This window comes from Strongylocentrotus purpuratus, unplaced genomic scaffold, assembly GCF_000002235.5.
Source record: "Strongylocentrotus purpuratus isolate Spur 01 unplaced genomic scaffold, Spur_5.0 spur5_scaffold_21, whole genome shotgun sequence".
NCBI classification, from domain to species: Eukaryota; Metazoa; Echinodermata; class Echinoidea; order Camarodonta; family Strongylocentrotidae; genus Strongylocentrotus; species Strongylocentrotus purpuratus.
The window spans coordinates 43,305,607-43,377,695 of NW_022145607.1; the positions used below are offsets into that span (position 1 = coordinate 43,305,607).

Sequence of the window (72,089 nt, forward strand, 5' to 3'; positions counted from 1 at the left end):
CGAAATAAAAAGGTCTAATTTGAGCGCATTTTAACCAATGTCAAGAACAAACCTAAACGTTTGGCGCATATCACGTCTAGAGTATAAAGAAGGGGGTGGGGGTTTATACAATCGTTGCTAATTTTCCATTTGCTTTAAATGTGCTTAAACTCACATGAAATGTAGATTATTATATACCTCATCAAATGCGGGGTGCAAAAATTCTAGCAGCCGACTTTAAAAAGGTCTTATTTGAGCGCATATCAACCAATGTCCAGAACAAACCTGAATGTTTGGCGCATATAACGTCTAGAGTATATAGAAAGGGGTGGGGGTTTATACATTCGTTGCTGATTTCCCAGTTGCTTTAAATGTGCTGAAACTCACATGAAATGTAGATTATTATATACCTCATCGAATACGGGGTGCAAAATTTCTAGCAGCCGACATTAAAAAGGTCTTATTTGAGCGCATATCAACCAATGTGGCAGAACAAACCTAAACGTATAGCGCATAACATGTTGAGAATATCGGTGAAGGGGGTTTCGGGCTTTAATACAGTCGCTGCTATTTCCCATTTGCCTTAAATTTGCTGAAAATCACATGAAATGTAGATTATTATATACCTCACCCAATACAGAGTGCAAAAATTCTAGAAGCTGACAATAAAAATGTTTTATTTGAGCGCATATCAACCAATGTCCAGAACAAACCTAAACGTTTGGCGCATATAACGTCTAGAGTATATAAAAGGGGATAGGGGTTAATACATTCGTTGCTGATTTCCCATTTGCTTTAAATGTGCTGAAACTCACATGAAATGTAGATTATTATACACCTCATCGAATACGGGGTGCAAACATTCTAGCAGCCGACAATAAAAATGTTTTATTTGTGCGCATATCAACCAATGTCCAGAATAAACCTAAACGTTTTGCGCATATAACGTCTAGAGTATATAGAAGGGGGTGGGGGTTTATACATTCGTTGCTAATTTCCCAGTTGCTTTAAATGTGCTGAAACTCACATGAAATGTAGATTATTATATACCTCATCGAAAAGGGATGCAAAATTTCTAGCAGCCGACATTAAAAAGGTCTTATTTGAGCGCATATCAACCAATGTGGCAGAACAAACCTAAACGTTTTGCGCATAACATGTTGAGTATATCGGTGAAGGGGGTTTCGGGCTTTAATACAGTCGCCGCTATTTCCCATTTGCCTTAAATTTGCTGAAAATCACATGAAATGTAGATTATTATATACCTCACCCAATACGGGGTGCAAAATTTCTAGCAGCCGACAATAAAAAGGTCTTATTTGAGCGCATATCAACCAATGTCCAGAACAAACCTAAACGTTTGGCGCATATAACGTCTAGAGTATAAAGAAGGGGGTGGGGGTTTATACAATCGTTGCTAATTTTCCATTTGCTTTAAATGTGCTTAAACTCACATGAAATGTAGATTATTATATACCTCATCGAATACGGGGTGCAAAAATTCTAGCAGCCGACTTTAAAAAGGTCTTATTTGAGCGCATATCAACCAATGTGGCAGAACAAACCTTAACGTATAGCGCATAACATGTAGAGTATATCGGTGAAGGGGGTTTCGGGCTTTAATACAGTCGCCGATATTTCCCATTTGCCTTTATTTTGCTGAAAATCACATGAAATGTAGATTATAATATACCTCACCCAATACAGAGTGCATAATTTCTAGAAGCTGACAATAAAAATGTTTTATTTGAGCGCATATCAACCAATGTCCAGAACAAACCTAAACGTTTGGCGCATATAACGTCTAGAGTATATAAAAGGGGATAGGGGTTAATACATTCGTTGCTGATTTCCCATTTGCTTTAAATGTGCTGAAACTCACATGAAATGTAGATTATTATACACCTCATCGAATACGGGGTGCAAACATTCTAGCAGCCGACAATAAAAATGTTTTATTTGAGCGCATATCAACCAATGTCCAGAACAAACCTAAACGTTTTGCGCATATAACGTCTAGAGTATATAGAAGGGGGTGGGGTTTATACATTCGTTGCTGATTTCCCAGTTGCTTTAAATGTGCTGAAACTCACATGAAATGTAGATTATTATATACCTCATCGAATACGGGGTGCAAAATTTCTAGCAGCCGACATTAAAAAGGTCTTATTTGAGCGCATATCAACCAATGTGGCAGAACAAACCTAAATGTATAGCGCATAACATGTTGAGTATATCGGTGAAGGGGGTTTCGGGCTTTAATACAGTCGCCGCTATTTCCCATTTTCCTTAAATTTGCTGAAAATCACATGAAATGTAGATTATTATATACCTCACCCAATACAGAGTGCAAAAATTCTAGAAGCTGACAATAAAAATGTTTTATTTGAGCGCATATCAACCAATGTCCAGAACAAACCTAAACGTTTGGCGCATATAACGTCTAGAGTATATAAAAGGGGATAGGGCTTAATACATTCGTTGCTGATTTCCCATTTGCTTTAAATGTGCTGAAACTCACATGAAATGTAGATTATTATACACCTCATCGAATACGGGGTGCAAACATTCTAGCAGCCGACAATAAAAATGTTTTATTTGTGCGCATATCAACCAATGTCCAGAATAAACCTAAACGTTTGGCGCATATAACGTCTAGAGTATATAGAAGGGGGTGGGGTTTATACATTCGTTGCTGATTTCCCAGTTGCTTTAAATGTGCTGAAACTCACATGAAATGTAGATTATTATATACCTCATCGAATACGGGGTGCAAAATTTCTAGCAGCCGACATTAAAAAGGTCTTATTTGAGCGCATATCAACCAATGTGGCAGAACAAACCTAAATGTATAGCGCATAACATGTTGAGTATATCGGTGAAGGGGGTTTCGGGCTTTAATACAGTCGCCGCTATTTCCCATTTGCCTTAAATTTGCTGAAAATCACATGAAATGTAGATTATTATATACCTGACCCAATACGGGGTGCAAAATTTCTAGCAGCCGACAATAAAAAGGTCTAATTTGAGCGCATATCAACCAATGTCAAGAACAAACCTAAACGTTTGGCGCATATAACGTCTAGAGTATAAAGAAGGGGGTGGGGGTTTATACAATCGTTGCTAATTTTCCATTTGCTTTAAATGTGCTTAAACTCACATGAAATGTAGATTATTATATACCTCATCAAATACGGGGTGCAAAAATTCTAGCAGCCGACTTTAAAAAGGTCTTATTTGAGCGCATATCAACCAATGTCCAGAACAAACCTAATGTTTGGCGCATATAACGTCTAGAGTATATAGAAAGGGGTGGGGGTTTATACATTCGTTGCTGATTTCCCAGTTGCTTTAAATGTGCTGAAACTCACATGAAATGTAGATTATTATATACCTCATCGAATACGGGGTGCAAAATTTCTAGCAGCCGACATTAAAAAGGTCTTATTTGAGCGCATATCAACCAATGTGGCAGAACAAACCTAAACGTATAGCGCATAACATGTTGAGTATATCGGTGAAGGGGGTTTCGGGCTTTAATACAGTCGCTGCTATTTCCCATTTGCCTTAAATTTGCTGAAAATCACATGAAATGTAGATTATTATATACCTCACCCAATACAGAGTGCAAAAATTCTAGAAGCTGACAATAAAAATGTTTTATTTGAGCGCATATCAACCAATGTCCAGAACAAACCTAAACGTTTGGCGCATATAACGTCTAGAGTATATAAAAGGGGATAGGGGTTAATACATTCGTTGCTGATTTCCCATTTGCTTTAAATGTGCTGAAACTCACATGAAATGTAGATTATTATACACCTCATCGAATACGGGGTGCAAACATTCTAGCAGCCGACAATAAAAATGTTTTATTTGTGCGCATATCAACCAATGTCCAGAACAAACCTAAACGTTTTGCGCATATAACGTCTAGAGTATATAGAAGGGGGTGGGGTTTATACATTCGTTGCTGATTTCCCAGTTGCTTTAAATGTGCTGAAACTCACATGAAATGTAGATTATTATATACCTCATCGAATACGGGGTGCAAAATTTCTAGCAGCCGACATTAAAAAGGTCTTATTTGAGCGCATATCAACCAACGTGGCAGAACAAACCTAAATGTATAGCGCATAACATGTTGAGTATATCGGTGAAGGGGGTTTCGGGCTTTAATACAGTCGCCGCTATTTCCCATTTGCCTTAAATTTGCTGAAAATCACATGAAATGTAGATTATTATATACCTCACCCAATACAGAGTGCAAAAATTCTAGAAGCTGACATTAAAAAGGTCTTATTTGAGCGCATATCAACCAATGTCCAGAACAAACCTAAACGTTTGGCGCATATAACGTCTAGAGTATATAAAAGGGGATAGGGCTTAATACATTCGTTGCTGATTTCCCATTTGCTTTAAATGTGCTGAAACTCACATGAAATGTAGATTATTATACACCTCATCGAATACGGGGTGCAAACATTCTAGCAGCCGACAATAAAAATGTTTTATTTGAGCGCATATCAACCAATGTCCAGAACAAACCTAAACGTTTGGCGCATATAACGTCTAGAGTATATAGAAGGGGGTGGGGTTTATACATTCGTTGCTGATTTCCCAGTTGCTTTAAATGTGCTGAAACTCACATGAAATGTAGATTATTATATACCTCATCGAATACGGGGTGCAAAATTTCTAGCAGCCGACATTAAAAAGGTCTTATTTGAGCGCATATCAACCAACGTGGCAGAACAAACCTAAATGTATAGCGCATAACATGTTGAGTATATCGGTGAAGGGGGTTTCGGGCTTTAATACAGTCGCCGCTATTTCCCATTTGCCTTAAATTTGCTGAAAATCACATGAAATGTAGATTATTATATACCTGACCCAATACGGGGTGCAAAATTTCTAGCAGCCGAAAATAAAAAGGTCTAATTTGAGCGCATATCAACCAATGTCAAGAACAAACCTAAACGTTTGGCGCATATCACGTCTAGAGTATAAAGAAGGGGGTGGGGGTTTATACAATCGTTGCTAATTTTCCATTTGCTTTAAATGTGCTTAAACTCACATGAAATGTAGATTATTATATACCTCATCAAATGCGGGGTGCAAAAATTCTAGCAGCCGACTTTAAAAAGGTCTTATTTGAGCGCATATCAACCAATGTCCAGAACAAACCTGAATGTTTGGCGCATATAACGTCTAGAGTATATAGAAAGGGGTGGGGGTTTATACATTCGTTGCTGATTTCCCAGTTGCTTTAAATGTGCTGAAACTCACATGAAATGTAGATTATTATATACCTCATCGAATACGGGGTGCAAAATTTCTAGCAGCCGACATTAAAAAGGTCTTATTTGAGCGCATATCAACCAATGTGGCAGAACAAACCTAAACGTATAGCGCATAACATGTTGAGTATATCGGTGAAGGGGGTTTCGGGCTTTAATACAGTCGCTGCTATTTCCCATTTGCCTTAAATTTGCTGAAAATCACATGAAATGTAGATTATTATATACCTCACCCAATACAGAGTGCAAAAATTCTAGAAGCTGACAATAAAAATGTTTTATTTGAGCGCATATCAACCAATGTCCAGAACAAACCTAAACGTTTGGCGCATATAACGTCTAGAGTATATAAAAGGGGATAGGGGTTAATACATTCGTTGCTGATTTCCCATTTGCTTTAAATGTGCTGAAACTCACATGAAATGTAGATTATTATACACCTCATCGAATACGGGGTGCAAACATTCTAGCAGCCGACAATAAAAATGTTTTATTTGTGCGCATATCAACCAATGTCCAGAATAAACCTAAACGTTTTGCGCATATAACGTCTAGAGTATATAGAAGGGGGTGGGGTTTATACATTCGTTGCTAATTTCCCAGTTGCTTTAAATGTGCTGAAACTCACATGAAATGTAGATTATTATATACCTCATCGAAAAAGGGATGCAAAATTTCTAGCAGCCGACATTAAAAAGGTCTTATTTGAGCGCATATCAACCAATGTGGCAGAACAAACCTAAACGTTTTGCGCATAACATGTTGAGTATATCGGTGAAGGGGTTTCGGGCTTTAATACAGTCGCCGCTATTTCCCATTTGCCTTAAATTTGCTGAAAATCACATGAAATGTAGATTATTATATACCTGACCCAATACGGGGTGCAAAATTTCTAGCAGCCGACAATAAAAAGGTCTAATTTGAGCGCATTTTAACCAATGTCCAGAACAAACCTAAACGTTTGGCGCATATAACGTCTAGAGTATAAAGAAGGGGGTGGGGGTTTATACAATCGTTGCTAATTTTCCATTTGCTTTAAATGTGCTTAAACTCACATGAAATGTAGATTATTATATACCTCATCGAATACGGGGTGCAAAATTTCTAGCAGCCGACATTAAAAAGGTCTTATTTGAGCGCATATCAACCAACGTGGCAGAACAAACCTAAATGTATAGCGCATAACATGTTGAGTATATCGGTGAAGGGGGTTTCGGGCTTTAATACAGTCGCCGCTATTTCCCATTTTCCTTAAATTTGCTGAAAATCACATGAAATGTAGATTATTATATACCTCACCCAATACAGAGTGCAAAAATTCTAGAAGCTGACAATAAAAATGTTTTATTTGAGCGCATATCAACCAATGTCCAGAACAAACCTAAACGTTTGGCGCATATAACGTCTAGAGTATATAAAAGGGGATAGGGCTTAATACATTCGTTGCTGATTTCCCATTTGCTTTAAATGTGCTGAAACTCACATGAAATGTAGATTATTATACACCTCATCGAATACGGGGTGCAAACATTCTAGCAGCCGACAATAAAAATGTTTTATTTGTGCGCATATCAACCAATGTCCAGAATAAACCTAAACGTTTTGCGCATATAACGTCTAGAGTATATAGAAGGGGGTGGGGGTTTCTACATTCGTTGCTGATTTCCCATTTGCTCTAAATGTGCTGAAACTCACATGAAATGTAGATTATTATATACCTCATCGAATACGGGATGCAAAATTTCTAGCAGCCGACATTAAAAAGGTCTTATTTGAGCGCATATCAACCAATGTCCAGAACAAACCTAAACGTTTGGCGCATATAACGTCTAGAGTATATAAAAGGGGATAGGGGTTTATACAATCGTTGCTAATTTTCCATTTGCTTTAAATGTGCTTAAACTCACATGAAATGTAGATTATTATATACCTCATCAAATGCGGGGTGCAAAAATTCTAGCAGCCGACTTTAAAAAGGTCTTATTTGAGCGCATATCAACCAATGTCCCGAACAAACCTGAATGTTTTGCGCATATAACGTCTAGAGTATATAGAAAGGGGTGGGGGTTTATACATTCGTTGCTGATTTCCCAGTTGCTTTAAATGTGCTGAAACTCTCATGAAATGTAGATTATTATATACCTCATCGAATACGGGGTGCAAAATTTCTAGCAGCCGACATTAAAAAGGTCTTATTTGAGCGCATATCAACCAATGTGGCAGAACAAACCTAAATGTATAGCGCATAACATGTTGAGTATATCGGTGAAGGGGGTTTCGGGCTTTAATACAGTCGCTGCTATTTCCCATTTGCCTTAAATTTGCTGAAAATCACATGAAGTGTAGATTATTATGTACCTCACCCAATACAGAGTGCAAAAATTCTAGAAGCTGACAATAAAAATGTTTTATTTGAGCGCATATCAACCAATGTCCAGAACAAACCTAAACGTTTGGCGCATATAACGTCTAGAGTATATAAAAGGGGATAGGGGTTAATACATTCGTTGCTGATTTCCCATTTGCTTTAAATGTGCTGAAACTCACATGAAATGTAGATTATTATACACCTCATCGAATACGGGATGCAAAATTTCTAGCAGCCGACATTAAAAAGGTCTTATTTGAGCGCATATCAACCAATGTGGCAGAACAAACCTATAACGTATAGCGCATAACATGTTAAGTATATCGGTGAAGGGGGTTTCGGGCTTTAATACAGTCGCCGCTATTTCCCATTTGCCTTAAATTTGCTGAAAATCACATGAAATGTAGATTATTATATACCTGACCCAATACGGGGTGCAAAATTTCTAGCAGCCGACAATAAAAAGGTCTAATTTGAGCGCATTTTAACCAATGTCCAGAACAAACCTAAACGTTTGGCGCATATAACGTCTAGAGTATAAAGAAGGGGGTGGGGGTTTATACAATCGTTGCTAATTTTCCATTTGCTTTAAATGTGCTTAAACTCACATGAAATGTAGATTATTATATACCTCATCAAATGCGGGGTGCAAAAATTCTAGCAGCCGACTTTAAAAAGGTCTTATTTGAGCGCATATCAACCAATGTCCAGAACAAACCTGAATGTTTGGCGCATATAACGTCTACACGCAAAAAACTGAGGTGCTAAATGTTGGGTGCTGAGTTTGATTCTGCACTTGAAGTGCCAAAATCAGCACTTGACGGGTTAACTTTAACAAGGAAACCGAAACGTGCTGAATATTTGAGTGCAGAAAACGAGTGCTATAACAATATGCAGTACTTAACATCGAGTGCTGACTGCATAACCTGATCTGATTGGTCGGTTAGTATAATAGCTGTTACCTTGTGAATATTTGTTTTTGAATCAAATTCAGCTAAGAGATTCTTACATTCTTCATTCTCCAGGTCAATACCCAAGGCCTCAAAAGTCTGAATAACTTTGCTCCTTAAACTGTCAACAACATCAGTATTCAAAGCTGTTGCAGCAGATAACACTCTGTTTGTCATAGCATGGGTCATGTTGGTGTTTGATAAAAGAGAACCGATGAAAAATGCAGCTGGTCTCACTATGAACATGACAGACAATGAAAGCGGACAAAATATACAGTTCCTCAGGTAGACAAAGGAACATCCCTTGACTGCTATTATGTAAAATGTGTAGAACAGGTGAATATGCATGTGACACCTGTTCTACACATTTTTACATAATAGCAGTGAAGGGATGTTCCTTTGTCTATACCTAAGGAACTGTATATTTTGTCCGCTTTCATTGTCTGTCATATTCATAGTGTCTTGTACTGTCATTATGCATTGCTCCATCTTGTTCTTGTAGTAGGCCTATCCTATCATCATCATCATCAAATGCATCATCTGCTGCAGGATTATGCACTTCACCAACAGCAACACCCAAATCAGCATCAACTAGACCTTCCATACCCTGTACAACTTCAGGTTCAGGTTCTTCTTGTGGATGTTGGTTTAATAAATGTTTCCTGTAAGAGTTGAAAGTGGTAAATGACGAAGGACATCCACCTTGACCACATACCAAATGTAGATGGGGCATGTCAAACAACGCATGAGTTAGCACTTGCACAAGGGCTATTCTGCTAGCACCCAAAAGAGAGCAAAACTTGGCACTTTAAGTGCACAACAGTCAGCTCCTTTGGGTGCTAGCAAAGTAGCCCGGGTGCAAGTGCTAACTCAGCACTTCGAGTGCAGTCACTATGCGAGCTCCTAAAAAGTGCTAAAATTGAATCTTTAAGTGCTAAATTTAGCACAACAGTCAGCTCCTTTAGGTGCTAGCAAAGTAGCCCGGGTGCAAGTGCTAACTCAGCACTTCGAGTGCAGTCACTATGCGAGCTCCTAAAAAGTGCTAAAATTGAATCTTTAAGTGCTAAATTTAGCACTTTTTTTTTTTTAGTGTAGAGTATATAGAAAGGGGTGGGGGTTTATACATTCGTTGCTGATTTCCCAGTTGCTTTAAATGTGCTGAAACTCACATGAAATGTAGATTATTATATACCTCATCGAATACGGGGTGCAAAATTTCTAGCAGCCGACATTAAAAAGGTCTTATTTGAGCGCATATCAACCAATGTGGCAGAACAAACCTTAACGTATAGCGCATAACATGTAGAGTATATCGGTGAAGGGGGTTTCGGGCTTTAATACAGTCGCCGATATTTCCCATTTGCCTTAATTTTGCTGAAAATCACATGAAATGTAGATTATAATATACCTCACCCAATACAGAGTGCATAATTTCTAGAAGCTGACAATAAAAATGTTTTATTTGAGCGCATATCAACCAATGTCCAGAACAAACCTAAACGTTTGGCGCATATAACGTCTAGAGTATATAAAAGGGGATAGGGGTTAATACATTCGTTGCTGATTTCCCATTTGCTTTAAATGTGCTGAAACTCACATGAAATATAGATTATTATACACCTCATCGAATACGGGGTGCAAACATTCTAGCAGCCGACAATAAAAATGTTTTATTTGAGCGCATATCAACCAATGTCCAGAACAAACCTAAACGTTTTGCGCATATAACGTCTAGAGTATATAGAAGGGGGTGGGGTTTATACATTCGTTGCTGATTTCCCAGTTGCTTTAAATGTGCTGAAACTCACATGAAATGTAGATTATTATATACCTCATCGAATACGGGGTGCAAAATTTCTAGCAGCCGACATTAAAAAGGTCTTATTTGAGCGCATATCAACCAACGTGGCAGAACAAACCTAAATGTATAGCGCATAACATGTTGAGTATATCGGTGAAGGGGGTTTCGGGCTTTAATTCAGTCGCCGCTATTTCCCATTTTCCTTAAATTTGCTGAAAATCACATGAAATGTAGATTATTATATACCTCACCCAATACAGAGTGCAAAAATTCTAGAAGCTGACAATAAAAATGTTTTATTTGAGCGCATATCAACCAATGTCCAGAACAAACCTAAACGTTTGGCGCATATAACGTCTAGAGTATATAAAAGGGGATAGGGCTTAATACATTCGTTGCTGATTTCCCATTTGCTTTAAATGTGCTGAAACTCACATGAAATGTAGATTATTATACACCTCATCGAATACGGGGTGCAAACATTCTAGCAGCCGACAATAAAAATGTTTTATTTGTGCGCATATCAACCAATGTCCAGAATAAACCTAAACATTTTGCCCATATAACGTCTAGAGTATATAGAAGGGGGTGGGGGTTTCTACATTCGTTGCTGATTTCCCATTTGCTCTAAATGTGCTGAAACTCACATGAAATGTAGATTATTATATACCTCATCGAATACGGGATGCAAAATTTCTAGCAGCCGACATTAAAAAGGTCTTATTTGAGCGCATATCAACCAATGTCCAGAACAAACCTAAACGTTTGGCGCATATAACGTCTAGAGTATATAAAAGGGGATAGGGGTTTATACAATCGTTGCTAATTTTCCATTTGATTTAAATGTGCTTAAACTCACATGAAATGTAGATTATTATATACCTCATCAAATGCGGGGTGCAAACATTCTAGCAGCCGACTTTAAAAAGGTCTTATTTGAGCGCATATCAACCAATGTCCAGAACAAACCTGAATGTTTGGCGCATATAACGTCTAGAGTATATAGAAAGGGGTGGGGGTTTATACATTCGTTGCTGATTTCCCAGTTGCTTTAAATGTGCTGAAACTCACATGAAATGTAGATTATTATATACCTCATCGAATACGGGGTGCAAAATTTCTAGCAGCCGACATTAAAAAGGTCTTATTTGAGCGCATATCAACCAATGTGGCAGAACAAACCTAAACGTATAGCGCATAACATGTTGAGTATATCGGTGAAGGGGGTTTCGGGCTTTAATACAGTCGCTGCTATTTCCCATTTTCCTTAAATTTGCTGAAAATCACATGAAGTGTAGATTATTATATACCTCACCCAATACAGAGTGCAAAAATTCTAGAAGCTGACAATAAAAATTGTTTTATTTGAGCGCATTTTAACCAATGTCCAGAACAAACCTAAACGTTTGGCGCATATAACGTCTAGAGTATATAGAAGGGGGTGGGGGTTTATACATTCGTTGCTAATTTCCCAGTTGCTTTAAATGTGCTGAAACTCACATGAAATGTAGATTATTATATACCTCATCGAAAAAGGGATGCAAAATTTCTAGCAGCCGACATTAAAAAGGTCTTATTTGAGCGCATATCAACCAATGTGGCAGAACAAACCTAAACGTTTTGCGCATAACATGTTGAGTATATCGGTGAAGGGGGTTTCGGGCTTTAATACAGTCGCCGCTATTTCCCATTTGCCTTAAATTTGCTGAAAATCACATGAACTGTAGATTATTATATACCTGACCCAATACGGGGTGCAAAATTTCTAGCAGCCGACAATAAAAAGGTCTAATTTGAGCGCATTTTAACCAATGTCCAGAACAAACCTAAACGTTTGGCGCATATAACGTCTAGAGTATATAAAAGGGGATAGGGGTTTATACAATCGTTGCTAATTTTCCATTTGATTTAAATGTGCTTAAACTCACATGAAATGTAGATTATTATATACCTCATCAAATGCGGGGTGCAAACATTCTAGCAGCCGACTTTAAAAAGGTCTTATTTGAGCGCATATCAACCAATGTCCAGAACAAACCTGAATGTTTGGCGCATATAACGTCTAGAGTATATAGAAAGGGGATAGGGCTTAATACATTCGTTGCTGATTTCCCATTTGCTTTAAATGTGCTGAAACTCACATGAAATGTAGATTATTATACACCTCATCGAATACGGGGTGCAAACATTCTAGCAGCCGACAATAAAAATGTTTTATTTGTGCGCATATCAACCAATGTCCAGAATAAACCTAAACATTTTGCCCATATAACGTCTAGAGTATATAGAAGGGGGTGGGGGTTTCTACATTCGTTGCTGATTTCCCATTTGCTCTAAATGTGCTGAAACTCACATGAAATGTAGATTATTATATACCTCATCGAATACGGGATGCAAAATTTCTAGCAGCCGACATTAAAAAGGTCTTATTTGAGCGCATATCAACCAATGTCCAGAACAAACCTAAACGTTTGGCGCATATAACGTCTAGAGTATATAAAAGGGGATAGGGGTTTATACAATCGTTGCTAATTTTCCATTTGATTTAAATGTGCTTAAACTCACATGAAATGTAGATTATTATATACCTCATCAAATGCGGGGTGCAAACATTCTAGCAGCCGACTTTAAAAAGGTCTTATTTGAGCGCATATCAACCAATGTCCAGAACAAACCTGAATGTTTGGCGCATATAACGTCTAGAGTATATAGAAAGGGGTGGGGGTTTATACATTCGTTGCTGATTTCCCAGTTGCTTTAAATGTGCTGAAACTCACATGAAATGTAGATTATTATATACCTCATCGAATACGGGGTGCAAAATTTCTAGCAGCCGACATTAAAAAGGTCTTATTTGAGCGCATATCAACCAATGTGGCAGAACAAACCTAAACGTATAGCGCATAACATGTTGAGTATATCGGTGAAGGGGGTTTCGGGCTTTAATACAGTCGCTGCTATTTCCCATTTTCCTTAAATTTGCTGAAAATCACATGAAGTGTAGATTATTATATACCTCACCCAATACAGAGTGCAAAAATTCTAGAAGCTGACAATAAAAATTGTTTTATTTGAGCGCATTTTAACCAATGTCCAGAACAAACCTAAACGTTTGGCGCATATAACGTCTAGAGTATATAGAAGGGGGTGGGGGTTTATACATTCGTTGCTAATTTCCCAGTTGCTTTAAATGTGCTGAAACTCACATGAAATGTAGATTATTATATACCTCATCGAAAAAGGGATGCAAAATTTCTAGCAGCCGACATTAAAAAGGTCTTATTTGAGCGCATATCAACCAATGTGGCAGAACAAACCTAAACGTTTTGCGCATAACATGTTGAGTATATCGGTGAAGGGGGTTTCGGGCTTTAATACAGTCGCCGCTATTTCCCATTTGCCTTAAATTTGCTGAAAATCACATGAACTGTAGATTATTATATACCTGACCCAATACGGGGTGCAAAATTTCTAGCAGCCGACAATAAAAAGGTCTAATTTGAGCGCATTTTAACCAATGTCCAGAACAAACCTAAACGTTTGGCGCATATAACGTCTAGAGTATATAAAAGGGGATAGGGGTTTATACAATCGTTGCTAATTTTCCATTTGATTTAAATGTGCTTAAACTCACATGAAATGTAGATTATTATATACCTCATCAAATGCGGGGTGCAAACATTCTAGCAGCCGACTTTAAAAAGGTCTTATTTGAGCGCATATCAACCAATGTCCAGAACAAACCTGAATGTTTGGCGCATATAACGTCTAGAGTATATAGAAAGGGGTGGGGGTTTATACATTCGTTGCTGATTTCCCAGTTGCTTTAAATGTGCTGAAACTCACATGAAATGTAGATTATTATATACCTCATCGAATACGGGGTGCAAAATTTCTAGCAGCCGACATTAAAAAGGTCTTATTTGAGCGCATATCAACCAATGTGGCAGAACAAACCTAAACGTATAGCGCATAACATGTTGAGTATATCGGTGAAGGGGGTTTCGGGCTTTAATACAGTCGCTGCTATTTCCCATTTGCCTTAAATTTGCTGAAAATCACATGAAGTGTAGATTATTATATACCTCACCCAATACAGAGTGCAAAAATTCTAGAAGCTGACAATAAAAATTGTTTTATTTGAGCGCATTTTAACCAATGTCCAGAACAAACCTAAACGTTTGGCGCATATAACGTCTAGAGTATATAGAAGGGGGTGGGGGTTTATACATTCGTTGCTAATTTCCCAGTTGCTTTAAATGTGCTGAAACTCACATGAAATGTAGATTATTATATACCTCATCGAAAAAGGGATGCAAAATTTCTAGCAGCCGACATTAAAAAGGTCTTATTTGAGCGCATATCAACCAATGTGGCAGAACAAACCTAAACGTTTTGCGCATAACATGTTGAGTATATCGGTGAAGGGGGTTTCGGGCTTTAATACAGTCGCCGCTATTTCCCATTTGCCTTAAATTTGCTGAAAATCACATGAACTGTAGATTATTATATACCTGACCCAATACGGGGTGCAAAATTTCTAGCAGCCGACAATAAAAAGGTCTAATTTGAGCGCATTTTAACCAATGTCCAGAACAAACCTAAACGTTTGGCGCATATAACGTCTAGAGTATAAAGAAGGGGGTGGGGGTTTATACAATCGTTGCTAATTTTCCATTTGCTTTAAATGTGCTTAAACTCACATGAAATGTAGATTATTATATACCTCATCAAATGCGGGGTGCAAAAATTCTAGCAGCCGACTTTAAAAAGGTCTTATTTGAGCGCATATCAACCAATGTGGCAGAACAAACCTTAACGTATAGCGCGCATAACATGTAGAGTATATCGGTGAAGGGGGTTTCGGGCTTTAATACAGTCGCCGATATTTCCCATTTGCCTTAATTTTGCTGTAAATCACATGAAATGTAGATTATAATATACCTCACCCAATACAGAGTGCATAATTTCTAGAAGCTGACAATAAAAATGTTTTATTTGAGCGCATATCAACCAATGTCTAGAACAAACCTAAACGTTTGGCGCATATAACGTCTAGAGTACATAAAAGGGGATAGGGGTTAATACATTCGTTGCTGATTTCCCATTTGCTTTAAATGTGCTGAAACTCACATGAAATGTAGATTATTATACACCTCATCGAATACGGGGTGCAAACATTCTAGCAGCCGACAATAAAAATGTTTTATTTGAGCGCATATCAACCAATGTCCAGAACAAACCTAAACGTTTTGCGCATATAACGTCTAGAGTATATAGAAGGGGGTGGGGTTTATACATTCGTTGCTGATTTCCCAGTTGCTTTAAATGTGCTGAAACTCACATGAAATGTAGATTATTATATACCTCATCGAATACGGGGTGCAAAATTTCTAGCAGCCGACATTAAAAAGGTCTTATTTGAGCGCATATCAACCAACGTGGCAGAACAAACCTAAATGTATAGCGCATAACATGTTGATTATATCGGTGAAGGGGGTTTCGGGCTTTAATACAGTCGCCGCTATTTCCCATTTTCCTTAAATTTGCTGAAAATCACATGAAATGTAGATTATTATATACCTCACCCAATACAGAGTGCAAAAATTCTAGAAGCTGACAATAAAAATGTTTTATTTGAGCGCATATCAACCAATGTCCAGAACAAACCTAAACGTTTGGCGCATATAACGTCTAGAGTATATAAAAGGGGATAGGGCTTAATACATTCGTTGCTGATTTCCCATTTGCTTTAAATGTGCTGAAACTCACATGAAATGTAGATTATTATACACCTCATCGAATACGGGGTGCAAACATTCTAGCAGCCGACAATAAAAATGTTTTATTTGTGCGCATATCAACCAATGTCCAGAATAAACCTAAACGTTTGGCGCATATAACGTCTAGAGTATATAGAAGGGGGTGGGGGTTTCTACATTCGTTGCTGATTTCCCATTTGCTCTAAATGTGCTGAAACTCACATGAAATGTAGATTATTATATACCTCATCGAATACGGGATGCAAAATTTCTAGCAGCCGACATTAAAAAGGTCTTATTTGAGCGCATATCAACCAATGTCCAGAACAAACCTAAACGTTTGGCGCATATAACGTCTAGAGTATATAAAAGGGGATAGGGGTTTATACAATCGTTGCTAATTTTCCATTTGCTTTAAATGTGCTTAAACTCACATGAAATGTAGATTATTATATACCTCATCAAATGCGGGGTGCAAAAATTCTAGCAGCCGACTTTAAAAAGGTCTTATTTGAGCGCATATCAACCAATGTCCAGAACAAACCTGAATGTTTGGCGCATATAACGTCTAGAGTATATAGAAAGGGGTTGGGGTTAATTATACATTCGTTGCTGATATCCCATTTGTTTTAAATGTGCTGAAACTCACATGAAATGTAGATTATTATATACCTCATCGAATACAGAGTGCAAAAATTCTAGAAGCTGACAATAAAAATGTTTTATTTGAGCGCATATCAACCAATGTCGAGAACAAACCTAAACGTTTGGCGCATATAACGTCTAGAGTATATAAAAGGGGATAGGGCTTAATACATTCGTTGCTGATTTCCCATTTGCTTTAAATGTGCTGAAACTCACATGAAATGTAGATTATTATACACCTCATCGAATACGGGATGCAAAATTTCTAGCAGCCGACATTAAAAAGGTCTTATTTGAGCGCATATCAACCAATGTGGCAGAACAAACCTAAACGTATAGCGCATAACATGTTAAGTATATCGGTGAAGGGGGTTTCGGGCTTTAATACAGTCGCCGCTATTTCCCATTTGCCTTAAATTTGCTGAAAATCACATGAAATGTAGATTATTATATACCTGACCCAATACGGGGTGCAAAATTTCTAGCAGCCGACAATAAAAAGGTCTAATTTGAGCGCATTTTAACCAATGTCCAGAACAAACCTAAACGTTTGGCGCATATAACGTCTAGAGTATAAAGAAGGGGGTGGGGTTTATACAATCGTTGCTAATTTTCCATTTGCTTTAAATGTGCTTAAACTCACATGAAATGTAGATTATTATATACCTCATCAAATGCGGGGTGCAAAAATTCTAGCAGCCGACTTTAAAAAGGTCTTATTTGAGCGCATATCAACCAATGTCCAGAACAAACCTGAATGTTTGGCGCATATAACGTCTAGAGTATATAGAAAGGGGTGGGGGTTTATACATTCATTGCTGATTTCCCAGTTGCTTTAAATGTGCTGAAACTCACATGAAATGTAGATTATTATATACCTCATCGAATACGGGGTGCAAAAATTTCTAGCAGCCGACATTAAAAAGGTCTTATTTGAGCGCATATCAACCAATGTGGCAGAACAAACCTAAACGTATAGCGCATAACATGTTGAGTATATCGGTGAAGGGGGTTTCGGGCTTTAATACAGTCGCTGCTATTTCCCATTTGCCTTAAATTTGCTGAAAATCACATGAAATGTAGATTATTATATACCTCACCCAATACAGAGTGCAAAAATTCTAGAAGCTGACAATAAAAATGTTTTATTTGAGCGCATATCAACCAATGTCCAGAACAAACCTAAACGTTTGGCGCATATAACGTCTAGAGTATATAAAAGGGGATAGGGGTTAATACATTCGTTGCTGATTTCCCATTTGCTTTAAATGTGCTGAAACTCACATGAAATGTAGATTATTATACACCTCATCGAATACGGGGTGCAAACATTCTAGCAGCCGACAATAAAAATGTTTTATTTGTGCGCATATCAACCAATGTCCAGAATAAACCTAAACGTTTTGCGCATATAACGTCTAGAGTATATAGAAGGGGGTGGGGGATTCTACATTCGTTACTGATTTCCCAGTTGCTTTAAATGTGCTGAAACTCACATGAAATGTAGATTATTATATACCTCATCGAATACGGGGTGCAAAATTTCTAGCAGCCGACATTAAAAAGGTCTTATTTGAGCGCATATCAACCAACGTGGCAGAACAAACCTAAATGTATAGCGCATAACATGTTGAGTATATCGGTGAAGGGGGTTTCGGGCGTTAATACAGTCGCCGCTATTTCCCATTTGCCTTAAATTTGCTGAAAATCACATGAAATGTAGATTATTATATACCTCACCCAATACAGAGTGCAAAAATTCTAGAAGCTGACAATAAAAATGTTTTATTTGAGCGCATATCAACCAATGTCCAGAACAAACCTAAACGTTTGGCACATAATAATAACGTCTAGAGTATATGAAAGGGGTTGGGGTTAATTATACATTCGTTGCTGATATCCCATTTGCTTTAAATGTGCTGAAACTCACATGAAATGTAGATTATTATATACCTCATCGAATACGGGGTGCAAACATTCTAGCAGGAGACAATAAAAATGTTTTATTTGAGCGCATATCAACCAATGTCCAGAACAAACCTAAACGTTTGGCGCATATAACGTCTAGAGTATATAGAAGGGGGTGGGGGTTTATACATTCTTTGCTGATTTCCCCGTTGCATTAAATGTGCTGAAACTCACATGAAATGTAGGTTATTATATACCTCATCGAATACGGGATGCAAAATTTCTAGCAGCCGACATTAAAAAGGTCTTATTTGAGCGCATATCAACCAATGTGGCAGAACAAACCTAAACGTATAGCGCATAACATGTTGAGTATATCGGTGAAGGGGGTTTCGGGCTTTAATACAGTCGCCGCTATTTCCCATTTTCCTTAAATTTGCTGAAAATCACATGAAATGTAGATTATTATATACCTCACCCAATACAGAGTGCAAAAATTCTAGAAGCTGACAATAAAAATGTTTTATTTGAGTGCATATCAACCAATGTCCAGAACAAACCTAAACGTTTGGCGCATATAACGTCTAGAGTATATAAAAGGGGATAGGGCTTAATACATTCGTTGCTGATTTCCCATTTGCTTTAAATGTGCTGAAACTCACATGAAGTGTAGATTATTATACACCTAATCGAATACGGGGTGCAAACATTCTAGCAGCCGACAATAAAAATGTTTTATTTGAGCGCATATCAACCAATGTCCAGAACAAACCTAAACGTTTGGCGCATATAACGTCTAGAGTATATAGAAGCGGGTGGGGGTTTATACATTCGTTGCTGATTTCCCAGTTGCTTTAAATGTGCTGAAACTCACATGAAATGTAGATTATTATATACCTCATCGAAAACGGGATGCAAAATTTCTAGCAGCCGACATTAAAAAGGTCTTATTTGAGCGCATATCAACCAATGTGGCAGAACAAACCTAAACGTATAGCGCATAACATGTTGAGTATATCGGTGAAGGGGGTTTCGGGCTTTAATACAGTCGCCGCTATTTCCCATTTGCCTTAAATTTGCTGAAAATCACATGAAATGTAGATTATTATATACCTCATCGAATACGGGGTGCAAACATTCTAGCAGCCGACAATAAAAATGTTTTATTTGAGCGCATATCAACCAATGTCCAGAACAAACCTAAACGTTTGGCGCATATAACGTCTAGAGTATATAGAAGGGGGTGGGGGTTTATACATTCGTTGCTGATTTCCCAGTTGCTTTAAATGTGTTGAAACTCACATGAAATGTAGATTATTATATACCTCATCGAATACGGGGTGCTGAATTTCTAGCAGCCGACATTAAAAAGGTCTTATTTGAGCGCATATCAACCAATGTGGCAGAACAAACCTAAACGTATAGCGCATAACATGTTGAGTATATCGGTGAAGGGGGTTTCGGGCTTTAATACAGTCGCCGCTATTTCCCATTTGCCTTAAATTTGCTGAAAATCAAATGAAATGTAGATTATTATATACCTGACCCAATACGGGGTGCAAAATTTCTAGCAGCTGACAATAAAAAGGTCTAATTTGAGCGCATTTTAACCAATGTCCAGAACAAACCTAAACGTTTGGCGCATATAACGTCTAGAGAATAAAAAAGGGGGTGGGGGTTTATACAATCGTTGCTAAATTTCCATTTGCTTTAAATGTGCTTAAACTCACATGAAATCTAGATTATTATATACCTCATCAAATGCGGGGTGCAAAACTTCTAGCAGCCGACTTTAAAAAGGTCTTATTTGAGCGCATATCAACCAATGTGGCAGAACAAACCTTAACGTATAGCGCATAACATGTAGAGTATATCGGTGAAGGGGGTTTCGGGCTTTAATACAGTCGCCGATATTTCCCATTTGCCTTAATTTTGCTGAAAATCACATGAAATGTAGATTATTATATACCTCATCCAATATAGGGTGCAAAAAATCTAGCAGCTGACAATAAAAAGGTCTTATTTGAAGGCATATCAACCAATGTCCAGAACAAACCTAAACGTTTAGCACATATAACGTCTAGAGTATATAAAAGGGGTTGGGGTTAATTATACATTCGTTGCTGATATCCCATTTGTTTTAAATGTGCTGAAACTCACATGAAATGTAGATTATTATATACCTCATCGAATACAGAGTGCAAAAATTCTAGAAGCTGACAATAAAAATGTTTTATTTGAGCGCATATCAACCAATGTCGAGAACAAACCTAAACGTTTGGCGCATATAACGTCTAGAGTATATAAAAGGGGATAGGGCTTAATACATTCGTTGCTGATTTCCCATTTGCTTTAAATGTGCTGAAACTCACATGAAATGTAGATTATTATACACCTCATCGAATACGGGATGCAAAATTTCTAGCAGCCCACATTAAAAAGGTCTTATTTGAGCGCATATCAACCAATGTGGCAGAACAAACCTAAACGTATAGCGCATAACATGTTAAGTATATCGGTGAAGGGGGTTTCGGGCTTTAATACAGTCGCCGCTATTTCCCATTTGCCTTAAATTTGCTGAAAATCACATGAAATGTAGATTATTATATACCTGACCCAATACGGGGTGCAAAATTTCTAGCAGCCGACAATAAAAAGGTCTTATTTGAGCGCATTTTAACCAATGTCCAGAACAAACCTAAACGTTTGGCGCATATAACGTCTAGAGTATAAAGAAGGGGGTGGGGGTTTATACAATCGTTGCTAATTTTCCATTTGCTTTAAATGTGCTTAAACTCACATGAAATGTAGATTATTATATACCTCATCAAATGCGGGGTGCAAAAATTCTAGCAGCCGACTTTAAAAAGGTCTTATTTGAGCGCATATCAACCAATGTCCAGAACAAACCTGAATGTTTGGCGCATATAACGTCTAGAGTATATAGAAAGGGGTTGGGGTTAATTATACATTCGTTGCTGATATCCCATTGGTTTTAAATGTGCTGAAACTCACATGAAATGTAGATTATTATATACCTCATCGAATACAGAGTGCAAAAATTCTAGAAGCTGACAATAAAAATGTTTTATTTGAGCGCATATCAACCAATGTCGAGAACAAACCTAAACGTTTGGCGCATATAACGTCTAGAGTATATAAAAGGGGATAGGGCTTAATACATTCGTTGCTGATTTCCCATTTGCTTTAAATGTGCTGAAACTCACATGAAATGTAGATTATTATACACCTCATCGAATACGGGATGCAAAATTTCTAGCAGCCGACATTAAAAAGGTCTTATTTGAGCGCATATCAACCAATGTGGCAGAACAAACCTAAACGTATAGCGCATAACATGTTAAGTATATCGGTGAAGGGGGTTTCGGGCTTTAATACAGTCGCCGCTATTTCCCATTTGCCTTAAATTTGCTGAAAATCACATGAAATGTAGATTATTATATACCTGACCCAATACGGGGTGCAAAATTTCTAGCAGCCGACAATAAAAAGGTCTAATTTGAGCGCATTTTAACCAATGTCCAGAACAAACCTAAACGTTTGGCGCATATAACGTCTAGAGTATAAAGAAGGGGGTGGGGGTTTATACAATCGTTGCTAATTTTCCATTTGCTTTAAATGTGCTTAAACTCACATGAAATGTAGATTATTATATACCTCATCAAATGCGGGGTGCAAAAATTCTAGCAGCCGACTTTAAAAAGGTCTTATTTGAGCGCATATCAACCAATGTCCAGAACAAACCTGAATGTTTGGCGCATATAACGTCTAGAGTATATAGAAAGGGGTTGGGGTTAAATATACATTCGTTGCTGATATCCCATTTGTTTTAAATGTGCTGAAACTCACATGAAATGTAGATTATTATATACCTCATCGAATACAGAGTGCAAAAATTCTAGAAGCTGACAATAAAAATGTTTTATTTGAGCGCATATCAACCAATGTCGAGAACAAACCTAAACGTTTGGCGCATATAACGTCTAGAGTATATAAAAGGGGATAGGGCTTAATACATTCGTTGCTGATTTCCCATTTGCTTTAAATGTGCTGAAACTCACATGAAATGTAGATTATTATACACCTCATCGAATACGGGATGCAAAATTTCTAGCAGCCGACATTAAAAAGGTCTTATTTGAGCGCATATCAACCAATGTGGCAGAACAAACCTAAACGTATAGCGCATAACATGTTAAGTATATCGGTGAAGGGGGTTTCGGGCTTTAATACAGTCGCCGCTATTTCCCATTTGCCTTAAATTTGCTGAAAATCACATGAAATGTAGATTATTATATACCTGTCCCAATACGGGGTGCAAAATTTCTAGCAGCCGACAATAAAAAGGTCTAATTTGAGCGCATTTTAACCAATGTCCAGAACAAACCTAAACGTTTGGCGCATATAACGTCTAGAGTATAAAGAAGGGGGTGGGGGTTTATACAATCATTGCTAATTTTCCATTTGCTTTAAATGTGCTTAAACTCACATGAAATGTAGATTATTATATACCTCATCAAATGCGGGGTGCAAAAATTCTAGCAGCCGACTTTAAAAAGGTCTTATTTGAGCGCATATCAACCAATGTCCAGAACAAACCTGAATGTTTGGCGCATATAACGTCTAGAGTATATAGAAAGGGGTGGGGGTTTATACATTCGTTGCTGATTTCCCAGTTGCTTTAAATGTGCTGAAACTCACATGAAATGTAGATTATTATATACCTCATCGAATACGGGGTGCAAAAATTTCTAGCAGCCGACATTAACCCGTTCAGCTCGGCATTATTCAGCCTGATAGCCACCTCACAAACGAGATTAAAAATCGAACACGCCGTACCGTGAGACCGCTCAGCGCGCGCCACAATGCGTGTGCGTTCAAGCGGCCATAGGCTTCGACTTACGGGAACCTAGCGCATGCGCAGATCATTCGCCAATCTGGCTTTGTCATGTCGAGAACACGTTGCACGGCTGTTCTCTGCTGTGCTCCAAGCCTCTCAGTTCTTTCAGCTCTTTCGTAGGGTTTTCTTCTTCTTCTTCGCCTCATTCTTATTTTGTTCTTCTTCTTTCTCTTTTTATTTAGATACTCAATTTTATGAGAAAAATACACAATTCATAAGAAATTAAAGATTTGAATGTAAATTTCTGTTGCATCATATTCATATGAAATAATTTACCAGCCTAAATTGACGGTTATAATATTATTTTGTCGGACATTATACTATAGCGAAAAGATATAGACATTATAAAATGAAACTAAAGAAGAATCCAGAATGGGGGAGGGTTGGGTGAAAGGAAAAACAAAATAGAATAATAATAAATAAATACAGTACAGACTATACCGATGTGCCATTTGGAGAGCAAAATAATTAGTTTGTTTTATTTACTAATGTAAAGCGCTTTGAACATGTTTATGCCATATAAATATCAATATGTATGAATATATTGCCAAATTTTGACAATTGTAGTTTGTAAGTATATGTATTGACAAAGTACATACAAATAAAACCGACACAGAAATGTCTGCAAGTATTTGGGACCTATATATAATGTGCGAAAAGAGCTTTGTCTTTGTCTTTGGCCCATGCATGTTCCCACAGCTGAGTTACGTAAGAGGAACAATGAACGTTGCTGAAGGTACGGGTCGTTGTCATGGCTATAAACTCTAAAGAGCGGAAGTAAGGTAAGGGTATAATTGAATAATTGGATGACAGATCTGAGATTATATTATCCAAAAAAAAAGAGAAGAATATGAATTTACAAATAGTACCAAAAAATAGAAGAAAAAAATAAATAAAGTGAAAGGCGCACACTTAAAATAGTTGGGCAAAAAAATGCCCAACTTTTAACCAACACTGAGCAACATACGGTCCACACAACTATTGGTTAAAATCTGCCCAACTGATGTTGGGTAATCAGTTTGCTATGTGGTTGGGCAAATTGAATTGCCCATCAGTTGGTGACCCATCATATTTTACCCAACTCTACAATTGCCTAACAGTTGGTTATATTTTCAGTTGGGTAATTTCTTGCCCAACCAATTTTACCCAGTTAGATATTGCCCAACCTTCTATTTGCCCAACTTTTGAGTAAGTTTAATGTTGGTTAATTAAATGCCCAACCAGTTTTTACCCAACTCCCAGTCTGCCCAACTATCAAAACACCCATCTATTGGGTAATAATTGCTCAACAATTTCTCTGCAACATCCATTTGCCCAACTCTCAAAACACCCATCTATTGAGTAATAATTGCTCAACAATTTCTCCACAATATCCATTTGCCCAACTATCAAAACACCCATCTATTGGGTAATAATTGCTCAACTATTTCTCCACAATATCCATTTGCCCAACTATCAAAACACCCATCTATTGGGTAATAATTGCTCAACTATTTCTCCACAATATCCATTTGCCCAACTCCCAAAACACCCATCTATTGGGTAATAATTGCTCAACAATTTCTTCGCAATATCCAGTTGCCCAACTCTCAAAACACCCATCTATTGGGTAATAATTGCTCAACAATTTCTCCGCAATATCCATTTGCCCAACTCTCAAAACACCCATCTATTGGGTAATAATTGCTCAACAATTTCTCCGCAATATCCATTTGCCCAACTCTCAAAACACCCATCTATTGGGTAATAATTGCTCAACTATTTCTCCACAATATCCATTTGCCCAACTCTCAAAACACCCATCTATTGGGTAATAATTGCTCAACTATTTCTCCACAATATCCATTTGCCCAACTATCAAAACACCCATCTATTGGGTAATAATTGCTCAACTATTTCTCCACAATATCCATTTGCCCAACTATCAAAACAACCATCTATTGGGTAATAATTGCTCAACTATTTCTCCACAATATCCATTTGCCCAACTCTTTAATTCGTCTGTTGGATAATCATTGCTCAACATTTTTTCCATAACATCTATTGGCTCAACTCTTTTTCTCATATAAAGGGTAATAATTGCTTAACTGAAACACAAATAACATACACAGTAAACACATGTTGTTGTTTTCATCAGAAACGTAAAAACAAAACTTGTTAACATCAACTACAACATTACAATTTTTGGTGAAAAAAATACAACCTTTTAAAAAAAGTAAATGCAAATATAGCCCCTGTTTGGTGCAGCATGACAACTTTGATGTACACTGTATGTATTCCATGTACTCTGATTTCATACATGAATATGTGCATCATATATATTTTGTGGGTGTGGCATAGTGTTCATTTATCCTGACACACCAATACTCTGCCTTAGAGTGTTACACATGAACACATTTTTTTGAAGTAAAAAAAAAGAGGAAATAAATTCAAATCCCTCTAGATTATTTGACATGTGCAGAAGTACCACATGAAAGTTTGGCTATCTGTGATGGTGAACAGGTACTGATCAAATAACAAGGATACACACTGCCTACTATAACTTTTTGATTAGATTAAAGACAACAAAAATCAATTGACCCTACCTGCTATACTCAGTTTGATTGATTTTATTGATATTATCAATAATATCAATACAATTTTGCAAAATGTAGATAAAAATGTTGACTTCTCTACTTCTGCTTTGCGCGATGTAAATTAATGCATGCAGTCCATTCAGCAGAGAGTTCAGCGTAGGGTCAATGGACGATACACATTACATGAAAATTAATGGTATATGTAATTTACAATCATATACCCCACTTGCTTTTTTAAACGCAGAAAATATCATAGCTCATGTTTTATGAAGAAATATATCATTTTGATGTACGAGTTATGAAACAGTACTCTTGGGATTAAGACCAAACACGATAAGCATTTGTATACGCCAGTGCAAAAGATTTATAGCCAATAATATGTTTTGTATTTATACTTGGCATATATTCATTTGTTTTCTTAAACTTTCAAGGTGGGGATGTTAAGCAATGATTGGGATAAAACAATTAGGCCTTTATCATTTTTAAAATGTACACAAAGACTTCTGCTGTGTATAAATTCACTCTTTTTTTTAATATTATTCAGCGATCCTCACCCCACCCTCAAATCTTCAGTCTTACACAAACATGTCTAAATTATGTAAAATAATGTGCTGAATCCAACTCATAACAGTTTGTCTTTAAGGTTATTTTGTCCAAAATAATACTTTTTTCCAGTTTTTTTTCTCCCAAAATAAACTGGTTCAAGTAGCCAAAATGTGCTAAACGATGATGTGTCAGTTTCATCTGTAGGAAATATATCACCAGTAATCATCCTTGGCGTGAACACATCATGATGGCTTATGGCATGTTCATGAAGGCTCGGACCTCCCGCAGCTTTGGTGTAAGATGCTCCCCATCGGTAAACTGGAACACCACAATCTGGAGAAATTTCCAAACAGAACAGCTTTGCGGCTGATATTCGATATCCATCACATAAAGTGCCTTAAAGCACAAGTCGACTGCTTTAAGCAGTGTTGCGGCAGGAAGTATCCTCCTCTCTACTACGACGTACGCCTGTATTGGTGTGAGAATGTTCCCACGCAAAACAACAAATGGCTGTGACCTGACTGCTTCATCAATGTTATCAACATAAGTCTGGATGTCGAGAACCTCCTGTAGTCCAAAGAGAAATCAAGAAGAAATCATTTGTAATTATATGGATTGATATATATATATTTGATGCTTGTCGAATGCTTCTGCTTATGAATCCACAATCACCTACAGGACACCCAAATTTGTTTATGCATGTTCATCCCTGTCCCATCAAAACATTACTGGGTATTCTTAAATATCCCTGCGGCAAAGGTCAACTGTACCCAAACTGGTCACGTTCAGAGCATTACATCAACTAAGCTGGAAGGCATATACAGCCTGTTAATATAAGCATGCATTTTTCACATGTCATTTGCAGGTTAAAGGACTTGCTTGCATTCATGAGTGAAATGCGATGTGATGACAAATCTGAGGCCATTTGTAGTTGTACCACAGATAATGACGAACTGACTTATTAAGATTAAAGCGCCTAGTGTTGCCCCTGCAGGGCCTCCTTGGGGACCAGCGTGCCCATTACTAGGAACTTGAAAATGGTTGCTTTTCAAGTTTTACACAAATAAAATGTTATGGCAATGCCTTATCTGGTAAGAACATAGGTATTGCATTTCAACCTCAATTTCATCAGTTGTCCTAGGTTTGAAACTCTTAACAAATTAACTATTGAATTTGTTTGTAATGAAATATGATTACTATGGCAAGATTTTAAACGCAAACCAAAATATATGCCTTACATGTCATTACTTTACCACCTCCCCAGCACATATACTTACTGGTTGAACGTCAATGAAGGACGACAATGTTTCTGCAGTGGTGTACGTTCCTCTCTTGGAATCTTTCCTTCCTCGGAACAAGACTGGGAGCATGTAGAATCCAAGATTGCTCTTTTCCTCTAAAAAGAGGGAAACAATGAAAGAGTTAAGTAATTAAGTCCCAATTACATATGAAGAAAAGGTGCAACAGCAAACAGGTCAATTATGGAACATCTTACAAAATGTACAGTTATATACAGCAAATTAAAAATAACGGTCGAATACAACAATTATTTTCTACAAATATGGGTAAAATCACTCAACGTAAATGTCAGTCAGTAATTTGGAGCTCAGCTTTCTGAGTAAAGAAAATCAAAATTGCACAAACTTCAGCATAGCCTTCCCAATGAGCTTTAAACCACCATCCCCACCCCAAAAAGCAAACAAACAAAACAAGCAAGTAAAAGTATGCTAAACCTTTGTCATGGAATCATGTTTTTATCATATGTTGTACATGTATTATATGTTTCAGAGCACTTTTATTTATTTCAGTTCAATTCCTTACAGGGGGGATATTAGACTCAATGTTTGGTCCTGGCCACAAAAATAAACATCATATAGTGTAATTGAAATAAATTCTTTTGACTTTCTCTCATGTCATTTTCACTAATACTGTCAAATGTGTGTTCTGACACCACATACCAAGACTGAGTTTCCCAGGGTCATGAATGTTTTCGAATTCGGCTCTTGCACTTCTCCAGTTGCCAGTTTTCTCGGTGAAGTCCACTACTTTGTTACAGAATGTGGGCCACTTCTGGTACAGTGCGTTTGCTTTCTCTGGGAACAATTCTGCAAAATCTCCTTCAATCTGTAATTGTTAGGATAGTTATAGAAGCCAGATGAAAGGTAGGATATCTTTCATTTGCATCTTCTCTTTACCATTTTGCAAGGATTTGAATGGTACACACTAACAATTATCGGTTCAATAGGGATGCACGATTTCTGTAGGACCGTGTATCTCAGATTGTTAAACGATCCCTTTAAGGAGACTGCTAAAGTAAACCTGCCCATGCAACCAAAAAACAAAAAAGTTACTTCTCAAAACATGCGACTCTAGTTTAATTTAATGTCCTTACTTGTCACATGCAGAAGAAAAATCAAGGTCCACATACCATTCCAGCATCGAGAAGTCTGGGATATGTGGTAAGAATGTTCTTCACACAACAGTCACTTCTCTTGATCCAGTCATGTCTTTTTGTTGCTGTTTGTTTCATGTAGTCCTTCACCATGTCCTCTGGCTCCTTGTTGTTACGCAGCCATTCTTCCATTGTCGTGATGTTATCATCGTTCACAGACTCAAGATCGGTATCTCCTGGATATAATGCAACAGAACAATCAACAATTAGCATGTATCAACAAGTTTTTGATGATTGTATTGGAAGGGGGGTTTTAGTTGGCATTGCTCATGCCCCACCAGTTTGTTATGGCACAGCATGACTTCATCAGACGGATCTGAATAACTCAAAACTTTAACTATATGAAAAAGTAGCCAGAATACCTTGCTTTTGAGACTCTGCCTCGTCTTCAGCTACTGGTACCCTCAGGGACTTCTCCTTTTTTCTGACATACCTCAGATGCTCCTCCAGGTAGCCTGTTGCTGGCCGTCCCTTGGCCCCCACGCAGTACCAGGCCTCCTGCTCAAATAAATTAAAATTCCTTCATAATTCAACTTCAAAAACAGTAATGCTCAACAACATTTGTTAAACATTAATAATAATCAAATAAAAGCACAATAAAATTCCAGTGTAAACTGTACATTTACATATTTTGTTACATATGTCAGTGTTTGCAATAACAAGGTTTGTCCTCTTAAGTACCTATTTCTAACTGCACACTGTTATATTCCAGCAATGTCATCAAGTCATTGCAAAAACAAAGTGAATGATGGATAATTCTGTGAATATCCATTACTCAATGGCATGCAGACAAAAGTCTAAATATTAAGAGATGTGTCATTACTGGATAATATAACTTATAAACAAGTGGTAAAAATAAACAAAAATATTGCACGATTTAGTGATTGATGCCATATTAGCTTTTCATTATTTGTAAGCTTTTCTGGCCTGTCTACTGTCAAATTTACTATTGCCAGAGATGCTCTTACAATGCTTGTGATAATGTGATACAACATGCAATTGATTGAGCATCTCCAATATAATAAATACAAGAATAACAAAATTGAGGAAGCTTCATAGCAAGTTACACAAAATAATATGATCCAGTATTCCAAAAGTTATTGCATAAACACATAATTTATTTGATTTAGACCTTAAAGTAGCTTATTGCTTCTGGCTCAAACAGAAACTTCTCATAAAATTTCACTTTCTTGTAAATGGGGTCTGTGGGGTAGGGACAGATGGAGGTATGGATGGACAACCTAAGAATTAAGGCACCTCCAAGTAATAAATGCCCGCTGTGGTAAGAATCAATCCATAAATCAGTCCAGAAAAAAGTGGTGATCTGAGCCATACCTGAGGTCACATTAAGGAAAGCAATTCATGGACAGGACTTACATAGCCAAGTGGAGATTCTGGATCTTTTAAGAAAGGAAAGCTTGTCACAATGGCATGGGCCATTGATGCCTTCACAAATGAGCTTGGCTTGGTACCATACTCCCGTATCAGGTACTGAGTCAACATATCCACAACAGTATGCCGGTCCCTTTTGCTGCAGAGATTTGTAGCATTGATGTTCCTTAATGCTGCTCTTCCCATGGTGGTCTCTCTCAATATACAAGCAATGTTCTGCAACAGATAAAGGATTTTTTGTTTAAAGATCAGTAAATTCAGAATAAACAAGTGAAATGTGACAGCATGCAGTCGGTGGGTATATCTCTGGCTGTCCGACCTCCTACAATAAGCCCATCATAAATCACTCACTGGGCATTCCTTGCAAACTTTGTTCTGATAAAAAATTTCAATGAAACCTTGAAACTGACCTTAGACTAGCTTAAAACCCATAACCCCAACCAAACATTTTCCATAACATTCCTTTATTCATTCATACCAAAATGTACCTACCAAATCATATCACTAGCCATTCTGCAGATGTAGAAATAAAATGGTATTTTTAGTAAAAACTTGAATAACCTTTGAACTGACCTTTCACCTTTGAGCCCTGCTGCTTGTCAGAAATACTGACAGACAGATAACTCCAAGACATAATGCCTCTGGCACCCTTATGTGTTGGAGGCATAAAAACTGATGAATGATGGTGACTCGACATGCCCACGCTTCAATTGTATCAGCCCACTATATACATAAACTTACGAAATGCACTTTCTTGACCCGTTTCAGGGGAGGATGTTGATCAGGACTCTTGGATTCTGGGGAGTCGTAAAGTGGCGTATCCAAACTGGGCTGGGAAGGGCTTTGTCTGGGACTCCACTCACTTCCTGTTACACAAGAGAGATCTGAGCAGTCATCTAAGGAGAACACTGATGGGCTTCTTGTCGACGTTGATGCTTGTTCCATGCTTTGTTGATTTGCAGCATGATACTACAATAAATAAATGAAAAATAATTGAACTTTCAATGTACATGTAAATGACTGATTATTCTTTACATTATTAATGACACAAACAGCCCCAGGTTAGACTTTAGTATCAAGTTTATTCCTTGAAGGGGAAAATCATTCTCACTGTTTCTGTACCCTTGTCCTATTTAAAGCAAACCCATAATTGAAAAGTGGTCACTCATGAGCCGAAGCTTCTTCAGTACATCTATAATATAATAATATCCAGTTAGGAACTTTCACTTTAGGCAGGAACATGCATTGGTAAAAAATAGCACATTTCCGGGGCCTCAATGAAGTACATATGCTAGAAAAACTTGGCATGAGTCATGGTACATTTAAGAAATTACAACATAATATGAATGAATGCAAATATAACAGACACATTTTCAGATACAGAAACAATGAAGTTAATAACGAGTTAAAAAATTCAAACCAGATATTTACTGTAAAAATTGTCATTGGAATAATCAAATTTGTTAGCAAGTCAGTACAGATCGATCAAGGTTAGCTTCTTAGCTATTTTTTCAATCAAAATGTGTAGAATGATACACTAAGAACTGATTCATAGATATAATTGTAATTGGAATAACAGTTTCTTTCTTTTGCTTTGTTTTGGTTCTGTTCTCTAAGACAAAATTTGCAAGTGCACCTGTAATGTCTAGTTGTAAAAATATATCACTTGCTTGCAACGGGTTGCCTACACGTACCTTCTTGTTCCTAGATGAATGAATGGTGCACCACAATATACAAGCAGCGCCCTCTTCCACTATAGGACTGGACAGCATTGACTGGCCTGTGATCAAACAGGTCACACCATTCAACAGCAGCTTGTGATTCCTCTCTGCCCACCTGTACTGCAAATGCTTCAACATGTCTGTTGAAGTACAAGGTCTGATACAGCCGAAGGAGCAGATACAACTTTTCTTGCACCACTACAATATGCTGAACACGTCCAAACGTGGGTCCATCATCATCAGTCCAATATAGAAGTACATCAACACCTGCCCGGAACTCATATCCATGAATGTCCACTTTCCCAGCAACTGTAACTTCGGTTCCCCTTCCACAGTTAATTTTTTTGCAAAGTGCCTCATCATCAAGTAGATCACCAAGCATTGCTGCAGCTTGCTGTGACACATTGATATCTTGGCTATCCAGTGACTGATTTGATACTGACCTGTAGCACCGTGCCATTTGGTATCTGTTAGCCAATGTTTTGACAATGTTTTGGTAGTTGCAAGATACACTGGCAATCTGCTTGAAAGGTCTGTGCATTGCTTCAAAACGCAATGCTGAATACTGGGTCAGTGGCCCAAGGTGTTTCAGTGCACGTGGGTAATGCACAAGAAAGTGCTGCTTCGGAGTTAGACTAGCTTCAGGGAAGAGCTGCATGAAGAGCCTGTGGTGATCATCAATCATTGCCTTCAGGACATAGATGGCAGACTTACTGATACTGGGACTCATAATGATTTTGAAGATGTCAATGATTGACAGTAAGAGTTCCCACTCATCACACATCTCATCAATCTTGTCTCCTAACATGAGAGGGATGTTGTATGCAAGGCACGTCATCTGTGCTGATGTCTGTCCACTGGCAGAATATGGATTCTTCAGTGATGCCTGCCTGATTGGGCTTGGTCTGTTTTTGCGGTCCACAAAGCCAAAATTGAATGAGGATATTCTACTGTTCACCTCATCCAGTGTTATGAAACCCTTCTGAACAAGTTTACTCAAAACAAGGTGCATTTCCAGGGGCAAGACTCCCTCTGTAAAATCATGCATTACATCTGGACATAAGTTTTGGGTGGAATGGTAGTAAGGCAATTCATTCAAAACTGTTGCATGCTTCAAGCCAGATTCTGACAAGGGCTTTTGAAGATCTGTATCATAGTTTATTTCATCACGGAGATATTGGGCATCCTCTTTTGGCTGTTTCTGAAGCAACGAGCGATGGCCTCTACAGAATCTACAGTAATAGTTGGCACGGAAACAGGTTGTACATCCCAGCATGGCATGAATGCCAAGATTGTCCCCTACAACTTGGAATAAGTAGGGTTTGACCCTACCCTCAAACTCTTTGCACTTGATAGTGAGTCCATCAGTCCACATCTGCTGCAGATCATCCTTGATTACCTTCAAAACTTCTGAGATGCCATATTTACTCAAAAGCGGAGATGTGATCATAGCTGTGAGCATGATATTTTCTAGCCTAGCCTGGTATTTCCTGGGAAGGGATAACACACTTGTATAAAAGGCACTTACCTTGTGTTTGCCGCGTTTTGACCCAAGCGGATTGGCTGTCTCAAACTCATCATTGTACAACAACAGAGGCACTAAGAATTCACAGTCTTGTCTAGCAGTAGCTTCCTGCCTTTTATAATAGTGACCATCTTTGAATGAATACAAAACATCATTATCTTTTGATCCTTTTTGAGACAGTATGGCGTTCATTACTCCTGGTCGCTCTAAGTATTGTTTAATAGTGTCAGCTAGTGGTATATATTGAAAGGTTTCTTTTTGTGTGCTTTGCAGTGGATCACCTGTCTTTTGATCAATTTTTGGTTTTAAGCAAGTTCCCAACAACACCTCACAAGGCTGAATGAAATCACCTTTCTCAGAGAAATATTTTTTCTGTTGAGTATCTGACATGAGCTCTGAAAATGGATTCTTTGAATTCTCGAATACATCTTGTATATCAGATCTCAGCTCACTGTTAGCTGCATATTGTGGCTCACTTAAGATATCCATCACATCCTGTTGCACAGTTTGTAACACAGAAATAACCAAATCTTGTGCGGTTTGAATGACCTTGTTGGTGTGTGAAGCAGGCACATTAGTCCTTGCCCTGAGTTCTGCTACAAACTTTGCTGCAATATCAGGTAGTCTCTCTGTTTGCGTTTCAAAAGAGACATCTTCCTGCTCACTGCTTTCTCCAACAAACAATGCCTTTTCCTGGTGCAGTTGTTCCAAATTCCCTTCAGTGTTGTTATTCTTTCCTAGAACAGATCCTTCATAACAGGTTTCACTTTGGTGATCTGGAACTGCTTTTGTAGTTGTGCTTGACGTCTTTATCCGTGCAGCGTGCTTTGAAATGAGATGTTTTCTATATCCCGATAATGTACGAAATGTTAGTCTACATGCCCCTTGCATGCATGTTATACTTACATTTTTCCCCCTGGTTGTTGTATGTGTGTATTTTAAATGATGGAATAGGCAAGAAATATCCCCCCTAATTAAATCAAGACACTGAAAGCATCTGTAACTATCCATAGTGAGATATTGTGCCACATCTAGGGCCTACCTCTGCACGCCACCCAGCGAGAAACTTCAATCGAGGTCCAATCTTGGGTATGAAGGATGTGATTATACTTTCACTTAGAAGGGGAAGGGTTTCCACATCAACTTCATTTTCTGGAGAAGAAGAGGGAGAGATTGATAAATAAGGCTTAGTGCAGCATAAACTGATTGTTTTCATATAATACCACAAACACACGTATGGTTGCGCAAATTAAACAAAAGTATATGTTTTAGATAATGATAAGCTGTAAACATTTGCTCATGTTCCAGCTAAAATATCTTCCATTTTGAATAAATCGCATAATCAATGTTTTTTGTTATTCCACAAGAGTCTATGAAAATCTGAATTTTCAAATGCGATTTTCTCGAAAATTTGGTCTTCGTATAGAAAACTTACTTTTAGATCATACTAGCGAATTGTATCAACTAATTGCTATTTATTTTCAGGTGATGTTACTAACATCCACACAATCAAATTAAGAATGGAAACCTTTTCTAAAGTCATACTAGTAATCACCTTAGTTTAGTCAAATTGTGCCTAATTTTTAACAATGTAGGGGCCTATTTAAAGTATAAAGATTAGTTGCATCAGCAATGAATTTGATTTCAAAGAAAGTCATTCAACTTACCAAATGAATCAGAATGATTTGAGAGTTAGCATAGCGGTCAATATATGCTGATTGGTTAATTAACATTACTAATTCATTGATAATCATATGTGTCTTCTCCATGTGCACTGTCATGCCTATTACTTCAACTTTAAACTGCCATACCGGTAATTGTTTTGTTCAACCTTTTGCGGCTGCCATGATATTGTCTGCATTAGTAGCCATGTTTCTCAGCTTTAGTATGACAAATAACCTAGCTTTATCTGACCAGGGTTTCTCAAAAAGTCTAGCACTCAAGCCTTTCACAGGCCACTTACAGTACCATACAACCATATATAAATTATAGTGTGTTACCTTGAATAGAGGCAACTGACAATTGTTTATCCTAGAAAAGATAATTTGTGGTGTTTAATAATTCTTTTGTACAGCTTATTGTTCAGTGGTGTGAAACATTAAAAAAAATGCATGTGCTGGAACATTTCACTGATATGAAGCAAAATAGGACAGTTAATCCTGTACTAACGAATGTCCTTCCTCCATGTGCACCTCCATCCCAAAATCGAATCAGTTCGTTGGCTTTGCAACTTGCAAGATACATGTACATGTCCCAAGTTTGGATGGTAATCCGTCCATCGGTTCTAATGATTTCATTGAAATCTGGACATGTAGTAAAATAGTGTACAATTTTGTGGGCATAATTTGGTGGCTTAAGCATCTGTAATTTTTCCATATTTAAAAATTATTTTCAGAAAAAGATTTTTTTAAATGAGAAAAAATGTACCCATGTTAAAAATTGTGCCCATTCGTGTACTACAGCGAGGTCACTGCAATTTCGAAAACCACCACAGCCTCTTGGTTTTGAATTAGGCTATTAATATGGGCTAAAATGTGGGTCAACTGCCTTTTAGTTATGACAAGGAATATCGCAATAGCACATAATTAATAGCCCCATTTAAAACCAAGAGGATGTAGAGTCTATGCTCTGTAAAACAAAGTTAGGCAGATGTTACTGGGCAAATCAAAGTTTGGCGCGTTTTTGTCAAATAATTTCTCCCAACCATTTACTGTATGAAGTTACCTAATAAAAGGTCAGAAATAAGTTGGGTAGGTGTTACTTGGTAAAACTGATGTTGGGCAAATTTTGTCCAACAATTGGGTTATTTTCTACCAACCATGTAGTTACCGATGAAATAATTGGGTAATATTTTTGGGCAAATTAAAGTTGGTCATTTTTGTCCAATAATTGGGTTATTTTCTACCAACCATGTTACTGATGAAATAATTTGCCCAACTAGTGTCGAATATACTACACATTATGGTGAGAATTGGGTGAATTTCCTATTGGGGTAAATTTTGTTGGTTAAAAGTTGGGTATTTTCTTTTCATCCAACACTGGGTAAATCATGCAAAATCTTTAATTTACCCAATAGTTAGTCGGACACATAAGTGCCCTCATGTTGGGTAAAAATTGGGCACTTGCCCAACATTTTTTTAGAGTGTTTGAATTTCAAAGTCCTGTAGAAAATGAAAGGGCAAAATCCTTAACATGGCAATGGGCAAGACAAATTGTCTCACTTTTTGAAATCTAGACTTCTAGATCTACAGGAAAATGAAAGATGATCTTCCACAAAATAATGTTCATAAAATTGTACATTATTTGACAACTTCAATTTTCTGATGAATCATTCAGTTCAGTGTTGATTATTAAATATAAGTAGGCCTAGATCTAGATCTAGACCTAGACTAGATCTAGTATAGTAATACCAATTTCAGATAACAGAGATAATTGTTCAAAATTACACCAGTCCCACGTACTGTATTACTATCTGGGTACACACCTACAAGTATGTGGTCCAATGTATTGGACCCACAGAACTCTTAAATACGTATTAAAGAGTTCTGTGATTGGACCCCATACAACCCATGATCCATAGAAAATGGAGGGTATTGTGTTATGTATGTATTGTAGCAGGTTTTGGCCTTTGGGTTTTGTAAAATCTTGAACAAAATATTTTTAAATATTCATTTGTGATCTAAAATTCATGGAAACAGTACAATTTGAATTTGATATCTAGACCTATATCAATCAAATATTAGTTTGGATTAGTAACACATGCATTAAAAGAGCAAATTTGAGGCAAAGTTTAATAGACCAATTGAATTGAAGCGTATTCATTAACCATTGCTGAGGCATATAGAACTAGTCTACATGTTGCTCATGTGTTATGGATATGGGAACAAGTCTACAGCAAGTACCTGTTGATCATGTTCTAAACTTCTAATCTCAATAAGATGTGAACGTACCTTCTAGTATCTTTAACACTGACGGACATCCCCACCTTTGAACGATTTTGGTGAGAGGGTCTATGAACCCATCTTCACTTGAACTATCTCCGCAGCAGTTGTCGAGCTCCATTTTTAGACCCTCAGGCTCTAGCATGCAAGACTCCGATATGATGCGTATATACGTACGTACGTACGTACAGTACAGGCTGCTAGTTACGTTGGTGCATCATATAGCTCGAGCTCCCGGGCCGGGACGCGCGTTTCCGTTTTACACCCTGCCCTAGGCTTTTCGGCAAGAAATTACACGAAACATGCTGTATCCGAAGTCTAAGTTTGTTTATATCGACGTCAAGAATAGCGAAGCCAAAGCTTATGTACAATTTCAATTGGGGATGCGAGGGTCTTCTTGTTCAAGACGGTTTTCCCGATATATTATTGTTTTGTTATCGCTGGGCTAAATTTTGCGAGCTGATCACGCATCCTCACGCTCTTAGAGTATTGCGTATTAATGGATAAAAATAAATGATACGACTAGGAAGATCAACTAGTTAGTATAGAGAGTTAGCTAGCGCTACGTGACGTTTTCAGAGTTCTGGTGGTGTGCAGAGCGCCGAGGCAAGATGTGGACGACTAGACTCCGAATACCAGTCGGTTTGTAAAATTTTATTGGAGAAAAGCCTAGGGCAGGGTGTAAAACGGAAACGCGCGGCCGGGACGGCCGCGCCGGCTATACCGAGTAAATAGAAATAGTACTGCGCATGGCATGCTGATCGCGAGCGACCAGGCCATGTGCGCGCTACCCCAAGACCAATACCAGGCAAACTTTACCCAAGTCTGGTTAAACGTAAGTCTAGTCCCCATCGAAGGTTTCCACTGCCATTTACGCATGCGCGTAATTGACGATGATAGCGTGTACGTTCCATGATCATTACTTACGTAGATTATGTAACTCTATAGGCCTACATGGTTAAGATGGCTCAGTTTTCACAAAAGATAAATCTTGGACTCTTTCAGCATCAAACTCGCACAAATTCATCGTCGCTTCAACACTCTGTTATTATAATTTTAAAATAGTCTAGAAGTAAATGGTTACAATTACAGGAGAGATAATTTCAATTTTTCATAGCAATATTTACACAGCATATTGTGAGCTAAAGAAAATTGAGCTAAATATATTTGGTAAAAGGCGGTGGTCAATTACTACCCTATATAAGCAAACAAAAAAAGGCGCAAAGTGAAATTGGGTAAGTGGTGATGGGTAATTATTACTCAGCATATGAGCAAACACAAATATGGGCAAAATAAATTGGGTAAGGGGCGGTGGTCAAATAGTACTCAATGTATGAGCAAACAAAAATTGAGCAAAGTAAAATTCGGTAAGTGGTGATGGGTAATTATTACTCAGCATATGAGCAAACACAAATATGGGCAAAATAAATTGGGTAAGGGGCGGTGGTCAATTATTACCCAATTATGAGCAAACAAAAATTTGAGCAAAGTAAAATCGGGTAAGTGGTGATGGGTAATTATTACTCAGCATATGAGCAAACAAAAATTTGGGCAAAGTAAAATTGGGTAAGAGGCGGTGGTCATTTATTACCCAATATATGAGCAAACAAAAATTTGAGCAAAGTAAAATTGGGTAAGTGGTGATGGGTAAATATTACTCAGCATATGAGCAAACACAAATTTGAGCAAAGTAAAATTGGGTAAGAGGCGGTGGTCAATTATTACCCAATTATGCGCAAACACAATTTGAGCAAAGTAAAATTGGGTAAGTGGTGATGGGTAATTATTACTCAGCATATGAGCAAACAAAAATTTGGGCAAAGTAAAATTGGGTAAGAGGCGGTGGTCATTTATTACCCAATATATGAGCAAACAAAAATTTGAGCAAAGTAAAATCGGGTAAGTGGTGATGGGTAATTATTACTCAGCATAAGAGCAAACACAAATATGGGCAAAGTAAAATTGGGTAAGAGGCGGTGGTCATTTATTACCCAATATATGAGCAAACAAAAATTTGAGCAAAGTAAAATTGGGTAAGTGGTGATGGGTAATTATTACTCAGCATAATTATGAGCAAACAAAAATTTGAGCAAAGTAAAATTGGGTAAGAGGCGGTGGTCAATTATTACCCAATATATGAGCAAACAAAAATTTGAGCAAAGTAAAATTGGATAAGAGGCGGTGGTCATTTATTACCCAATATATGAGCAAACAAAAATTTGAGCAAAGTAAAATTGGGTAAGAGGCGGTGGTCAATTATTACCCAAATATGAGCAAACAAAATTTGAGCAAAGTCAAATTGGGTAAGTGGTGATGAGTAATATTCCTCAGCATCTAACAATTACCCAACTACTTGGTAAATTGCTCTCAACTCCTTGGAACGATGTTGTTGCTAAATGTATAATAATTGGGTAAATATAATGCCCTGAAACAGATTGGGATAAAAATTACCCAACTTTGGAAACGATTTCTCGACCAACCATCAGTTGCCCAACGAAATTTACCCAACTCGCAGTGGGAATGTGCCAAAATTACACAACTACAGGCAAAAATTACTCAATCCTAATTTGCAAAATAATGTTGGTAAATTTCTAGGCGAATTTCTACCCAACCATCAGTTGCCCAACAAAATTTACCCAACTCGCAAAGGAAATGTGGCAAAATTACACAACTACGGGGCAACTGGTTCCCAACCCTCATTTACCAATACTGTTGGTAAATATCCGCCCAATAATTAAGTAAAAATAATTGCCCAATATTGGTTAAAACACTTAAATGCTTAAATGGGTAATAATAGCCCAGAATAACGAATTTTTTTAACCAACCAACAATTACCCAACTAAATTTACCCAACATTTTAAGAGTGCGTAAATATTCTAAAAAAAGAATGAAACGCCGATAATACCAAACAACAACAACAACAACAATGAACTGACTTTGTATTCATGTATAACCCTGGTTTATGTTGTTTTTGGGGAGGGAAGGGTCTTGTTGTTATTGCAGTTGTCGTTGCTGTTTTTTAAAAATTTTAAATGGGATCACGTTCCGACATTCTCATAAATAAAAATCATATAACGTAAAGCCAGACTTTACTGAAACATTCATTCAAAGACAACAATCATGCACGATAAAGGAATGGACAAGAATATGTGATAAAGATAAAATGTCACAGACAAATAGATAATTATAAGAAATGATTGTTTCTCTATCTTTTTCTCTCTGCTTATGTGTCTCTCTCTCTCCCTCTATCTCTCACTCGGTCGCTTTGTCTGTCTATCTGCCAATTTTGTTCCGCCGTTTGCTTGTATGCCGGCACCATTCCTTTTTTTAGATAAATTATTATAAAATAATGATGATGTACACACTTTATTATACCTTATATTTATTATAGGGAGCGAAGTGAAAAACGAGCGGCTGATAATGTCTAAATGCGAAGAATATTACTGTACAATAATTATATTTCCAAAGTAAAACTTTTGAATGAAAATCTCCGTTGCAACAAATTGATATAAACACTGTTTATTATGCTATATTGACAATACTATTATACGTCGGACATTATACTTCAGCGAAAAGATATCTATATGATAACAAAAAGGACAGACTAAAGGCGACAAAAATCGGAGCTGGGGTGGGGGGGGGAGGATGATCGGAGAGACAAATATCATATAAATAAATACAGTACGGACTACGTCCAACTTTCTATCTCTCTCGCCCCCTTCCCCCTCCCTTTCTCTCTCTCTCTCTCGCTCGTTCTCTCTTTCTCTTTCTATTCCCCCCCTCTCTCTCTCTCTCTCTCCCTCTATAAGTCTCTCTGTCTATCTGGCAATGTCGTTTTCCATCTTCATCTTTTTTTATTAAATGTTTTCTATTCTACCGGAGAGACAAATATCATTAAATATCATTGTACGCATATTTTATTTGTTTTGTATGTAATGGAAAGAGCTAAATGAATGACAGAGATTAGAACAAAATCATAATTCATCACAATCATCTCTCTCTCTCTCTCTTTCTATCTATTTATCTATCTTTCACTGTCTGTCTCTGTCTGTCTGTTTCTATCCTCCCCCTTCCCTCTCTGAATACGTCAGGAATTTCGTGAAATTGGAATTGTGCTTCAGTGTATTTTATTTCCGTATCGCGTTGTTGTGTTTGTTTTTTGTTTTTTGAAAGGGTGCGGCTAATAAGGAGTTAATCGCCGTAGTATTGGTAGTCTTTTATTTATTCGAAAATAAATGGTATTGAAAATATAGTAATTCATTATATTACGGAACAATAAAGAAAGAAGTGCAAACAACGTGATAATTCACTTTATTTGTCTTCGTCTCCAACCTATCGTGTCAATAAAACTTAGATAATCCTCGTTTCATGATCAGTTCTGTAGATGGCATGTACATGCATACATGATGATGATAATGATGATGATGATGATGATGATGCTTACACTATTGTAATAAAATAGTAATAATAATAATAACAATTATTTTCTTCATCTTGCACTCGCTTTTCTTCATTGCCAGAAAACTTGTTTTATGTTGCCTTGCATTTTTTTCAACAATGGTAGCATCTTTGCCCGGGAAAAGTCTCATATTCGTGGCTTTACCGCCGGAGTTGCTCAAGACAAGAGTAATATTCCGTGGGGAGAGAGAGGAAGAGTAAGGGGTCGTTTTTCAGAACATAACATTTGAACATTTCATATGCCCGCTCAAGCCAAGACCGGCTTTAGGTTGATCAAGATATTTTACTTCAACCTGCTCTAAAATTGTTACATGCCCTCGTAAAGGTGTATAAGTTAGAGTGGTTGTTTGTATTGTAATGTAAATTGACCTATTTACACCTACATCCTCTTCTTTCAAAACGGCAATCTTCCAGAGTAGTTACTTCTTTACATTCTTTTGTTCCCCCTTAGCGTGGGGCAGCTGAGGGAGCCTGGATAAGCCTTTCATAAAAGAGGAGGTCCATACATGAATGATTCGCTAAATATGGTCAAGTTGATAAAATGAAAAGCGTATTGTCATGTAAATACAATGACGTAAAAGATAGCTGTGGAGTCAAAACTTTTGAGACAACAGGCTTTATAGATAACTTATGGAAATATCATCGAATGTCGTTGTTTCATATTCTTCATTTTCTACGTCCTACGAATACTCTTCTTCGCTTGATAAGTCCATTTTATCATATTCATTTTCTGAGTCCGAGTCAAGGATCGCTTCTCGAGCATCTTCAACGCTAAAAATAGGCTTTCTCCGATGACGAGACATTTTGAGAAACTATCTTACATAGATAAAGAGCAGTTATAAGCAAAGAATTGAGAACTAATTTGTGCAACCAACTATCATGAAAATCAAAAAGCTGAACTAAATAGTAAAACTCCGACACTTTATAGCACGATAAGTAAATAATAGCCGACAACCTTGAAACGAAACAATGGGATGGACTATATCTAGACTAGCTAATCTCCCCAATAATAGGTCGGCCCGGTACCCTGTATACGTACGCATGAGTAAACTGAACTGAGAGCGCTAGGTCGAACGAGACTGTAATATACTATAAGCTTTTCAATAATCGGCCCGTTACCATGAATAGGCGTCATGACCATATAAGGCCAAGGCTCATGCATTGAACGGTGTTTCCGCGCGTGCCGAGTACAAAGGTATCCAGAGCGAGTGTGGAATTCGCTGCTTGTAAAATCATTATGTCCGGCTTACACAGTCCTAGGCATAGTAGACCCAGCTAGCTAGCAGCAGCGAATCCGAAAATCTATGAAAATAACGTAAACTGACTTGCATGTGTTCTATACGAATATCCTGAAAGAGGACTCGTGCATTCTCATGCTAAACTTGTAATAAAACAAAAATTACGCATCTACAGTCGGTAAAAAATGAGATGTATGTAGCCAAAGGTTCAAGGTTTGTATACAGGTAGTTTATATTGTATTTAGAATGTGAATAGATGTACTTTTCTGCAATAAAAGAAGTCCTTGCTCGGACCCGAGAAATCTCGGGTCCCGTTTGTGAGTACGTACCTCGGGACCCGAGAAATCTCGGTTCCCGAGTTGAACGGGTTAAAAAGGTCTTATTTGAGCGCATATCAACCAATGTGGCAGAACAAACCTAAACGTATAGCGCATAACATGTTGAGTATATCGGTGAAGGGGGTTTCGGGCTTTAATACAGTCGCTGCTATTTCCCATTTGCCTTAAATTTGCTGAAAATCACATGAAATGTAGATTATTATATACCTCACCCAATACAGAGTGCAAAAATTCTAGAAGCTGACAATAAAAATGTTTTATTTGAGCGCATATCAACCAATGTCTAGAACAAACCTAAACGTTTGGCGCATATAACGTCTAGAGTATATAAAAGGGGATAGGGGTTAATACATTCGTTGCTGATTTCCCATTTGCTTTAAATGTGCTGAAACTCACATGAAATGTAGATTATTATACACCTCATCGAATACGGGGTGCAAACATTCTAGCAGCCGACAATAAAAATGTTTTATTTGTGCGCATATCAACCAATGTCCAGAATAAACCTAAACGTTTTGCGCATATAACGTCTAGAGTATATAGAAGGGGGTGGGGGATTCTACATTCGTTGCTGATTTCCCAGTTGCTTTAAATGTGCTGAAACTCACATGAAATGTAGATTATTATATACCTCATCGAATACGGGGTGCAAAATTTCTAGCAGCCGACATTAAAAAGGTCTTATTTGAGCGCATATCAACCAACGTGGCAGAACAAACCTAAATGTATAGCGCATAACATGTTGAGTATATCGGTGAAGGGGGTTTCGGGCGTTAATACAGTCGCCGCTATTTCCCATTTGCCTTAAATTTGCTGAAAATCACATGAAATGTAGATTATTATATACCTCATCGAATACGGGGTGCAAACATTCTAGCAGCCGACAATAAAAATGTTTTATTTGTGCGCATATCAACCAATGTCCAGAATAAACCTAAACGTTTTGCGCATATAACGTCTAGAGTATATAGAAGGGGGTGGGGGATTCTACATTCGTTGCTGATTTCCCAGTTGCTTTAAATGTGCTGAAACTCACATGAAATGTAGATTATTATATACCTCATCGAATACGGGGTGCAAAATTTCTAGCAGCCGACATTAAAAAGGTCTTATTTGAGCGCATATCAACCAACGTGGCAGAACAAACCTAAATGTATAGCGCATAACATGTTGAGTATATCGGTGAAGGGGGTTTCGGGCGTTAATACAGTCGCCGCTATTTCCCATTTGCCTTAAATTTGCTGAAAATCACATGAAATGTAGATTATTATATACCTTACCCAATACAGAGTGCAAAAATTCTAGAAGCTGACAATAAAAATGTTTTATTTGAGCGCATATCAACCAATGTCCAGAACAAACCTAAACGTTTGGCACATAATAATAACGTCTAGAGTATATGAAAGGGGTTGGGGTTAATTATACATTCGTTGCTGATATCCCATTTGCTTTAAATGTGCTGAAACTCACATGAAATGTAGATTATTATATACCTCATCGAATACGGGGTGCAAACATTCTAGCAGGAGACAATAAAAATGTTTTATTTGAGCGCATATCAACCAATGTCCAGAACAAACCTAAACGTTTGGCGCATATAACGTCTAGAGTATATAGAAGGGGGTGGGGGTTTATACATTCTTTGCTGATTTCCCCGTTGCATTAAATGTGCTGAAACTCACATGAAATGTAGGTTATTATATACCTCATCGAATACGGGATGCAAAATTTCTAGCAGCCGACATTAAAAAGGTCTTATTTGAGCGCATATCAACCAATGTGGCAGAACAAACCTAAACGTATAGCGCATAACATGTTGAGTATATCGGTGAAGGGGGTTTCGGGCTTTAATACAGTCGCCGCTATTTCCCATTTTCCTTAAATTTGCTGAAAATCACATGAAATGTAGATTATTATATACCTCACCCAATACAGAGTGCAAAAATTCTAGAAGCTGACAATAAAAATGTTTTATTTGAGTGCATATCAACCAATGTCCAGAACAAACCTAAACGTTTGGCGCATATAACGTCTAGAGTATATAAAAGGGGATAGGGCTTAATACATTCGTTGCTGATTTCCCATTTGCTTTAAATGTGCTGAAACTCACATGAAGTGTAGATTATTATACACCTAATCGAATACGGGGTGCAAACATTCTAGCAGCCGACAATAAAAATGTTTTATTTGAGCGCATATCAACCAATGTCCAGAACAAACCTAAACGTTTGGCGCATATAACGTCTAGAGTATATAGAAGCGGGTGGGGGTTTATACATTCGTTGCTGATTTCCCAGTTGCTTTAAATGTGCTGAAACTCACATGAAATGTAGATTATTATATACCTCATCGAAAACGGGATGCAAAATTTCTAGCAGCCGACATTAAAAAGGTCTTATTTGAGCGCATATCAACCAATGTGGCAGAACAAACCTAAACGTATAGCGCATAACATGTTGAGTATATCGGTGAAGGGGGTTTCGGGCTTTAATACAGTCGCCGCTATTTCCCATTTGCCTTAAATTTGCTGAAAATCACATGAAATGTAGATTATTATATACCTCATCGAATACGGGGTGCAAACATTCTAGCAGCCGACAATAAAAATGTTTTATTTGTGCGCATATCAACCAATGTCCAGAATAAACCTAAACGTTTTGCGCATATAACGTCTAGAGTATATAGAAGGGGGTGGGGGATTCTACATTCGTTGCTGATTTCCCAGTTGCTTTAAATGTGCTGAAACTCACATGAAATGTAGATTATTATATACCTCATCGAATACGGGGTGCAAAATTTCTAGCAGCCGACATTAAAAAGGTCTTATTTGAGCGCATATCAACCAACGTGGCAGAACAAACCTAAATGTATAGCGCATAACATGTTGAGTATATCGGTGAAGGGGGTTTCGGGCGTTAATACAGTCGCCGCTATTTCCCATTTGCCTTAAATTTGCTGAAAATCACATGAAATGTAGATTATTATATACCTTACCCAATACAGAGTGCAAAAATTCTAGAAGCTGACAATAAAAATGTTTTATTTGAGCGCATATCAACCAATGTCCAGAACAAACCTAAACGTTTGGCACATAATAATAACGTCTAGAGTATATGAAAGGGGTTGGGGTTAATTATACATTCGTTGCTGATATCCCATTTGCTTTAAATGTGCTGAAACTCACATGAAATGTAGATTATTATATACCTCATCGAATACAGGGTGCAAACATTCTAGCAGGAGACAATAAAAATGTTTTATTTGAGCGCATATCAACCAATGTCCAGAACAAACCTAAACGTTTGGCGCATATAACGTCTAGAGTATATAGAAGGGGGTGGGGGTTTATACATTCTTTGCTGATTTCCCCGTTGCATTAAATGTGCTGAAACTCACATGAAATGTAGGTTATTATATACCTCATCGAATACGGGATGCAAAATTTCTAGCAGCCGACATTAAAAAGGTCTTATTTGAGCGCATATCAACCAATGTGGCAGAACAAACCTAAACGTATAGCGCATAACATGTTGAGTATATCGGTGAAGGGGGTTTCGGGCTTTAATACAGTCGCCGCTATTTCCCATTTTCCTTAAATTTGCTGAAAATCACATGAAATGTAGATTATTATATACCTCACCCAATACAGAGTGCAAAAATTCTAGAAGCTGACAATAAAAATGTTTTATTTGAGTGCATATCAACCAATGTCCAGAACAAACCTAAACGTTTGGCGCATATAACGTCTAGAGTATATAGAAGGGGATAGGGCTTAATACATTCGTTGCTGATTTCCCATTTGCTTTAAATGTGCTGAAACTCACATGAAGTGTAGATTATTATACACCTAATCGAATACGGGGTGCAAACATTCTAGCAGCCGACAATAAAAATGTTTTATTTGAGCGCATATCAACCAATGTCCAGAACAAACCTAAACGTTTGGCGCATATAACGTCTAGAGTATATAGAAGCGGGTGGGGGTTTATACATTCGTTGCTGATTTCCCAGTTGCTTTAAATGTGCTGAAACTCACATGAAATGTAGATTATTATATACCTCATTGAAAACGGGATGCAAAATTTCTAGCAGCCGACATTAAAAAGGTCTTATTTGAGCGCATATCAACCAATGTGGCAGAACAAACCTAAACGTATAGCGCATAACATGTTGAGTATATCGGTGAAGGGGGTTTCGGGCTTTAATACAGTCGCCGCTATTTCCCATTTGCCTTAAATTTGCTGAAAATCACATGAAATGTAGATTATTATATACCTCACCCAATACAGAGTGCAAAAATTCTAGAAGCTGACAATAAAAATGTTTTATTTGAGTGCATATCAACCAATGTCCAGAACAAACCTAAACGTTTGGCGCATATAACGTCTAGAGTATATAAAAGGGGATAGGGCTTAATACATTCGTTGCTGATTTCCCATTTGCTTTAAATGTGCTGAAACTCACATGAAGTGTAGATTATTATACACCTAATCGAATACGGGGTGCAAACATTCTAGCAGCCGACAATAAAAATGTTTTATTTGAGCGCATATCAACCAATGTCCAGAACAAACCTAAACGTTTGGCGCATATAACGTCTAGAGTATATAGAAGCGGGTGGGGGTTTATACATTCGTTGCTGATTTCCCAGTTGCTTTAAATGTGCTGAAACTCACATGAAATGTAGATTATTATATACCTCATCGAAAACGGGATGCAAAATTTCTAGCAGCCGACATTAAAAAGGTCTTATTTGAGCGCATATCAACCAATGTGGCAGAACAAACCTAAACGTATAGCGCATAACATGTTGAGTATATCGGTGAAGGGGGTTTCGGGCTTTAATACAGTCGCCGCTATTTCCCATTTGCCTTAAATTTGCTGAAAATCACATGAAATGTAGATTATTATATACCTCATCGAATACGGGGTGCAAACATTCTAGCAGCCGACAATAAAAATGTTTTATTTGTGCGCATATCAACCAATGTCCAGAATAAACCTAAACGTTTTGCGCATATAACGTCTAGAGTATATAGAAGGGGGTGGGGGATTCTACATTCGTTGCTGATTTCCCAGTTGCTTTAAATGTGCTGAAACTCACATGAAATGTAGATTATTATATACCTCATCGAATACGGGGTGCAAAATTTCTAGCAGCCGACATTAAAAAGGTCTTATTTGAGCGCATATCAACCAACGTGGCAGAACAAACCTAAATGTATAGCGCATAACATGTTGAGTATATCGGTGAAGGGGGTTTCGGGCGTTAATACAGTCGCCGCTATTTCCCATTTGCCTTAAATTTGCTGAAAATCACATGAAATGTAGATTATTATATACCTTACCCAATACAGAGTGCAAAAATTCTAGAAGCTGACAATAAAAATGTTTTATTTGAGCGCATATCAACCAATGTCCAGAACAAACCTAAACGTTTGGCACATAATAATAACGTCTAGAGTATATGAAAGGGGTTGGGGTTAATTATACATTCGTTGCTGATATCCCATTTGCTTTAAATGTGCTGAAACTCACATGAAATGTAGATTATTATATACCTCATCGAATACAGGGTGCAAACATTCTAGCAGGAGACAATAAAAATGTTTTATTTGAGCGCATATCAACCAATGTCCAGAACAAACCTAAACGTTTGGCGCATATAACGTCTAGAGTATATAGAAGGGGGTGGGGGTTTATACATTCTTTGCTGATTTCCCCGTTGCATTAAATGTGCTGAAACTCACATGAAATGTAGGTTATTATATACCTCATCGAATACGGGATGCAAAATTTCTAGCAGCCGACATTAAAAAGGTCTTATTTGAGCGCATATCAACCAATGTGGCAGAACAAACCTAAACGTATAGCGCATAACATGTTGAGTATATCGGTGAAGGGGGTTTCGGGCTTTAATACAGTCGCCGCTATTTCCCATTTTCCTTAAATTTGCTGAAAATCACATGAAATGTAGATTATTATATACCTCACCCAATACAGAGTGCAAAAATTCTAGAAGCTGACAATAAAAATGTTTTATTTGAGTGCATATCAACCAATGTCCAGAACAAACCTAAACGTTTGGCGCATATAACGTCTAGAGTATATAGAAGGGGATAGGGCTTAATACATTCGTTGCTGATTTCCCATTTGCTTTAAATGTGCTGAAACTCACATGAAGTGTAGATTATTATACACCTAATCGAATACGGGGTGCAAACATTCTAGCAGCCGACAATAAAAATGTTTTATTTGAGCGCATATCAACCAATGTCCAGAACAAACCTAAACGTTTGGCGCATATAACGTCTAGAGTATATAGAAGCGGGTGGGGGTTTATACATTCGTTGCTGATTTCCCAGTTGCTTTAAATGTGCTGAAACTCACATGAAATGTAGATTATTATATACCTCATCGAAAACGGGATGCAAAATTTCTAGCAGCCGACATTAAAAAGGTCTTATTTGAGCGCATATCAACCAATGTGGCAGAACAAACCTAAACGTATAGCGCATAACATGTTGAGTATATCGGTGAAGGGGGTTTCGGGCTTTAATACAGTCGCCGCTATTTCCCATTTGCCTTAAATTTGCTGAAAATCACATGAAATGTAGATTATTATATACCTCATCGAATACGGGGTGCAAACATTCTAGCAGCCGACAATAAAAATGTTTTATTTGAGCGCATATCAACCAATGTCCAGAACAAACCTAAACGTTTGGCGCATATAACGTCTAGAGTATATAGAAGGGGGTGGGGGTGTATACATTCGTTGCTGATTTCCCAGTTGCTTTAAATGTGTTGAAACTCACATGAAATGTAGATTATTATATACCTCATCGAATACGGGGTGCTGAATTTCTAGCAGCCGACATTAAAAAGGTCTTATTTGAGCGCATATCAACCAATGTGGCAGAACAAACCTAAACGTATAGCGCATAACATGTTGAGTATATCGGTGAAGGGGGTTTCGGGCTTTAATACAGTCGCCGCTATTTCCCATTTGCCTTAAATTTGCTGAAAATCAAATGAAATGTAGATTATTATATACCTGACCCAATACGGGGTGCAAAATTTCTAGCAGCTGACAATAAAAAGGTCTAATTTGAGCGCATTTTAACCAATGTCCAGAACAAACCTAAACGTTTGGCGCATATAACGTCTAGAGAATAAAAAAGGGGGTGGGGGTTTATACAATCGTTGCTAAATTTCCATTTGCTTTAAATGTGCTTAAACTCACATGAAATCTAGATTATTATATACCTCATCAAATGCGGGGTGCAAAACTTCTAGCAGCCGACTTTAAAAAGGTCTTATTTGAGCGCATATCAACCAATGTGGCAGAACAAACCTTAACGTATAGCGCATAACATGTAGAGTATATCGGTGAAGGGGTTTCGGGCTTTAATACAGTCGCCGATATTTCCCATTTGCCTTAATTTTGCTGAAAATCACATGAAATGTAGATTATTATATACCTCATCCAATATAGGGTGCAAAAAATCTAGCAGCTGACAATAAAAAGGTCTTATTTGAAGGCATATCAACCAATGTCCAGAACAAACCTAAACGTTTAGCACATATAACGTCTAGAGTATATAAAAGGGGTTGGGGTTAATTATACATTCGTTGCTGATATCCCATTTGTTTTAAATGTGCTGAAACTCACATGAAATGTAGATTATTATATACCTCATCGAATACAGAGTGCAAAAATTCTAGAAGCTGACAATAAAAATGTTTTATTTGAGCGCATATCAACCAATGTCGAGAACAAACCTAAACGTTTGGCGCATATAACGTCTAGAGTATATAAAAGGGGATAGGGCTTAATACATTCGTTGCTGATTTCCCATTTGCTTTAAATGTGCTGAAACTCACATGAAATGTAGATTATTATACACCTCATCGAATACGGGATGCAAAATTTCTAGCAGCCGACATTAAAAAGGTCTTATTTGAGCGCATATCAACCAATGTGGCAGAACAAACCTAAACGTATAGCGCATAACATGTTAAGTATATCGGTGAAGGGGGTTTCGGGCTTTAATACAGTCGCCGCTATTTCCCATTTGCCATAAATTTGCTGAAAATCACATGAAATGTAGATTATTATATACCTGACCCAATACGGGGTGCAAAATTTCTAGCAGCCGACAATAAAAAGGTCTTATTTGAGCGCATTTTAACCAATGTCCAGAACAAACCTAAAGGTTTGGCGCATATAACGTCTAGAGTATAAAGAAGGGGGTGGGGGTTTATACAATCGTTGCTAATTTTCCATTTGCTTTAAATGTGCTTAAACTCACATGAAATGTAGATTATTATATACCTCATCAAATGCGGGGTGCAAAAATTCTAGCAGCCGACTTTAAAAAGGTCTTATTTGAGCGCATATCAACCAATGTCCAGAACAAACCTGAATGTTTGGCGCATATAACGTCTAGAGTATATAGAAAGGGGTTGGGGTTAATTATACATTCGTTGCTGATATCCCATTTGTTTTAAATGTGCTGAAACTCACATGAAATGTAGATTATTATATACCTCATCGAATACAGAGTGCAAAAATTCTAGAAGCTGACAATAAAAATGTTTTATTTGAGCGCATATCAACCAATGTCGAGAACAAACCTAAACGTTTGGCGCATATAACGTCTAGAGTATATAAAAGGGGATAGGGCTTAATACATTCGTTGCTGATTTCCCATTTGCTTTAAATGTGCTGAAACTCACATGAAATGTAGATTATTATACACCTCATGGAATACGGGATGCAAAATTTCTAGCAGCCGACATTAAAAAGGTCTTATTTGAGCGCATATCAACCAATGTGGCAGAACAAACCTAAACGTATAGCGCATAACATGTTAAGTATATCGGTGAAGGGGGTTTCGGGCTTTAATACAGTCGCCGCTATTTCCCATTTGCCTTAAATTTGCTGATAATCACATGAAATGTAGATTATTATATACCTGACCCAATACGGGGTGCAAAATTTCTAGCAGCCGACAATAAAAAGGTCTAATTTGAGCGCATTTTAACCAATGTCCAGAACAAACCTAAACGTTTGGCGCATATAACGTCTAGAGTATAAAGAAGGGGGTGGGGGTTTATACAATCGTTGCTAATTTTCCATTTGCTTTAAATGTGCTTAAACTCACATGAAATGTAGATTATTATATACCTCATCAAATGCGGGGTGCAAAAATTCTAGCAGCCGACTTTAAAAAGGTCTTATTTGAGCGCATATCAACCAATGTCCAGAACAAACCTGAATGTTTGGCGCATATAACGTCTAGAGTATATAGAAAGGGGTGGGGGTTTATACATTCGTTGCTGATTTCCCAGTTGCTTTAAATGTGCTGAAACTCACATGAAATGTAGATTATTATATACCTCATCGAATACGGGGTGCAAAATTTCTAGCAGCCGACATTAAAAAGGTCTTATTTGAGCGCATATCAACCAATGTGGCAGAACAAACCTAAACGTATAGCGCATAACATGTTGAGTATATCGGTGAAGGGGGTTTCGGGCTTTAATACAGTCGCTGCTATTTCCCATTTGCCTTAAATTTGCTGAAAATCACATGAAATGTAGATTATTATATACCTCACCCAATACAGAGTGCAAAAATTCTAGAAGCTGACAAAAAATGTTTTATTTGAGCGCATATCAACCAATGTCCAGAACAAACCTAAACGTTTGGCGCATATAACGTCTAGAGTATATAAAAGGGGATAGGGGTTAATACATTCGTTGCTGATTTCCCATTTGCTTTAAATGTGCTGAAACTCACATGAAATGTAGATTATTATACACCTCATCGAATACGGGGTGCAAACATTCTAGTAGCCGACAATAAAAATGTTTTATTTGTGCGCATATCAACCAATGTCCAGAACAAACCTAAACGTTTTGCGCATATAACGTCTAGAGTATATAGAAGGGGGTGGGGGATTCTACATTCGTTGCTGATTTCCCAGTTGCTTTAAATGTGCTGAAACTCACATGAAATGTAGATTATTATATACCTCATCGAATACGGGGTGCAAAATTTCTAGCAGCCGACATTAAAAAGGTCTTATTTGAGCGCATATCAACCAATGTGGCAGAACAAACCTAAATGTATAGCGCATAACATGTTGAGTATATCGGTGAAGGGGGTTTCGGGCGTTAATACAGTCGCCGCTATTTCCCATTTGCCTTAAATTTGCTGAAAATCACATGAAATGTAGATTATTATATACCTCACCCAATACAGAGTGCAAAAATTCTAGAAGCTGACAATAAAAATGTTTTATTTGAGCGTATATCAACCAATGTCCAGAACAAACCTAAACGTTTGGCACATAATAATAACGTCTAGAGTATATAAAAGGGGTTGGGGTTAATTATACATTCGTTGCTGATATCCCATTTGCTTTAAATGTGCTGAAACTCACATGAAATGTAGATTATTATATACCTCATCGAATACGGGGTGCAAACATTCTAGCAGGAGACAATAAAAATGTTTTATTTGAGCGCATATCAACCAATGTCCAGAACAAACCTAAACGTTTGGCGCATATAACGTCTAGAGTATATAGAAGGGGGTGGGGGTTTATACATTCTTTGCTGATTTCCCCGTTGCATTAAATGTGCTGAAACTCACATGAAATGTAGGTTATTATATACCTCATCGAATACGGGATGCAAAATTTCTAGCAGCCGACATTAAAAAGGTCTTATTTGAGCGCATATCAACCAATGTGGCAGAACAAACCTAAACGTATAGCGCATAACATGTTGAGTATATCGGTGAAGGGGGTTTCGGGCTTTAATACAGTCGCCGCTATTTCCCATTTTCCTTAAATTTGCTGAAAATCACATGAAATGTAGATTATTATATACCTCACCCAATACAGAGTGCAAAAATTCTAGAAGCTGACAATAAAAATGTTTTATTTGAGTGCATATCAACCAATGTCCAGAACAAACCTAAACGTTTGGCGCATATAACGTCTAGAGTATATAAAGGGGATAGGGCTTAATACATTCGTTGCTGATTTCCCATTTGCTTTAAATGTGCTGAAACTCACATGAAGTGTAGATTATTATACACCTAATCGAATACGGGGTGCAAACATTGTAGCAGCCGACAATAAAAATGTTTTATTTGAGCGCATATCAACCAATGTCCAGAACAAACCTAAACGTTTGGCGCATATAACGTCTAGAGTATATAGAAGCGGGTGGGGGTTTATACATTCGTTGCTGATTTCCCAGTTGCTTTAAATGTGCTGAAACTCACATGAAATGTAGATTATTATATACCTCATCGAAAACGGGATGCAAAATTTCTAGCAGCCGACATTAAAAAGGTCTTATTTGAGCGCATATCAACCAATGTGGCAGAACAAACCTAAACGTATAGCGCATAACATGTTGAGTATATCGGTGAAGGGGGTTTCGGGCTTTAATACAGTCGCCGCTATTTCCCATTTGCCTTAAATTTGCTGAAAATCACATGAAATGTAGATTATTATATACCTCATCGAATACGGGGTGCAAACATTCTAGCAGCCGACAATAAAAATGTTTTATTTGAGCGCATATCAACCAATGTCCAGAACAAACCTAAACGTTTGGCGCATATAACGTCTAGAGTATATAGAAGGGGGGGGGGGTATACATTCGTTGCTGATTTCCCAGTTGCTTTAAATGTGTTGAAACTCACATGAAATGTAGATTATTATATACCTCATCGAATACGGGGTGCTGAATTTCTAGCAGCCGACATTAAAAAGGTCTTATTTGAGCGCATATCAACCAATGTGGCAGAACAAACCTAAACGTATAGCGCATAACATGTTGAGTATATCGGTGAAGGGGGTTTCGGGCTTTAATACAGTCGCCGCTATTTCCCATTTGCCTTAAATTTGCTGAAAATCAAATGAAATGTAGATTATTATATACCTGACCCAATACGGGGTGCAAAATTTCTAGCAGCTGACAATAAAAAGGTCTAATTTGAGCGCATTTTAACCAATGTCCAGAACAAACCTAAACGTTTGGCGCATATAACGTCTAGAGAATAAAAAAGGGGGTGGGGGTTTATACAATCGTTGCTAAATTTCCATTTGCTTTAAATGTGCTTAAACTCACATAAAATCTAGATTATTATATACCTCATCAAATGCGGGGTGCAAAACTTCTAGCAGCCGACTTTAAAAAGGTCTTATTTGAGCGCATATCAACCAATGTGGCAGAACAAACCTTAACGTATAGCGCATAACATGTAGAGTATATCGGTGAAGGGGGTTTCGGGCTTTAATACAGTCGCCGATATTTCCCATTTGCCTTAATTTTGCTGAAAATCACATGAAATGTAGATTATTATATACCTCATCCAATATGGGGTGCAAAAAATCTAGCAGCTGACAATAAAAAGGTCTTATTTGAAGGCATATCAACCAATGTCCAGAACAAACCTAAACGTTTAGCACATATAACGTCTAGAGTATATAAAAGGGGTTGGGGTTAATTATACATTCGTTGCTGATATCCCATTTGTTTTAAATGTGCTGAAACTCACATGAAATGTAGATTATTATATACCTCATCGAATACGGAGTGCAAAAATTCTAGAAGCTGACAATAAAAATGTTTTATTTGAGCGCATATCAACCAATGTCGAGAACAAACCTAAACGTTTGGCGCATATAACGTCTAGAGTATATAAAAGGGGATAGGGCTTAATACATTCGTTGCTGATTTCCCATTTGCTTTAAATATGCTGAAACTCACATGAAATGTAGATTATTATACACCTCATCGAATACGGGGTGCAAACATTCTAGCAGCCGACAATAAAAAATGTTTTATTTGAGCGCATATCAACCAATGTCCAGAACAAACCTAAACGTTTGGCGCATATAACGTCTAGAGTATATAGAAGGGGTGGGGGTTTATACATTCGTTGCTGATTTCCCAGTTGCTTTAAATGTGCTGAAACTCACATGAAATGTAGATTATTATATACCTCATCGAATACGGGGTGCAAAATTTCTAGCAGCCGACATTAAAAAGGTCTTATTTGAGCGCATATCAACTAATGTGGCAGAACAAACCTAAACGTATAGCGCATAACATGTTGAGTATATTGGTGAAGGGGGTTTCGGGCTTTAATACAGTCGCCGCTATTTCCCATTTGTCTTAAATTTGCTGAAAATCACATGAAATGTAGATTATTATATACCTGACCCAATACGGGGTGCAAAATTTCTAGCAGCCGACAATAAAAAGGTCTAATTTGAGCGCATTTTAACCAATGTCAAGAACAAACCTAAACATTTGGCGCATATAACGTCTAGAGTATAAAGAAGGGGGTGGGGGTTTATATAATCGTTGCTAATTTTCCATTTGCTTTAAATGTGCTTAAACTCACATGAAATGTAGATTATTATATACCTCATCAAATGCGGGGTGCAAAAATTCTAGCAGCCGACTTTAAAAAGGTCTTATTTGAGCGCATATCAACCAATGTGGCAGAACAAACCTTAACGTATAGCGCATAACATGTAGAGTATATCGGTGAAGGGGGTTTCGGGCTTTAATACAGTCGCCGATATTTGCCTTAATTTTGCTGAAAATCACATGAAATGTAGATTATTATATACCTCACCCAATATGGGGTGCAAAAATTCTAGCAGCTGACAATAAAAAGGTCTTATTTGAAGGCATATCAACCAATGTCCAGAACAAACCTAAACGTTTGGCACATATAACGTCTAGAGTATATAAAAGGGGTTGGGGTTAATTATACATTCGTTGCTGATATCCCATTTGTTTTAAATGTGCTGAAACTCACATGAAATGTAGATTATTATATACCTCATCGAATACGGGGTGCAAACATTCTAGCAGCCGATAATAAAAATGTTTTATTTGAGCGCATATCAACCAATGTCCAGAACAAACCTAAACGTTTGGCGCATATAACGTCTTGAGTATATAGAAGCGGGTGGGGGTTTATACATTCGTTGCTGATTTCCCAGTTGCTTTAAATGTGCTGAAACTCACATGAAATGTAGATTATTATATACCTCATCGAATACAGAATGCAAAATTTCTAGCAGCCGACATTAAAAAGGTCTTATTTGAGCGCATATCAACCAATGTCCAGAACAAACCTAAACATTTGGCACATATAACGTCTAGAGTATATAAAAGGGGTTGGGGTTAATTATACATTCGTTGCCGATATCCCATTTGCTTTAAATGTGCTGAAACTCACATGAAATGTAGATTATTATACACCTCATCGAATACGGGGTGCAAACATTCTAGCAGCCGACAATAAAAATGTTTTATTTGAGCGCATATCAACCAATGTCCAGAACAAACCTAAACGTTTGGCGCATATAACGTCTAGAGTATATAGAAGGGGGTGGGGGTTTATACATTCGTTGCTGATTTCCCAGTTGCTTTAAATGTGCTGAAACTCACATGAAATGTAGATTATTATATACCTCATCGAATACGGGGTGAAAAATTTCTAGCAGCCGACATTAAAAAGGTCTTATTTGAGCGCATATCAACCAATGTGGCAGAACAAACCTAAACGTTTGGCACATAATAATAACGTCTAGAGTATATAAAAGGGGTTGGGGGTAATTATACATTCGTTGCTGATATCCCATTTGCTTTAAATGTGCTGAAACTCACATGAAATGTAGATTATTATATACCTCATCGAATACGGGGTGCAAACATTCTAGCAGCCGACAATAAAAATGTTTTATTTGAGCGCATATCAACCAATGTCCAGAACAAACCTAAACGTTTGGCGCATATAACGTCTAGAGTATATAGAAGGGGGTGGGGGTTTTATACATTCGTTGCTGATTTCCCAGTTGCTTTAAATGTGCTGAAACTCACATTAAATGTAGATTATTATATACCTCATCGAATACAGGATGCAAAATTTCTAGCAGCCGACATTAAAAAGGTCTTATTTGAGCGCATATCAACCAATGTGGCAGAACAAACCTAAACGTATAGCGCATAACATGTTGAGTATATCGGTGAAGGGGGTTTCGGGCTTTAATACAGTCGCCGCTATTTCCCATTTGCCTTAAATTTGCTGAAAATCACATGAAATGTAGATTATTATATACCTCATCGAATACGGGGTGCAAACATTCTAGCAGCCGACAATAAAAATGTTTTATTTGAGCGCATATCAACCAATGTCCAGAACAAACCTAAACGTTTGGCGCATATAACGTCTAGAGTATAAAGAAGGGGATAGGGGTTAATACATTCGTTGCTGATTTCCCATTTGCTTTAAATGTGCTGAAACTCACATGAAATGTAGATTTATATATACACCTCATCGAATACGGGGTGCAAACATTCTAGCAGCCGACAATAAAAATGTTTTATTTGAGCGCATATCAACCAATGTCCAGAACAAACCTAAACGTTTGGCGCATATAACGTCTAGAGTATAAAGAAGGGGGTGGGGGTTAATACATTCGTTGCTGATTTCCCATTTCCTTTAAATGTGCTAAAACTCACATGAAATGTAGATTATTATACACCTCATCGAATACGGGGTGCAAACATTCTAGCAGCCGAAAATAAAAATGTTTTATTTGAGCGCATATCAACCAATGTCCAGAACAAACCTAAACGTTTGGCGCATATAACGTCTTGAGTATATAGAAGCGGGTGGGGGTTTATACATTCGTTGCTGATTTCCCAGTTGCTTTAAATGTGCTGAAACTCACATGAAATGTAGATTATTATATACCTCATCGAATACAGGATGCAAAATTTCTAGCAGCCGACATTAAAAAGGTCTTATTTGAGCGCATATCAACCAATGTGGCAGAACAAACCTAAACGTATAGCGCATAACATGTTGAGTATATCGGTGAAGGGGGTTTCGGGCTTTAATACAGTCGCCGCTATTTCCCATTTGCCTTAAATTTGCTGAAAATCAAATGAAATGTAGATTATTATATACCTGACCCAATACGGGGTGCAAAATTTCTAGCAGCCGACAATAAAAAGCTCTAATTTGAGCGCATTTTAACCAATGTCCAGAACAAACCTAAACGTTTGGCGCATATAACGTCTAGAGAATAAAGAAGGGGGTGGGGGTTTATACAATCGTTGCTAAATTTCCATTTGCTTTAAATGTGCTTAAACTCACATGAAATCTAGATTATTATATACCTCATCAAATGCGGGGTGCAAAAATTCTAGCAGCCGACTTTAAAAAGGTCTTATTTGAGCGCATATCAACCAATGTGGCAGAACAAACCTTAACGTATAGCGCATAACATGTAGAGTATATCGGTGAAGGGGGTTTCGGGCTTTAATACAGCCGCCGATATTTGCCTTAATTTTGCTGAAAATCACATGAAATGTAGATTATTATATACCTCACCCAATATGGGGTGCAGAAATTCTAGCAGCTGACAATAAAAAGGTCTTATTTGAAGGCATATCAACCAATGTCCAGAACAAACCTAAACGTTTGGCACATATAACGTCTAGAGTATATAAAAGGGGTTGGGGTTAATTATACATTCGTTGCTGATATCCCATTTGTTTTAAATGTGCTGAAACTCACATGAAATGTAGATTATTATATACCTCATCGAATACGGGGTGCAAACATTCTAGCAGCCGACAATAAAAATGTATTATTTGAGCGCATATCAACCAATGTCCAGAACAAACCTAAACGTTTGGCGCATATAACGTCTTGAGTATATAGAAGCGGGTGGGGGTTTATACATTCGTTGCTGATTTCCCAGTTGCTTTAAATGTGCTGAAACTCACATGAAATGTAGATTATTATATACCTCATCGAATACAGAATGCAAAATTTCTAGCAGCCGACATTAAAAAGGTCTTATTTGAGCGCATATCAACCAATGTCCAGAACAAACCTAAACATTTGGCACATATAACGTCTAGAGTATATAAAAGGGGTTGGGGTTAATTATACATTCGTTGCCGATATCCCATTTGCTTTAAATGTGCTGAAACTCACATGAAATGTAGATTATTATACACCTCATCGAATACGGGGTGCAAACATTCTAGCAGCCGACAATAAAAATGTTTTATTTGAGCGCATATCAACCAATGTCCAGAACAAACCTAAACGTTTGGCGCATATAACGTCTAGAGTATATAGAAGGGTGTGGGGGTTTTATATATTCGTTGCTGATTTCCCAGTTGCTTTAAATGTGCTGAAACTCACATTAAATGTAGATTATTATATACCTCATCGAATACAGGATGCAAAATTTCTAGCAGCCGACATTAAAAAGGTCTTATTTGAGCGCATATCAACCTATGTGGCAGAACAAACCTAAACGTATAGCGCATAACATGTTGAGTATATCGGTGAAGGGGTTTCGGGCTTTAATACAGTCGCCGCTATTTCCCATTTGCCTTAAATTTGCTGAAAATCACATGAAATGTAGATTATTATATACCTGACCCAATACGGGGTGCAAAATTTCTAGCAGCCGACAATAAAAAGGTCTAATTTGAGCGCATTTTATCCAATGTCCAGAACAAACCTAAACGTTTGGCGCATATAACGTCTAGAGAATAAAGAAGGGGGTGGGGGTTTATACAATCGTTGCTAAATTTCCATTTGCTTTAAATGTGCTTAAACTCACATGAAATCTAGATTATTATATACCTCATCAAATGCGGGGTGCAAAAATTCTAGCAGCCGACATTAAAAAGGTCTTATTTGAGCGCATATTAACCAATGTGGCAGAACAAACCTTAACGTATAGCGCATAACATGTAGAGTATATCGGTGAAGGGGTTTTCGGGCTTTAATACAGTCGCCGCTATTTCCCATTTGCCTTAATTTTGCTGAAAATCACATGAAATGTAGATTATTATATACCTCACCCAATACGGGGTGCAAAAATTCTAACAGCTGACAATAAAAAGGTCTTATTTGAAGGCATATCAACCAATGTCCAGAACAAACCTAAATTTTTGGCGCATATAACGTCTAGAGTATATAAAAGGGGTTGGGGTTATTTATACATTCGTTGCTGTTATCCCATTTGCTTTAAATGTGCCGAAACTCACTTGAAATGTAGATTATTATATACCTCATCGAATACGGGGTGCAAACATTCTAGCAGCCGACATTAACAAGGTCTTATTTGAGCGCATATCAACCAATGTTCAGAACAAACCTAAACGTTTGGCACATATAACGTCTAGAGTATATAGAAGGGGGTGGGGGTTTATACATTCGTTGCTGATTTCCCAGTTGCTTTAAATGTGCTTAAACTCACATGAAATCTAGATCATTATATACCTCATCAAATGCGGGGTGCAAAAATTCTAGCAGCCGACTTTAAAAAGGTCTTATTTGAGCGCATATCAACCAATGTGGCAAAACAAACCTTAACGTATAGCGCATAACATGTTAAGTATATCGGTGAAGGGGGTTTCGGGCTTTAATACAGTCGCCGCTAATTCCCATTTGCCTTAATTTTGCTGAAAATCACATGAAATGTAGATTATTATATACCTCACCCAATACGGAGTGCAAAAATTCTAGAAGCTGACAATAAAAAGGTCTTATTTGAAGGCATATCAACCAATGTCCAGAACAAACCTAAACTTTTGGCGCATATAACGTCTTGAGTATATAAAAGGGGATAGGGGTTAATACATTCGTTGCTGATTTCCCATTTGCTTTAAATGTGCTGAAACTCACATGAAATGTAGATTATTATATACCTCATCGAATACGGGGTGCAAAATTTCTAGCAGCCGACATTAAAAAGGTCTTATTTGAGCGCATATCAACCAATGTGGCAGAACAAACCTAAACGTTTGGCGCATAACATGTTGAGTATATCGGTGAAGGGGGTTTCGGGCTTTAATACAGTCGCCGCTATTTCCCATTTGCCTTAAATTTGCTGAAAATCACATGAAATGTAGATTATTATATACCTCACCCAATACAGAGTGCAAAAATTCTAGAAGCTGACAATAAAAATGTTTTATTTGAGCGCATATCAACCAATGTCCAGAACAAACCTAAACGTTTGGCGCATATAACGTTAGGTTTGTTCTGGACATTGGTTGATATGCCTTCAAATAAGACCTTTTTATTGTCAGCTGCTAGAATTTTTGCACCCCGTATTGGGTGAGGTATATAATAATCTACATTTCATGTGATTTTCAGCAAATTTAAGGCAAATGGGAAATATCGGCGACTGTATTAAAGCCCGAAACCCCCTTCACCGATATACTCAACATGTTATGCGCTTTACGTTAAGGTTTGTTCTGCCACATTGGTTGATATGCGCTCAAATAAGACCTTTTTAAAGTCGGCTGCTAGAATTTTTGCACCCCGCATTTGATGAGGTATATAATAATCTAGATTTCATGTGAGTTTAAGCACATTTAATGCAAATGGAAAATTAGCAACGATTGAATAAACCCCCACCCCCTTCTTTATACTCTAGACGTTATATGCGCCAAACGTTTAGGTTTGTTCTGGACATTGGTTAAAATGCGCTCAAATTAGACCTTTTTATTGTCGGCTGCTAGAAATTTTGCACGCCGTATTGGGTTAGGTATATGATAATCTACATTTCATGTGATTTTCAGCAAATTTAAGGCAAATGGGAAATAGCGGCGACTGTATTAAAGCCCGAAACCCCCTTCACCGATATACTCTACATGTTATGCGCTATTTGTTAAGGTTTGTTCTGCCACATTGGTTGATATGCGCTCAAATAAGACCTTTTTAAAGTCGGCTGCTAGAATTTTTGCACCCCGCATTTGATGAGGTATATAATGATCTAGATTTCATGTGAGTTTAAGCACATTTAAAGCAACTGGGAAATCAGCAACGATTGTATAAACCCCCACCCCCTTCTTTATACTCTAGACGTTATATGCGCCAAACGTTTAGGTTTGTTCTGGACATTGGTTGATATGCGCTCAAATAAAACATTTTTATTGTCGGTTGCTAGAATGTTTGCACCCCGTATTCGATGAGGTGTATAATAATCTACATTTCATGTGAGTTTCAGCACATTTAAAGCAAATGGGAAATCAGCAACGAATGTATTAACCCCTATCCCCTTTTATATACTCTAGACGTTATATGCGCCAAACGTTTAGGTTTGTTCTTGACATTGGTTGATATGCCTTTAAAAAAGACCTTTTTATTGTCAGCTTCTAGAATTTTTACACTCCGTATTGGGTGAGGTATATAATAATCTACATTTCATGTGATTTTCAGCAAAATTAAGGCAAATAGGAAATAGCGGCGACTGTATTCAAGCCCGAAACCCCCTTCATCGATATACTACACATGTTATGCGCTATACGTTATAGTTTGTTCTGCCACATTGGTTGATATGCGCTCAAATAAGACCTTTTTAAAGTCGGCTGCTAGAATTTTTGCACCCTGCATTCGATGAGGTATATAATAATCTACATTTCATGGGAGTTTAAGCACATTTAAAGCAAATGGAAAATCAGCAACGAATGTATAAACCCCCACCCCCTTCTATATACTCTAGACGTTATATGCGCAAAACGTTTAGGTTTGTTCTGGACATTGGTTGATATGCGCTCAAATAAAACATTTTTATTGTCGGCTGCTAGAATGTTTGCACCCCGTATTCGATGAGGTATATAATAATCTACATTTCATGTGAGTTTAGCACATTTAAAGCAAATGGGATATCAGCAACGAATGTATAATTAACCCTAACCCCTTTTATATACTCTAGACGTTATATGTGCCAAACGTTTAGGTTTGTTCTGGACATTGGTTGATATGCCTTCAAATAAGACCTTTTTATTGTCAGCTGCTAGAATTTTTGCACCCCGTATTGGGTGAGGTATATAATAATCTATGTGGCAGAACAAACCTAAACGTATAGCGCATAACATGTTGAGTATATCGGTGAAGGGGGTTTCGGGCTTTAATACAGTCGCCGCTATTTCCCATTTGCCTTAAATTTGCTGAAAATCACATGAAATGTAGATTATTATATACCTCACCCAATACGGGGTGCAAAAATTCTAGCAGCTGACAATAAAAAGGTCTTATTTGAAGGCATATCAACCAATGTCCAGAACAAACCTAAACGTTTTGCGCATATAACGTCTAGAGTATATAGAAGAGGGTGGGGGTTTATACATTCGTTGCTGATTTTCCATTTGCTTTAAATGTGCTTAAACTCTCATGAAATGTAAATTATTATATACCTCATCGAATGCAGGGTGCAAAAATTCTAGCAGCCGACTTTAAAAAGGTCTTTTTTGAGCGCATATGAACCAATATGGCAGAACAAACTATAACGTATAGCGCATATTACATGTAGAGTATATCGGTGAAGGGGGTTTCGGGCTTTAATACAGTCGCCGCTATTTCCTATTTGCCTTAATTTTGCTGAAAATCACATGAAATGTAGATTATTATATACCTCACCCAATACGGAGTGTAAAAATTCTAGAAGCTGACAATAAAAAGGTCTTTTTTAAAGGCATATCAACCAATGTCAAGAACAAACCTAAACGTTTGGCGCATATAACGTCTAGAGTATATAAAAGGGGATACGGGTTAATACATTCGTTGCTGAATTCCCATTTGCTTTAAATGTGCTGAAACTCACATGAAATATAGATTATTATATACCTCATCGAATACGGGGTGCAAACATTCTAGCAGCCGACAATAAAAATGTTTTATTTGAGCGCATATCAACCAATGTCCAGAACAAACCTGAACGTTTGGCGCATATAACGTCTAGAGTATATAGAAGGGGGTGGGGGTTTATACATTCGTTGCTGATTTCCCAGTTGCTTTAAATGTGCTGAAACTCACATGAAATGTAGATTATTATATACCTCATCGAATACGGGGTGCAAACATTCTAGCAGCCGACAATAAAAATGTTTTATTTCAGCGCATATCAACCAATGTTCAGAACAAACCTAAACGTTTGGCGCATATAACGTCTAGAGTATATAGAAGGGGGTGGGGGTTTATACATTCGTTGCTGATTTTCCATTTGCTTTAAATGTGCTTAAACTCCCATGAAATGTAGATTACTATATACCTCATCGAATGCAGGGTGCAAAAATTCTAGCAGCCGACTTTAAAAAGGTCTTATTTGAGCGCATATCAACCAATGTGGCAGAACAAACTATAACGTATAGCGCATAACAATAAAAAGGTCTTTTTTAAAGGCATATCAACCAATGTCAAAAACAAACCTAAACGTTTGGCGCATATAACGTCTAGAGTAAATAAAAGGGGATACGGGTTAATACATTCGTTGCTGAATTCCATTTGCTTTAAATGTGCTGAAACTCACATGAAATGTAGATTATTATATACCTCATCGAATACGGGGTGCAAACATTCTAGCAGCCGACAATAAAAATATTTTATTTGAGCGCATATCAACCAATGTCCAGAACAAACCTGAACGTTTGGCGCATATAACGTCTAGAGTATATAGAAGGGGGTGGGGGTTTATACATTCGTTGCTGATTTCCCAGTTGCTTTAAATGTGCTGAAACTCACATGAAATGTAGATTATTATATACCTCATCGAATACGGGGTGCAAACATTCTAGCAGCCGACAATAAAAATGTTTTATTTGAGCGCATATCAACCAATGTTCAGAACAAACCTAAACGTTTGGCGCATATAACGTCTAGAGTATATAGAAGGGGGTGGGGGTTTATACATTCGTTGCTGATTTTCCATTTGCTTTAAATGTGCTTAAACTCCCATGAAATGTAGATTACTATATACCTCATCGAATGCAGGGTGCAAAAATTCTAGCAGCCGACTTTAAAAAGGTCTTATTTGAGCGCATATCAACCAATGTGGCAGAACAAACTATAACGTATAGCTCATAACATGTAGAGTATATCGATGAAGGGGGTTTCGGGCTTTAATACAGTCGCCGCTATTTCCTATTTGCCTTAATTTTGCTGAAAATCACATGAAATGTAGATTATTATATACCTCACCCAATACGGAGTGTAAAAATTCTAGAAGCTGACAATAAAAAGGTCTTTTTTAAAGGCATATCAACCAATGTCAAGAACAAACCTAAACGTTTGGCGCATATAACGTCTAGAGTATATAAAATGGGATAGGGGTTAATACATTCGTTGCTGAATTCCCATTTGCTTTAAATGTGCTGAAACTCACATGAAATGTAGATTATTATACACCTCATCGAATACGGGCTGCAAACATTCTAGCAGCCGACAATAAAAATGTTTTATTTGAGCGCATATCAACCAATGTCCAGAACAAACCTGAACGTTTGGCGCATATAACGTCTAGAGTATATAGAAGGGGGTGGGGGTTATACATTCGTTGCTGATTTCCCAGTTGCTTTAAATGTGCTTAAACTCACATGAAATCTAGATCATTATATACCTCATCAAATGCGGGGTGCAAAAATTCTAGCAGCCGACTTTAAAAAGGTCTTATTTGAGCGCATATCAACCAATGTGGCAGAACAAACCTTAACAAATAGCGCATAACATGTAGAGTATATCGGTGAAGGGGGTTTCGGGCTTTAATACAGTCGCCGCTATTTCCCATTTGCCTTAAATTTGCTGAAAATCACATGAAATGTAGATTATTATATACCTACCCAATACGGGGTGCAAAATTTCTAGCAGCCGACAATAAAAAGGTCTAATTTGAGCGCATATTAACCAATGTCCAGAACAAACCTAAACGTTTGGCGCATATAACGTCTAGAGTATAAAGAAGGGGGTGGGGGTTTATTCAATCGTTGCTAATTTTCCATTTGCTTTAAATGTGCTTAAACTCACATGAAATCTAGATTATTATATACCTCATCAAATGCGGGGTGCAAAAATTCTAGCAGCCGACTTTAAAAAGGTCTTATTTGAGCGCATATCAACCAATGTGGCAGAACAAACCTTAACGTAAAGCGCATAACATGTTGAGTATATCGGTGAAGGGGGTTTCGGGCTTTAATACAGTCGCCGATATTTCCCATTTGCCTTAAATTTGCTGAAAATCACATGAAATGTAGATTATTATATACCTCACCCAATACGGGGTGCAAAAATTCTAGCAGCTGACAATAAAAAGGTCTTATTTGAAGGCATATCAACCAATGTCCAGAACAAACCTAAACGTTTGGCGCATATAATGTCTAGAGTATATAAAAGGGGTTAGGGTTAATTATACATTCGTTGCTGATATCCCATTTGCTTTAAATGTGCTGAAACTCACATGAAATGTAGATTATTATATACCTCATCGAATACGTGGTGCAAACATTCTAGCAGCCGACAATAAAAATGTTTATTTGAGCGCATATCAACCAATGTCCAGAACAAACCTAAACGTTTTGCGCATATAACGTCTAGAGTATATAGAAGAGGGTGGGGGTTTATACATTCGTTGCTGATTTTCCATTTGCTTTAAATGTGCTTAAACTCTCATGAAATGTAGATTATTATATACCTCATCGAATGCAGGGTGCAAAAATTCTAGCAGCCGACTTTAAAAAGGTCTTATTTGAGCGCATATCAACCAATGTGGCAGAACAAACCTAAACGTTTGGCGCATATAACGTCTAGAGTATATAAAAGGGGATAGGGGTTAATACATTCGTTGCTGATATCCCATTTGCTTTAAATGTGCTGAAACTCACATGAAATGTAGATTATTATATACCTCATCGAATACGGGGTGCAAACATTCTAGCAGCCGACAATAAAAATGTTTTATTTGAGAGCATATCAACCAATGTCCAGAACAAACTTGAACGTTTGGCGCATATAACGTCTAGAGTATATAGAAGGGGGTGGGGGTTTATACATTCGTTGCTGATTTCCCAGTTGCTTTAAATGTGCTGAAACTCACATGAAATGTAGATTATTATATACCTCATCGAATACGGGGTGCAAAAATTCTAGCAGCCGACATTAAAAGGTCTTATTTGAGCGCATATCAACCAATGTTCAGAACAAACCTAAACGGTTGGCGCATATAACGTCTAGAGTATATAGAAGGGGTGGGGGTTTATACATTCGTTGCTGATTTCCCAGTTGCTTTAAATGTGCTTAAACTCACATGAAATCTAGATTATTATATACCTCATCAAATGCGGGGTGCAAAAATTCTAGCAGCCGACTTTAAAAAGGTCTTATTTGAGCGCATATCAACCAATGTGGCAGAACAAACCTTAACAATAGCGCATAACATGTAGAGTATATCGGTGAAGGGGGTTTCGGGCTTTAATACAGTCGCCGATATTTCCCATTTGTCTTAATTTTGCTGAAAATTACATGAAATGTAGATTATTATATACCTCACCCAATACGGGGTGCAAACATTCTAGCAGCTGACAATAAAAAGGTCTTATTTGAAGGCATATCAACCAATGTCCAGAACAAACCTAAATTTTTGGCGCATATAACGTCTAGAGTATATAAAAGGGGTTGGGGTTAATTATACATTCGTTGCTGATATCCCATTTGCTTTAAATGTGCTGAAACTCACATGAAATGTAGATTATTATATACCTCATCGAATACGGGGTGCAAACATTCTAGCAGCCGACAATAAAAATGTTTTATTTGAGCGCATATCATCCAATGTCCAGAACAAACCTAAACGTTTGGCGCATATAACGTCTAGAGTATATAAAAGGGGATAGGGGTTAATACATTCGTTGCTGAATTCCCATTTGCTTTAAATGTGCTGAAACTCACATGAAATGTAGATTATTATACACCTCATCGAATACGGGGTGCAAACATTCTAGCAGCCGACAATAAAAATGTTTTATTTGAGCGCATATCAACCAATGTCCAGAACAAACCTAAACGTTTGGCGCATATAACGTCTAGAGTATATAGAAGGGGGTGGGGGTTTATACATTCGTTGCTGATTTCCCAGTTGCTTTAAATGTGCTGAAACTCACATGAAATGTAGATTATTATATACCTCATCGAATACGGGGTGCAAAATTCTAGCAGCCGACATTAAAAGGTCTTATTTGAGCGCATATCAACCAATGTTCAGAACAAACCTGAACGTTTGGCGCATATAACGTCTAGAGTATATAGAAGGGGGTGGGGGTTTATACATTCGTTGCTGATTTCCCAGTTGCTTTAAATGTGCTTAAACTCACATGAAATGTAGATTATTATATACCTCATCAAATGCGGGGTGCAAAAATTCTAGCAGCCGACTTTAAAAAGGTCTTATTTGAGCGCATATCAACCAATGTGGTAAAACAAACCTTAACGTATAGCGCATAACATGTAGAGTATATCGGTGAAGGGGGCTTCGGGATTTAATACAGTCGCCGATATTTCCCATTTGCCTTAATTTTGCTGAAAATCACATGAAATGTAGATTATTATACACCTCATCGAATACGGGGTGCAAACATTCTAGCAGCTGACAATAAAAAGGTCTTATTTGAAGGCATATCAACCAATGTCCAGAACAAACCTAAACGTTTGGCGCATATAACGTCTAGAGTATATAAAAGGGGATAGGGGTTAATACATTCGTTGCTGATATCCCATTTGCTTTAAATGTGCTGAAACTCACATGAAATGTAGATTATTATATACCTCATCGAATACGGGGTGCAAACATTCTAGCAGCCGACAATAAAAATGTTTTATTTGAGCGCATATCAACCAATGTCCAGAACAAACCTAAACGTTTGGCGCATATAACGTCTAGAGTATATAAAAGGGGATAGGGGTTAATACATTCGTTGCTGAATTCCCATTTGCTTTAAATGTGCTGAAACTCACATGAAATGTAGATTATTATACACCTCATCGAATACGGGGTGCGAAACATTCTAGCAGCCGACAATAAAAATGTTTTATTTGAGCGCATATCAACCAATGTCCAGAACAAACCTAAACGTTTGGCGCATATAACGTCTAGACTCTAGAGTATATAGAAGGGGGTGGGGGTTTATACATTCGTTGCTGATTTCCCATTTGCTTTAAATGTGCTGAAACTCACATGAAATGTAGATTATTATATACCTCATCGAATACGGGGTGCAAAAATTCTAGCAGCCGACATTAAAAAGGTCTTATTTGAGCGCATATCAACCAATGTTCAGAACAAACCTAAACGTTTGGCGCATATAACGTCTAGAGTATATAGAAGGGGTGGTGGGGGTTTATACATTCGTTGCTGATTTCCCATTTGCTTTAAATGTGCTTTAACTCACATGAAATCTAGATTATTATATACCTCATCAAATGCGGGGTGCAAAAATTCTAGCAGCCGACTTTAAAAAGGTCTTATTTGAGCGCATATCAACCAATGTGGCAGAACAAACCTTAACAAATAGCGCATAACATGTAGAGTATATCGGTGAAAGGGGGTTCGGGCTTTAATACAGTCGCCGATATTTCCCATTTGTCTTAATTTTGCTGAAAATCACATGAAATGTAGATTATTATATACCTCACCCAATACGGGGTGCAAAATTCTAGCAGCTGACAATAAAAAGGTCTTATTTGAAGGCATATCAACCAATGTCCAGAACAAACCTAAATTTTTGGCGCATATAACGTCTAGAGTATATAAAAGGGGTTGGGGTTAATTATACATTCGTTGCTGATATCCCATTTGCTTTAAATGTGCTGAAACTCACATGAAATGTAGATTATTATATACCTCATCGAATACGGGGTGCAAACATTCTAGCAGCCGACAATAAAAATGTTTTATTTGAGCGCATATCAACCAATGTCCAGAACAAACCTAAACGTTTGGCGCATATAACGTCTAGAGTATATAAAAGGGGATAGGGGTTAATACATTCGTTGCTGAATTCCCATTTGCTTTAAATGTGCTGAAACTCACATGAAATGTAGATTATTATACACCTCATCGAATACGGGGTGCAAACATTCTAGCAGCCGACAATAAAAATGTTTTATTTGAGCGCATATCAACCAATGTCCAGAACAAACCTGAACGTTTGGCGCATATAACGTCTAGAGTATATAAAAGGGGGTGGGGGTTTATACATTCGTTGCTGATTTCCCAGTTGCTTTAAATGTGCTGAAACTCACATGAAATGTAGATTATTATATACCTCATCGAATACGGGTGCGAAAATTCTAGCAGCCGACATTAAAAGGTCTTATTTGAGCGCATATCAACCAATGTTCAGAACAA

The 72,089-nt window shown here is 37.5% G+C and overlaps 1 protein-coding gene across 2 annotated transcripts; it reads right to left on the reverse strand.

The window, feature by feature from the left end:
• Positions 1-25,758: 25,758 nt before the first annotated feature.
• On the reverse strand, positions 25,759-38,007 carry LOC105443317. Of its 2 annotated transcripts, XM_030994875.1 has the most exons (9): positions 37,797-38,007; positions 34,889-34,998; positions 31,342-31,569; positions 30,586-30,816; positions 29,571-29,706; positions 29,185-29,384; positions 28,715-28,880; positions 28,034-28,152; positions 25,759-27,323 (listed from the first exon to the last, which is right to left on the reverse strand). In XM_030994875.1, exons 1-9 carry the CDS (start codon positions 37,930-37,932, stop codon positions 27,009-27,011), a joined length of 1,641 nt encoding a protein of 546 aa, XP_030850735.1. In that variant the 5' UTR covers positions 37,933-38,007; the 3' UTR covers positions 25,759-27,008. The 2 variants fall into 2 exon arrangements, with proteins under 2 accessions (XP_030850735.1, XP_030850736.1); XM_030994876.1 differs by having other exon boundaries at positions 32,295-38,006.
• Positions 38,008-72,089: the final 34,082 nt, after the last annotated feature.

What these genes read in the sequence shown, in the direction of transcription:
- LOC105443317 (XM_030994875.1), bottom strand. Translation starts at nt 37,932, where the DNA reads ATGCTAGAGCCTGAGGGTCTAAAAATGGAGCTCGACAACTGCTGCGGA. An exon ending in AGTGTTAAAGATACTAGAAG is followed by an intron (nt 34,999 to 37,796) that starts GTACGTTCACAT and finishes CTTCTTCTCCAG; the next exon opens with AAAATGAAGTTGATGTGGAA. An exon ending in GGGTCAAGAAAGTGCATTTC is followed by an intron (nt 30,817 to 31,341) that starts GTAAGTTTATGT and finishes TATCTGTTGCAG; the next exon opens with AACATTGCTTGTATATTGAG.